Genomic DNA, 72,089 nt, shown 5'->3' on the forward strand with positions numbered 1-72,089 from the left:
GCCAATACTTATTTTTAAAATTAAATATAAGGTAATGCTGAAGACTTTTATATGTTCTGCCAGTGGATGTATTTGTGTGTCTTTGTCAAGACGAATACAGCCAACTAATCAGTTCTGTTTTCTCAGGTACCTTGTTTAAACTGGTTTGTTTTAATTTTTTTAAGATAATGACACAGAATCTCTTAAAATCCAATTTCCTGTTCATGCTCCTAAAAAAACCCTTGATGTTTGTCTATGATCAGTTTATTCAAAAGACAGAAATTTATCACAGCTTTTCATGCATAAAACTCAAATCATTAGAAAAGGATTGAGTTAATAAAAGAGTTTAAAAAAATCCACCTCTTGGGAAATGAGGTTTAGCCTTAGAATGGATTCTATGGGAGATAAGGAACATGATGGTGACTTTCTTTCTCATGCCCAAGCTACATTTAGAATCAATATTTAAAACTTTCTAGTGAAAATTTGAAATACAATGATCAATCATTGATTGTGGTATGAAGAAGGAATTAAAAATGTGTATGTTTCATTTTGGGATTATGCCATATACATTTCCTCATGTAGGGTTCCTTAGTTCCTCAATTACTTTTCCTCTCCACCTTTCAATCAATGCTATTGAACCCAGCAACACTGATCTCTGATGGGTTCTTTTTACTGGACTCCTTACTTGGCCAAATTGCTCCTGTCTATCTCTGGAATTATAGGTATTCTGCTATGGGTCAGGACACTTGGTCACAAGCAAATATCAAGCCCAGAAAAGAATGGCCAGGAGTATTCGGGGAGAAGATAGTTAAAATCTCTGTGGTCCTTGAGGATGTACCCACTACATTCCTCTATAGGACTCCATTCTTTCCACTATAAGTAAATTCTTTATCTGTGTATAAATTCAACCACATCACAAAGTCCCTGATGGGGACTTCCCTGGTAGTCCAGTGGGTAAGACTCTGAGCTCCCAGTGCAGGGGGCCCAGGTTCGATCCCTGGTCAGGGAACTAGATCCTGCATGCATGCTGCAACTAAGAGTTCGCATGCCACAATGAAGATCCCGCATCCTGCAATGAAGATCCTGCATGCCGCAACAAAGATCCCGCAGGCCGCAACGAATACCCTGCACAGCCTAAATAAATAAATAAAAATTTTTTTTATAAAAAGAAAGAAAAAAGAAAATCCCTGATGGACCAGGTAGGATTATCTGGTGGGGCAGCCTATGAGGAATACAATTTAGATCAACTCAATGAGACAGACGAGATTTATTTCTTTCAAAACAAGAAATAGAGGTGCAGTTTCAAAGTTTTAAAACTAATTGTGAAATCATTTTAAACAAATGTTCTAAGCAGTAGGAAAGAATAAGCAGAACTAATTGGTGTTTCCTGCCTATAATCTTATGGCTTAATTTACACAGGCACTAGAGCACTAACCTATGGCATAAATTTGATGTACAAAATTGTTCAATATGTGCATCCACAACATCCACATGAATATTTTCATGTTATATAAACATATTGAACACATCAAACATTCAAACAAATCCAGAAAAACCTGGAGTTCAAATACCATATTGGGATTTTTTTTTCTGACCTAAACAAATGTTGCTTATGAACAGCTGGTGAATGGGTTATCAGGAAGGAAAGTATGGCAAAGGAAATACATGGAAGAAATTTTTCAAGAACACACTAAGGAGCACATTCAACCATCTGAATATATCAAATAGTTAACTTGTAAAGAAATGACTCATCTCTTCTTTGTCAGAGTTTGAAGAATTTCCAGAAAATTTCCTCAGCACTCAAAGTAGTCCTTTTTAATGGCAATAATAGGTACCATTTAGTGAAAACCTATGTCATAGACAGTGCTGGGCACTTTATAAATATTTATCTTGTTATCTTGTTAATACTCACAGTACCACTCTTTAAAACAGTTATGATAAAATGCTTAATTTAGTTTTCAATTTTCAGTGAGAAGACCACAAACTAAGGGACAAATAAAAAAATACTTGATAATATTACTACAGCAATTGCCAGCTAATAGTGTGATTTCAGCTATGCCAATAAAGATACTCTACACCACAGTGGAATAATAAAACTGGGCCATTTTTATTATTCCACAAAAAAACCCCACAGTATGTGTTGTGGTAGGCTGTTCCCAAAGTAGTAAGGATCTTAGAAATCATCTGATCTAATGCTTTCATTTTACAGATGGGGCAAGCTAAGGCCCAAAGAGTTTGTGTAACTTGCCCAAAGTCAAACAGTGAGTCAATGGAGTGAATAAGATTAAGCATTATAGTTTATTAATTAAATCTGAAACACAGATTATTTTCAATGTAGAATATTTCCCCTAAGGCTAAAATTTCTTCTATTTAAAAAAAATAATAATTCAGGTCTTCAGAAATAGTGTTTTTGCTTTGATTGATTTTTGTTTATTGTGCATGTTTGTGTGTTTGGGTGTGTATGTGTGTGTGTGTGTGTGTGTGTGTGTGTGTATTTTGTGTTATGAAGGATTAGAAGTATCACCAAAAGATCAAAAAGGTCACACATCAGAAAAGATTCTCTTTTCAGTTTTACTGATACATTTGAACAGTTTAAATTTATTGAAATTCTCCTTGAAATCTACATGCTTCAGTCTACATACCAAAGACAAATGATATACTCTTTCTTGCCTATATAATACTGAGTTCCTCAGCCTAAAGGAATACCAAGTGAGGTATGGTTTATTTCCTTTATAGCCAAGTGGATAATTTTAAGGCTCATTAAAATTATAATTTCATTTTGAATGGCTGAATGAAGATGGTGGTAGTTTCCCCAGCTGGTTTCTTTCAGCCTCACAGTGTTACCACAAAAGCTTTATTAATTATCTGCTGAGGTTTTCATCATGACGTTAATCAAGGAATAATAATTTTGTTTATAAGAAATACATGAAAGCTATTAATTTGGCCAAATGATTAAAATAAAACAGCAAGAAAGTACAGTAATATTTATTTCTATATAAATGAAGTGGAAGTTAGATGGGAACTTTGAGATGGTTGATATGCTAAAAAACTTTGTTATTCTTCACCAATGAAAAAGTTAAAATATAAGCATCAAATTATCAATGTAACTATTACTTTAGAGTTAATCTTATGATAGAACATGGATGTTGAGTTTGAGACTTTTTTTCCATGTAATTAAGTAATGTTATAGGCAATATGATGGCAAGCTCTAGAGTTGAGTTACTAAAATAGCATCCTGGTCCCACCAGTTACTTACTATGTGACCTTAGATAAATTACTTGAGCTTCCCATGCATCAATTTCAGGGCAATATTATTAACAATATCATTGATTTGGAGTGTGAATTAAATGTAAAGCATCTAGAATAGTGACTAGCACATAGTAAGCACTCAATAAATGCTGGCTGTAATTATTATTATTAGAATATATTTACTGTTACATATACTAATATCTGCAAGGCTTATATAAATAGTTTTACAGAGATTATAGTAAAAAGTGATCCACAAACCTAATGATGTTTACTTTTACTGTAGTAACCCTCAGTAAGTTACTAAATCAACAACAGTAAATAATCCAATTTGACTCATTTGTTACTATAATTTTTGCTAATGGCTGCAAGGAAGCTCTTTCTTTTGAACTGGACAAAAGTCCCAACCTCTAGGATACTCCAACCTCTAGGGTATAACACTATTGAATACATAGATGAGAGTATTGATATGATAAAAATGATACCCTTAATACTACCAGAAGGAATAAATTGTCACATCTTTTCAAGAAGAAAGTTTGGAAACATACTTGAAACATTTGATATCACCTTTTGACTTAGTAATTTTACTTCCAGGAATCTACTCTACAAGAGTAGACATGCAGACAATTTACACCCAAAGATACTCATCATTGTAATATATACAATAACAAAAGTAGAGAAAATCTAAAAATCAAACAAGGCAAATTCCTGAATTAATTAAGATATATCTATGTGATAGAATAATATGTAGTCATGAATAGATGTATTCATGCATCGTGAATAGATCTTTTTTTTTCATTTCTCTGCCTTCAATATTCTCATTATCAATAAATCAATACTGAATACTTCTGTATCCAAAGCTCTGTAAAAGGTGTTACAATTAGTAAGAGATAGAAAATCCTGCATCAGATCCCCATTTCCTGCCCCAGAGTATTCTTACTGATTTTAAAAGAATAGGCTTTACAAGTTAGAAAATAATATGGTATAACATATGGTAGGTTTCAAATAAGTGGCACAATACAACCCTCACTTCATCCCTAAATAATGTGCTTCAATATGATACAGTTAACTTATATGGCTTTTAAAATTAGCCATAGAACACGTTGTTATCTTATAAAGAATTCCTGGAGAAAAAAAGCCTGTCTTGTCCTAATATCAAGAATACTTATCCATTCCATTAGCAATTGGCGAGTTTTTATCTCAAAAATATTGTAAACTTCAGAATTAATCAAATTTTCCCTCTTTTAGCTTTTGGAAAACTTAGAGCCATATATGTGGCCCACTTTGGTGGGTGTGTATTTTTTGCTTCATCTTTCATTCTACTCTTTTATGCCCATCTTTGTTTTCATTAATTTGCCTAGACTTTAATTGCGCTGCTTTATTTATATGTCTTTGTAAATCACCTTACATCCTTGCTAAATATACACATATATATATGTATATACACATTACATACACATTAATAGAAGTAATGCAAGGGATTAGGAGAATGTGTCAGACAGTTTAGGCTAAGTTATGATGTCCTAACAAACTACCTCAATTTTTCAATGGCTCACAAACCAAAAAGGTCAGTACTTGATCATACCACATGTTCATCAGAATGAGCTTCAGTTAGGTTCAATATTGTCTTTATTCTAGGATTCACGCTGAAAGAGTAGCCCTAGACTAGTATACTGCAGGTCTCATGGAAGGGGGAAAAGTACAGCTCGTTGAAGCTTCTGCTCAGAATTGGTACATATCACTTTCACACATATTTCTTTGGCCACAGCAAGTAATTTATCAAACCTGGTATCAATGGGACAGGGAGGTACTCTTCCCATAGGGAGAGACCACAAATAAATGAATAGCACTATAATCTAGCCCATGGAAGAAGGAATAATTGTGCTTTGAGGTTTTTGAAGATGTCTACAGCAAGAGGACAGGATATATGATGCAAGGTGCTAGATGGCATTCCTCAGTTTCTCTACCTGCAAAATGGGGATGACAACATCTTTATCATGTTGCTTTTAAGAGGGAATGAAACAAAATATGTAAAATATTCAATTAATGTTGGTTCCCGTTACTTTATTTTGTAGATCCTTGGGAAGCCAACAGAAGGAGCAGGAAAGTAATCATATCAAACTGAGCTCTTGTCTTTTGTTTCCAATCATCTTGCATTTACAGTTTCCCCATCTCAACGGATGAGTAGTCCATTCTTCTCGTTGTTCAGGCAAAATCCCTGCAGTCATCATGATCTCCTCTCTTAAGTTCCACATCTAACCTACCAGTAAATTCTGTCCACAGTCACTCTGAAACATATTCAGAATCCAACCATTTCCTACCACCTCCACTGCTACCACCCTCACCTGAGCCATCAAAGCTTTTGCCTGCATTACTGCAGTAGCCTCCCAAATACTCTCTCCACTTTACCTTTCCTCCAGCAAATTCTGCTCCCATTATCACAGACAAGTTTTCTGTAAAACACATAAGTGAAATCATTCCTTGCTCAGAACCCTTCAATGATTCTGCATTGCACTCAGTAAAGACCACAATCCTTTAAATGAGCTCCAAAGCCCTACATGAGCTTATTCCCTGTTACCTCTCTGACCTCACTTCCCACTCCTCTCCACTTTGTTCAGCCTCTGAACCCTTCCGCATTTCAGCCATTCTTTCTATCCCTAGAATGTGCCAAGTACACTCTCACTTTTGGATCATTGCAGGCTCTTCCATGCGCCTGGAGGCCATTATCCACAGATTATCCTTGCCTCCTTCAGAGCTTTGTTCAAATGCCACCACCTCATAAGGCCTCCTGTGGACACCCAATACCTCAGAAATCCTCCCTCACCTTATTCTACTTTGTCATTTTTCATGGCACTTTTCACCTTCTATCATCCTGTATAATGATTTGTTATATTCATTGTTTATCATCTCTCCCTGCTGGACTGTTTGTTCTATGAGAGCAGAGCTCTGCATTTGATTCATGGATGTATCCTGAGCACCTAGAAGAGTACATCACTCAGTAAACATCTGTTGGATTAAGGAGTGTAATATCGTGAAGATAGTATTATCTACAGGACTTTGGTGAGTGAATGGGTGTGGTAGAGGGGATGCAGCACTTAGGGTTGGGGAGGAAGGGAGGAAAACAGATACTGCAAGGTTTTTAGCCTGCACTTTGGGCACTCTTTTCTTATGAAAATAGCCCTTGGTGTAGAAATCTACTGAAAAACTATCCATTCAAGGGTAGTTGAATTTTACAACTCAACCAGTCAAATTTATGCCTAACAAAAAATTACCCAATAAAACATGAATTTCATAGTTAAACCAGTTAAGTTTACATATAGAAAGAACTGATAGATTTACCATGAGGTGCTTAAAAAAAAAAAAAAAAAAAAAAAACTTGGAGAGGATCACTATGAAAGAACCATGCAGAAATAATATTTAACTCTTTTTTTCCCCAGTTTGTGCTCCACTTGGCCTTGGAAGGAGGTGAAGAAATGGCACAATACAGTTAATCTTTAAATAATAAAATATCATATATTCTCCCCTCTCTATAATTTTCTCTCTTCCAAAATGGGCAGGTTGGCTAAGGAAAGATAAGCAGGATTAATGTGCTGATTAATAATTCATTTACTATTTTACTATATAGGGATATTTAGAATAAGGTATATTATTTAATTAGTACATTAAATTTTATTATATCTACACCATATATATTATATAATATGTGTGTGTGTGTGTATATATATATATATATATATATATATATATATACACACACACACAGTACACATATGGTATGGCTTATTAGACTAGTGACAAATAGGGATTAAAAACAAGGGTCTCAAAGACTCAGATAAGAGGGAATATGAAAGCATCTTAAAGGTAGTTGCCATGTTTTATACTGCTATACTGTTATCTGCATCAAACACAGGTCAACATACATAGTAAGAGTTTGGAAGTTATTTGTTGATAGATTAAACAAGAGACAAATTACTTGTAGTTTAAATACCAGCTATATTGTAGACTTGGCTTCAAGGCCAGATGTGCTCAGAGAGACCCTAAATCATTAATCTAGAAAACTGCTGAAGCCTAGCTTTATTAGAGCATAAGTATCTTTTTCTTTTTTTATTAGTCACAGCAATTCTTTCTATAGCATAGCTTGCAAAGGGCATTATGTTAATCAAAGTACTGGAAGAAAACAGAAAACATATTGAAACTTGCTAATTGAAGAGAATTTAATAAAAAGGATTAAGTTGAAGGTGTAGATAGGGTTTACAGGAAGAGATACAGCAAGTGATAGGGCAGTCTCCCAGGGGAGCTATCCCCGCACTCTCCTCCACCCCACACCCCACCCCCCACCCCTGGCCTGGGCCTAAAGGATCTGAGGATGGAGCAGTTACTGAAACCTGGAGAAAATAATTCTATGGTGAAGTCCACTTGTCAGGAGTTGTAGCAAATTGCCTGCAGATATAAATAACCTGGACTTTTCTTCTATTCTTCCATCTCTTGCTGCCAGTGACTAAATCCAACTGGAAGCCAGGGGCAAGAGAAGCCATGGAAGTAGTCCATGGAGGTCCACCTCCCAGGGCACAGGACAGGCAGGAGAGGAAAGAAGGTAAACTGAATTGAAAAATGGAAAACATCAAGCACAAGTACAAATCACTCACTCCACTAAATGTGGTGAGAAGCAGATGTCACAGCAATTCCTATACTAATGAATAAAGCAAATTAGAATCATGTTTCCTTGACATATGCAAATGAACACTGACTTCATTGGGAATTGTGTATATAGAGTCTCTAGAAAAATTTTATATACACAAAAAAATACATATTTTTATTATGTTAAAAGATTATAGAAATAGGTAAAAAATGATCAATTAGAAGTCAAATGAATAAATCTTTTAAAAATTTTATACTGGTAATAGACTTTGAAACTTTCTTCTATGAATTGCTTACCACTTTTGCACTTCTACAAAAATACCATTTCCCATTAATATTATGTGAATATTTTATAGCTAGTTTCACAATTACAGTTCCACTAATATGTTGCTTATAATGCTTTCCATTCACAAAATTCATTTTTGTGAAGTACATTAATCTATTTTAATTTTACATTGTATGATATAAAACTTTTCTATTTGCTTTATAATCACCAGAATTTTATCCATTTTATTTGTCAACCTGTTAAGTATCATTTGACTCATTGACAGCTTCAATTCCTCCTCAAAGTTTATTCCTTAGTTTTGTTACTATAGAAGTCTCATTTTATGAAGTGTGCTGATAAAAATATAGTGACTGCACATATACTTAAAAATAAAAACTACTGTTTAAATTGTCTTTGGTAGTTTGTCATTTTCTCCCTTCTATGGTCTGTACTGCAGGAGCTAAAAAATTGGAGCTAAATTTCCCAGTATCCCTGCCATTAGAATCCATCAGTGAGAGTCTCTTGCACGGGATTCTGAAGGTAAAAGAGAAACAAAAGACAAACTATTGTTTCTCCAAGTTGAGCAGCTGTGACCATCACTGGTATTTCCTATGGATCCTGCAATCTCTGGACTGTGAGAAATGAACACAGATTTAGAAGCAGGATTTCTGACTTTAAATCCTCCTACCTTTCCTGTGGATTTATAAGCACCTAACTTACTGTTAATAAATACTGTTCTACAAATATATGTTCTTGCTTGAAACACTTCAAGTTGTTTCTGTTTCCCTGACCTGATATGAACAGATACAAAATTTGGTTTAAAAATAGAGAGGCACGCACATATGGTCACCTTATCTTTGATAAAGGAGGCAAGCATATACAGTGGAGAAAAGACAGCCTCTTCAATAAGTGGTGCTGGGAAAACTGGACAGGTACATGTAAAAGTATGAAATTAGAACACTCCCTAACACCATACACAAAAATAAACTCAAAATGGATTAAAGACCTAAATGTAAGGCCAGACACTATCAAACTCTTAATCATGGGCAGAACACTCTATGACATAAATCACAGCAAGATTCTTTTTGACCCAACTCCTAGAGAAATGGAAATAAAAACAAAAATAAACAAATGGGACCTAATGAAACTTCAAACCTTTTGCACAGCAAAGGAAACCATAAACAAGACGAAAAGACAACCCTCAGAATGGGAGAAAATATTTGCAAATGAAGCAACTGACAAAGGATTAATCTCCAAGATTTACAAGCAGCTCATGCAGCTCAATAACAAAAAAACAAACAACCCAATCCAAAAATGGGCAGAAGACCTAAATAGACATTTCTGCAAAGAAGATATGCAGATTGCCAACAGACACATGAAAGAATGCTCAACATCATTAATCATTAGAGACATGCAAATCAAAACTACAATGAGATATCATCTCACACCGGTCAGAATGGTCATCATCAAAAAATCTAGAAACAATAAATGCTGGAGAGGGTGTGGAGAAAAGGGAACACTCTTGCACTGTTGGTGGGAATGTAAATTGATACAGCCACTATGGAGAACAGTATGGAGGTTCCTTAAAAAACTAAAAATAGAACTACCATACGACCCAGCAATCCCACTACTGGTCATATATCCTGAGAAAACCATAATGCAAAAAGAGTCATGTACCAAAATGTTCATTGCAGCTCTATTTACAATAGCCAGGACATGGAAGCAACCTAAGTGTCCATCATCGGATGAATGGATAAAGAAGATGTGGTACATATATACAATGGAATATTACTCAGCCGTAAAAAGAAACGAAATGGAGGTATTTGTAGTGAGGTGGATGGAGTTAGAGTCTGTCATACAGAGTGAAGTAAGTCAGAAAGAGAAAAACAAATACAGTATGCTAACACATATATATGGAATCTAAGGAAAAAAAAAAAAACGGTCATGAAGAACCTAGTGGCAAGACGGGAATAAAGACACAGACTTACTAGAGAATGGACTTGAGGATATGGGGAGGGGGAGGGGTAAGATGTGACAGGGTGAGAGAGTGGCATGGACATATATACACTACCAAATGTAAAATAGATAGCTAGTGGGAAGCAGCCGCATAGCACAGGGAGATCAGCTCTGTACTTTGTGACCACCTAGAGGGGTGGGATAGGGAGGTTGGGAGGGAGGGAGACACAAGAGGGAAGAGATATGGGGACATATGTATACGTATAACTGACTCACTTTGTTATAAAGCAGAAACTAACACACCATTGTAAAGCAATTATACTCCAATAAAGATGTTAAAAATAAATAAATAAATAAATAAATAAAGAGGGAGAGGGCCACTGCCAAACAATAACCGAAAATATGTGGCACTGCTTGTTGGATGGGTATTAGGAGGTGAAGAAATTATCAGAGAGCCTGCAAATATGGATATGCAATAGAAAAAATATTTGGGTAAACTGTCACATGAGATAACTTGGAAGGTGTACCCACTGAATACCTCCATAGAGAAGATCATGAATCTAGAGAACAATGGTGTGCAGAAAGGAGTTAAAACAGCAGAACAGAGACTGCTACCCTTAGAAAAGCCTGCTTGCAAAGTTGGCCCCAGGCTGGTGTCTGAAAAAACTTAGATTTCAAGGAGGGTCCTTCTCACCATAAGAATGGCTTGCTGTGCCTAAAATATTTGTGAAGCAATATGGTTTATGCTAAATACCTGCTTTCCCTCTGGGAGACTGAAACTTTGGTACGTGCTAGGCAGAAAGTGCTTACGTGACCAGTTCCCAGTGAAAATCCTAGGCAATTAGTCGCTAATGAGCTTCCCTGCTAGACAACGTTTCACATGGATTATCACAGTTTGCTGAGGGAGTTAAGCACATCCTGTGTGAATCCACTGGAACAGGGCTCTTGGAAGCTTTACCTGGTTTCCTCCAGACTTTACACCATATGCCTTTTTTCTTCCCTGATTTGGCTTTGTACCCTTTCACTGTAGTAAATCATAGCCATGAGTATGACTATATCCTGAGTCCCACTAATCCTCCTAGTAAGTCATCTAAGCTGAGGACAGTCTTGGAAATTGCCAACACAAATGGGAAATCAAGTTCCTCCCAGATTGTATAACAGGGGCCTAATTAAGAAACTTCCCTCATTCCTAAGGTACAGAGTCGTCATGCATCCTACCCAGCTGACTGAATCACCTCCCTGGTTATGGACCAGTGACTGCTATGTGTCTCCCATTCTTCTCCTTTCTGAATGGGCAATTTTACTGTAGTTGTCTTGTGTCTGCTCCACCATGGAGAATTGTATAGGTGTCTTGTCTATCAGCTTCTAACCCACCCTCCTATACAGTATCTTCTTTGTGATGTTGTCCTGAGGCTCTGAAAACCACATTTCTGCTTTGCCAGCTTGTTCCCTGGCAATGCTATGCCCAAAGGGGATACTTGTGGGAGCCCAGAAGGCTGGAAAAGAAAGAAGAGACACTATACTTCCCGTTTGTTCTTGTTTCTGTCTGTGCCACACCAGCCTCACTTTTTCACACTGGAAGTGGCAGTTCATTTCAGTAGCAGCAGTTGAATCCATTTGTAGTTTTCTCCAGTCCCCACAGAACCAGCTTCATTGCAGCTCCTCAAAGGCGGCAACACCAGTTGAGCAATGTCCCTTCCTCAGAGGTTGGGGCTCCAGCCCTGTAGAGCCCCTTCCTCCAAATTTAGAGATACCAGCAGTGGTTGATCAGCATCTCTTTTATGAATTCTACATTTCAGCTTCACAGAGCCTCTTCTCCAAGCTTCTAAATGTTAATAATTCAAACCTCTTCCCTTTACTCCCTATGTCCTAGTGGTGGTGGCTACAACATTCTGTGACCTCTTAGAATTCTTATTTTGACTCAGTTTTTCAAAGACCAGTTATTAACACTTTGTATTAAATCCTCTCTTTTAAAATAGCTGATGTGATCTCTGACTCCTGATTGCAACCTGACTGTTTGTGGCGGGGGCGGGGGGGAGGCAGTAAAGTGGGGAAGGTAACAATTTGTCTTACAGTTCATAGGTCACCTGACCATGAAAAGCCCCACCCAGACTGAATGAAGAACACTGCGTCATCTAGAGACCCTGGACTATCAGCCTGCTGCAGTGATTGGAAAGAACTTTCTGTTGTCTCTCTTGGAGAGTGTGTAAGCTCCATATGTGGCAGGAAGTGTGAAATAGGTGTTAGGTGGGCAGAAGGGCAGACTGTGGCAGAGACCATTTAGCTGTTCACCGAACTTGTTCCCCTTTCCTCCTAGGTAAATAGCTAGATTACAGTTTCCAGAGAGTTTGCTTTTAGGTGTGGTCACATGATGGCTCTGGCTCAAACTGGGTGGCTTAACCAAGAGTAATTTATTGTCTCCCAGTTCTAGAGGCTAGAAGTCTAAGACCAAGGTGTTAGCAGGGTTGGTTCCTTCTGAGGGCTGGGAGGGAGAAGCTATTCCATGCCTCTCTCCTAGCTTCTGCTGGTTGGGATGATCTTTGGCATTCCTTGACTTGTAGAGGCATCACTCTGATCTCTGATGTCTGAATTCATGTTGACATGGTATTCCCCCTGGTTGTATATCTGTCTCCAAATCTCCCCTTTTCATAAGGACGTCAGTCATATTGGATTAGTTAACTATGTCTACAATGACCCTATTTCCAAATAAGGTCACATTCAGAGATAGTGGGGGTTAAGATTCATCATGTGAATTTTAGGCGGACACAATTCAACCAATAACACTGACGACAAAATGTAGTGTGATGTGTACCACTCCCAGGTTGGGCCCATAAAAACACCCATATTATATATGCTCTTTTCCCCATGTCTTCCTCTTAGATATCAAGCTCTAGGGACCTTGAAATCCACATACTGAAGAAGCCTGGAACCTTGAGTGATGTATAGAGCAGAATCCCAAATGCCACCTCATCCTTATGCTGACTGGACTCTTTGTGAGTAAGAGAGAAACATCTGCTACGTTGAGACACAGAGGTTTCTGCAGCTATCTGTTATAGCAGCTAGCATTACGTTAGCTAATACAACTACTTTGTTGAAAGTAAAGATCATACTCTTAAAAAGAGTATCATTATTCCACCTAGACTTTTATCTACACTTCTGGGACAGCACTTTAATAGAATAGTTACATTATACTTATATATGCCTAATCTTCCTCTAAGCAAAGAGCTCCCAGAGAGTAGGATTTATGTTTCACTTTTTATCTCCTACACTGTCTAGCACAAGTTTTTGAATTAGCACTCAAAAATATTTGTTCAGTTGAATAAAGGAAAATAAAGGTCCAAGCAAACAGGGAAAATATATTAATACAGAGTCCATATGCATTGATTCATTGTGATTGTCAAACTTCTTAACTAATCAATTTAAACAATTTTCTTTAAAGTAAACCTATTCATTTTAATGAAATTTTCCATTCAGAAGAGTGAAGATGATTCACGCCTAGAAAGCCTAAGGAAAATGATTCTAAAGAATTTCACCTGGTCATCAGACCACAAAGCTGATACATTCATTGAGAATATTTAACACTGAAAGGGGGACAGACACATGCACAGACCCAAAAGTCACAGAACATAAGCCAGAGAATCAAACGACAGATTTCTTGAGTAAATATAAAAGAAAAAAAGAAATATTATGGACATTTGTAGAAAAGCACTGGTGAAATTTCCTGAAGGAAAAAGTAATGTTTAAACTGCAGTTGTTTCTGAACTTAAAAGTAAACCGTCAGTTCTTCAAACTAGTGGTTACCGGTCAGGAGAGGAAAGGGGGAAGGGGCAAGACAAGGGTAGGGGATCAAGAGGTACAAACTATTAGGTATAAAATAAGCATTAAGAGGTACAAACTATTAGGTATAAAGTGAGCTATATTGTACAACATGGGGAATATAGCAAATATCTTACAATAACTATAAATGGAATATAACCTTTAAAATTGTTAATCACTATATTTTACACCAGTAACATATAATATTACATATCAACTATAATTCAAAAAAATTTTTTTAAATAAATAAACTGTCAGTTCTTAGTGAGAGTTTGATATTGAGAAGCACTAAAAAAAGTCACTAAAAACACTATTCTCTGTATGAGGAAGGATAGGCTTAGATTTTACAGTCATCTGAAAAAGTAAAAATTCCAGAAATTTTGGCAAAGGGAAAGATATTGTATTTCTCCATAAATTAGCATATTGAAAACACCTTCAGGAACTTCTCATCTTTATGTATGAAAAAAAATGGTTGAAGTGAAAATCAACTTGAACCCTTGCATTTCTAGAGAATGCAAGAACGCTATTTTAATACATTATATAGTTAGCTGTTAGCAGTTCAGCATAAATCACCCATTGGTTTTGAGTATTCCAGGTACTTAGAAAGAGAAATGTGTTTAAAGTCATCAAATTTACTAATCTAAGATATTTTTCCTTGGTTATCTGGTGAAATGCAGTACTAATTGGAAGACTCATGTTGGCCTTCCACTATGTAATCATGGTTTTTCAACACAAATCTAGGAAATTGAGTTTCTGAAAATAGAATAATAGAATGATGTATTTGGTTCAGACAGATAATGTTGACAGGAATGACTTTCCAAGTAACCATTTTGATGGAAATTATTGAATTGCACCCAAGCTAAGTAATTGAAAAAAAAAAATTCATTTGCCACAATATAAGTTAATATTTATTTGTGATAATAGTACAAAAATAAGGATGATAAGGTACAAGAAAAAGAGAAAAAAAATGTTGAATGTAAAATATCAATAGAAAAAAAATGTTGAATGTAAAATATCAATAGCGTACTTTTAGAAAATAATTTTAAAAGATAGGGAATTGAATGTGAATACATGGAAATTATATAGATTTAAATGCACTAGGTATAATTTAGATACAGGAAGTACAACACTATATCTGGAAGGCAGAGTTACTGTTCTTTCTCTTAATTGGGCAAACCAGAGTTACCACCTTATCTCCTTTTGAAGAAATCCCAGGAGTTGAACACATAGTAGTCAGCAAATATTTATTCAGTATTCACAAGAAATGAAATGCTAGAAGAGACTTTGGAGAAAGAAGATTCTTTATGAAAGGGAAAAATCCAGCTGGCTCTAGATTCCTGAAATTATCAAAACAAACTACCTCAATAAATAAATTTAAGTAAAGTTCAGTAAAAATTTTTATGGACAATTTCAGCATGTAAGAGACCTTCTGCAAGTCACTTAAGCTCTCTGAACCTCAACTTTCCTTTCTGTGAAAGGGGAAAATAATGGCTAATTGCTGGAACCTGTGAAAAGTACAGGAGCGAATATACGCACATCCTCCAGAATATCTTCCAGTTAACACTTTCTTTGTAGAATGCCTTTTGGTTTAGAGTACCCAAATTTCATGGAATGTACGTATTTCTCAAGATAATGCTTTTGGCTGATGTTTACAAAGAAAAAATGTAATGCTCAAAACTCACTACACTTTTAACAAAATAATGTGTAGGAAATACCTCTAATTACCTTCCAAATACAATTGTTAGACCATCAAAATCACATGTAGACTTTTTGAAAACAAGGTGTCAACAAAGGAAATATATAGTATGCTTCCAAACACATAAACAGCTGTATGGGAACCAATATATTGATTGGTGATCAATAATTGATAGTTTAATTATTTTACTTCTTAACATGGTTGTGTGTAACTCACACATAGGCAGTTTACTTTGCCTTCTTTACCTTTTAAGACACTGAATGGGGGCTATGAGTGGAAAAGAAACACCTTAAAAAATTTCACATTTTTAAAGAAAGGGGAATAGTTTACCAGTCAGTACTACTGTACAGAGTATCAGATTTTCATGATCTTGTCACTGACATCAAGCAGGTGATGACTATATATCCAACATAACTGCCACTTAGTAGGGGATCAAAATATGTGAAGAATCTTATAATAAACCATGATAAGAAAGAGAAACCAGATCCTTTATCACTGTATATTTTTGAGAATGTTGTTGCTAAACACAGTATAATAAAATACTTATCTACCAGAACTGTCATTAAAAGAAGTTCATACTCAGAATTATAATATCACTATTTTAAATCAAATATACATATTTAAAACCTATTTTTGATTGTTAAAAAGTGTTACTTTGTCAGAAATGTTTTAAACTGTTTTCAATATTTTTTGATGGATGTGTATAAAATACAAACATGTGTGCTCTTTTAATTGTCTGGAAAGAGTTTGTATTCATGTAGAGCTGCCACATTTTCATTTAAGACTTCCAGTCTGTTGCCAAATTTTATTATTCTTTTGTATCTGCTGTGATTGCCAAGCATCATATCGATAAACAGATACTCTCTTAGAGAGAATCATACAGTGCTAAGAAAAATGAAGAAGCTAAACAGGGTCTCTGAGGATGCAACTGCATGACAGTAGTTTTCTATTTTTGTGGAGATGCTAAGGACCATTTATCATTTAGGTTATAACTCCATTCACTCATTTGTGAATACCTCAAGAAGTATTTTGTGATATTTAATCTACTTGTAATATTTAACGATACTGATATTATGGAAGAGTGGTTAAGTTTTGAGCCATCTATATTTGAATTAATTTCTGATTATTTTTAATAACTAAAAACCAGATATTTTTCCTTTCTGTACAAGTAACATTTTCACTTAAAACTCTTATGAAAGTAATATGAAGAAACATAGCTTGAAACATATCCAATGAAAGGAAAGCAAAAGTAGAAATGTGTCCTCAAGAGATAAAAGATTACAGTCAGTTGTAGTATGAACTCCAATATATTATTTTATAAGCCCCAATATTCTGTAGCTTCCACACTCAGTCATCTCTACTCTCTCTCTCCATTGATATAATTATCTTTTTGCTTAAAATTGGCCATTTTGAAGTAATAGAAATAAATGATAGAATTTTAGAAATGATGTGTCACTTAGAGACTATTGAGGTAAAAGTTTTATTCATCTCCATATTCCCAGAATGTATTCCCAGCTTCCCATAGTAGGCATTCAAAGCATATTTTTGTATAAATATATCAACCAATCCAGCCCACTGTTTCCCAACTTTTTTCACATTATAGAATACATGGGAAAAGATCATTTTGTATGGCACTCTTGGGTAAATGGAGCAGGCTACTTAAAGCAAAAGGTCACTGGCCCAAAGACTCTGGCCAGCCTAGGTGTTGTCCTGCTGCCTTGAGTGGCAGCACAGGGAATGGAAGCCAAATGTACTGAATTGAGATCCATTGGAAGATGCCAATCCCAGCTACCCTGAAAAAAAATAACACCACTTCCAAATCAGGCTAAAGTTCTAAAGCCTAGCTCTTAATTGGTTCTGAAGAAAACTTCATCAAAAACACTTGAATAAGGTGTATTTTTTCCAAAATAGTATTTTTAAAGTTACATATTTGTTTTGCTTTCCTGTAGAAATGAATCTTAATTACACCCAAATATATATGTAGCAATAACATGAAATCAGAGACAATCTCTGGCATTTGCTTGTAGACGCTATTGCCTTTGATATCTTAGTAGCCTATAGAGGTATCTGACTACTATTTGACTTTTGAGTATCTGGTACACTATCTAGATGTTTGATGAGATTCTGCTTTCATACCCCAGGGTCATTTTCAAGACTTTAAGTCATTATCCATATTAAGTAATTCATCCTGTGCGCCATGATTTCCTTAGCACTAAATTCTGGGTCTTCACTGGATTTAAAATGGAAAGAAAGACAATAAATGGGTGGGAAAATAACACTTTTGGAATTCTATGCAGCATGAGTGCCTTTTATCTTCTATCTTCTTTGCTCCATTAAGGATGAAACACCTCTTTAGGGCAATAATCTTGGGCTGAAATATTTCATGTTCTCGTTGGAATATTTTTGTTCAATTATCAGAAACATCAATTATCAGCCAAATAAACAAGTTCCCTTGGTTAATATTCATCCTACTTCATTGATGAACAAGGTATAAGTCATCGTTACCCTGAAAAGACTCTTAACATAAGGGTGTTCCCTGTATTATGTTAACATTTAAACGTGCTTCCTTCATATAATCATCAAAGACAAAATCAACACCAAAAAATGCTGTCAAGCTTGCTGAGCAATCGTGAAATTACGTGTGCGTGTATGGAGTGCAGCTCTTACATAACAGGAGATTATCTATCAGCTGTAACAACAGAATATTGTGGCAAGTGTGGGAATAAAGTGAATATGAACTGGTCTGTGAGGGGAAAAATATATTCACTAAAGAACCAGTGGAACATCTCGGGTCAGCAAAGTTCTGACTCACATTGCAAAAGAGAACTTCCTAATTCTCACACTACATCCTTCTCCCTGGGTCACTAACAATCAAATAGAGTAGATCTTCCAGGGACTTAATAGAGCATCTCATTTCTTTTTTTAATAAATAATACTGGACATCTACTAATTATTTCAAGATCTATTAAAAAACAAAGTTTATGCCTTCATAGAATTTGCATTCTAAATATACAAAATGCCTGAAAATGCTATGAAGAAAAAAAAGAGGGGAGAGATAGAATGATGGAGTCAAGGTACACTTTTCGATGGGGTAGCCAAGGAAGATCTCCTTACAAGGGGGAAGTTTGAGGATCAAGGAGGAGGTATAAAATGACTGTCTGGGGAACTGAACTGGTAGAAGCAGGAAGGCTATTGAACAACACTGAGGAACCGCCTCAAATCTGTGATCATTTTCAACTGTGACCAGACAGTGTGGCCATGGATCATTCTCTAGCTACACAGAGCTGCTCAGGTACAGGTGGAGAACAGGCAGAAAGATGGATTTCATCAGGTTTGGGGCAAGAACTTCAGGACAGAGGAGCAAGGCTTTCGGAGAGAGAAGCAAGGAAGCTGAGGGTGATTTCCATGACTGATCTTAGAACAGGACACAATGAAATGAGGTTGGGATGGTATGATGGAGAGTGAAAAGGAGATTGGGAAACCGTTTAAAACTCCTGGTGTGGTTGAAGTGAACTTGGAGTATTGCCTAGAGAGCTGAGAGGTAACTTGAATTCTGTGCCAGAAAAGGCCTTGAGAAAGTCAGAAACTCATGCTAACTAAACATGGTAATAAAGCCTTTCTCCTGAGTGCCTAGTCAAGCTCTCAGGAGAAACAAGCAAACAAAAGAAACAAAACCGAAAAATAACTGCTTTATCCAGAGGAACGCAACCATGATCATTGCTTATTGTCTCCTAGTGACTGGTGTTGGTGAGTTTAAAATACATAACGTAACAGCCTCATGCTGCTAGAAACTGAAATCAAAACTTTACATTTTGATTGACTTCCAGGTGAAATTCAACAGTGAACCAAACTAAAATATTCCATTTATCTGCATTCTCGACACAGATAATTTTTCTAGGTGAGTTACTTTCTTTTTTTCCCAATCCTGATGGTTGGAACTTCTGAACGGGACTAAAAAATCATTGCTTGTTTTACATCCCCTAGCAAAATTATCTTTTTCTGTTATTGGATCCTAACAGTGGCAGTTTGCTTTCTCTCTCCTTTTCCTTCTTGTATATTTTACGTCCCTTCTCAAATTTCATGTTTTGAAAGATAATTTCAATGTCTAGATTTTCTCAGCAAGTGGGGGAGTGACTCTGAAACTACTGAATAAAAATTACGTATGCTTCTCGACCTTTAATTACGATTCTGAATATAAAGATTTATGTAAGTATTCTCAAGTTGAGCGAGATATGTAAGTACATTGTAATGACAGTGAGTCAGCTCGCCACACCTCCCCTCGAAAGCTACTTTGAAATTAGACGTTCCTCCAAAAATTGGACGGATGTTCTGCACATTATGGATGAGACTAACTAAACAGATGAGTGCAGGGTTCTATGTACTCCAATCACAGTGGATTAAGTCTCATCAGAGAGTATGATATAATTGTAGCCAAGAAAGATGTGCTCTAATCAGTGTGTTATTTCAGGCCTAAAGAAAAACTATGTAACAGAGAGATATAACCTGGAACCCTGAAAAAAGGAAGCAAATCCCCAGCAGTGACTCTCACCACCCCCCCACCGCCCGCATCTGACAGCAAAACAGTGGAAATTTACCCTGAATTTAAAAGGCAAACAAACACACATATAAAAGAATTAAGGCCCCGCGGACTTCCCTGGTGGCACAGTGGTTGAGAATCTGCCTGCCAATGCAGGGGACACGGGTTCGAGCCCTGGTCTGGGAAGATCCCATAAGCCACGGAGCAACTAGGCCCGTGAGCCACAACTACTGAGCCTGCGCGTCTGGAGCCTGTGCTCCGCAACACGAGAGGCCGCGACAGTGAGAGGCCCGCGCACCGCGATGAAGAGTGGCCCCCGCTCGCCACAACTAGAGAAAGCCCTCGCACAGAAACGAAGACCCAACACAGCCAAAAATAAATAAATTAATTAATTAATTTAAAAAAAAAAAAAGAATTAAGGCCCCAACTACCTTGTATACATAGTTGCAGTGGTGGTCTCCTTCACCTTTTATGAGAAGCATCTGTACCCTTGCAGCAAAAAAGCTAGCCCTAACGAAGCCTTTTCCATTTTACAAAAGTAAACCTATGCTAGTTTTTATAAAATATTTTTTATGATAAAACAAAACAAAACAATGTATAAAAACAACAGAAAATCATATAGTAGGCACTTAGGCATCCACTATCAGGACTGACGTGACCTTTTGTGCTCCTTTATCTCCCTCTTATTCTCCCTCTCTTTCTCTCCCCTGAACCCTGCTACTCTTTCTCTCCTCTCTTTTTCCTCTCTCTAAAATTGAATCCTGGGACTTCCCTGGTGGTCCAGTGGTTAAGACTTCACCTTCCAATGCAGGGGGGTGCAGGTTCGATCCCTGGTGGGGGAGCTAAGATCCCATATGCCTCCCGGCCAAAACACCAAAACATAAAACAGAATAGTGTAACAAATTCAATAAAGACTTTAAAAATGGTCCACATAAAAAAAAAAATCTTAAAAAAATAAAATAGAATTCCTTGCAAATATGGTCATCCTCTTTCCCTCTGTTTCCATTTCCATACTCAGAAATAGTGTCCTCCACCCCAAGGTTGTTATCCATTATTCCTCTGTATGTTTTTGTTCATTTACTACTTACGGATGCCTCCATAAACAATTCGACCTATTGTTTCATGTGTTTTTCAAATATGATCAATTATATCAGATTGTATGTATCCTTTTGCAACTTAACATATTATTTTTGAAATACACATACACATATTATGGAAATATATAAAAGTGCTATGGACTGAACGTTTATGTCCCCGCAAATTCATATGTCAAAGTCCTAGTCCTCAGTGTGATAGTATTTGGAGGCATAGCCTTTGGGAGTTAATTGGATTTATATGAGGTCATGAGAGTGGAGCCCCCATGACAGGATTAGTGCATTTATAAGGAGAGACCAGGGAGCTTGTCCTCTCTCTTCATCATGTGAGAATACAGCAGGAAGGCAGCTGTCTCCAAACTAGGAGGAAGGTTCTCACCAGACCCCAGATTTGCTGGCACCTTGATCTTAGACTTCCCAACCTTCAGAACTGTGAGAAATAAATGTTGTTGTTTCAGCCACCACTAGTATTTTGTTACAGCAGCTTGAACTAAGACAGAGAGGAATACATTTCTATCTAATTCATTCATTTTAACTGCTGTAGTATAATATTCCACCTTATGAATAAATCATCCTATGTTCGCTCATTCCTTTTTGAGAAGGGTTGCCAGGTTTGGCATTCTGATTCTTATGGACAATAATGTTATTTCCACATTTTTACTCTTATAAACAATGTCATAGTAAACATTCCTGAACCCATGAATAAACTGGTTGAAGACAGACACCAGAAGAGAAATTGCTGGGTTGAAGTAAATGAATATCCCCCTATATTAAGTATCATTAAATGCTGGATTTAAGTATATGAACATCTTCTTATACGTGGAATTCTAAAATTGCTCTCCAAAGTGTTTGTAATTGATACTCTAACAGCAATAGCTAAGGGTTCCTGTTTCCCCCCATCTTCACTAATATGGTTATTATTATTAAATTTTCCATTCTGTTGGATATGAAAGGGTATCTCATTGTTGTTTTACTTTGCATTCCCTTGGCTGTTAGTGAAGTCCAGCATTACACTTACCTAAGCAATGTATTAAGTAGTTCTATAGAATAATTACATGGGATGGCACATCAGGGTATTATGCTTCTCCTGTTGGTTCATTATGTGAGCACCACGAATGGTTCCGGGTAGAGGAGAGAGATGGTCATAGTCTCTGAACTCCAAGTCTTAGGGGATGTTGACTAAATGAGAACCTGAAGAAAGGAATGAAAATACAGTTGTGAAGATTCCCTCAGTTCCCCTAACAACCTCAAAAGGCTTGCGTGACCATGTGAATGGTCTTTAATAAATTTAATTTCCAGGTTGTACAGAAGTGAACTATTACAGCTGTCTTGCTTGTACAACAAAGACTAATAATTAACTCATAGCTACACAGGGGTGACAATAAGCCTGATGTTACCTAGAGATTCCTGAAGAGAACAATGGGCTTTTACAGTTTATCAAGGCACGGCATAAACTAGGCTGTTGGTCTATATCAGTTACCATCAAGCCCCTGCCTCGGCCTCCAGCTCAATTCTGAAGAATTTCCTTTCTTATTAAAGTCAGCAAGTATGTATGATGTAGGAATCATGGAATGGACTCCCCTCGTGCATCAAAGCAAATCTTCTTAGCTTCACGTCTTATTTCAGCCACTACCACAGAAACCAGGTGTGTAACAGAGGGGCAACCTGACCACATCTTACATCAGGCTTAGATGGGGGGGGGGGGTCTTTAGCTTTCATCCAGCCAGGGGCTTCTTTGATACCACGTTGTGGGACACCTGAGGGAACCCACTTCTTACTCATGCATCTTGGAATGTAGAGGAGCTGACGATTTACGGGGCAGCCCTTGACCAATGGGGATGGGATCCAATGGATAAATGCTTCTCTGTTTCTTTCCCCAGGTGAACTCTTTTGACACATACTTTATAAGGATCTAGGAACTAGTCTTATCTTTAAGGTAGATAAACATTGAGGAATCCAGCAAAGCCAACTATGAAGGTGATGCAAATGAGATAAGAAGAAAACCAGGAGGGAAAGGAATCATTGTGGGAGCAAATTCTTAAGAAGGTAGGAATGAGATGAAGTACATAAGTGGAGGGGATGGCTATAGATTGGAACAGGGGAGTGCATCCATTGCACGACGATGAAAGTTAAAATGTATGAGGTAAGTGTCGTAGCAGAAGGATAATGTTCTCTTCTGATTTCATTAATGAATTCAGGTAAATTTAAAGCACTGTCATCATCTAAGGGTTAGAAGAAGAGGTGAGGTTTTCAAAGTTTGAGAAGAGAAAACATGTGTAATAGTTGATGAGAAATAGAAGTCCTAGAGAGGGAGTGAAGTGATTAGGGAAAGAAGTAGAATTAGTGGCAAGACCTACCTTCTTGATATCTTTCCCATGCACTACCCAATTTAAAAAAGACATTTTCATAATTATTACAATTTTAAATCTTGCATTCTTAGAACATATTAGGCTACTGCAGTGGTTCTCAAAGTGAGAACCCTGGACCAGCACATCAACATCACCTGTAAACTGGTTAGAAATGAAAATACTGAGGTCTTCCCTAGATCTTCTGAATCTGAAACTGTGGGGTGGGGTCCAGCAATCTGTGTTTTTAAAAGCCCTCCAGGGGATTCTTATGAGAGCTAAAAGTCAGAATCCACTAGACTACCGTATGTCCTTACTCAATTTACCTTTACACAATTTAACTGTGTATATTTGATTTATAAAAGTATTCTTTTATAATAAAAATGCTACAAGATGAACACAAACATTTTTAGAGTATGTTAGTATCTAGAGCCACCCATTTTCTTTAAATTATAAAGTCAAAATATTTAATAGAACACCAACTATACTACTTTTCAACCAAAGCTATTATAACTATTATGATTTGAGTTTGAGGCATTTCAAAATCTTATAAAATGTAAAAACATTTTTTCTATGTGTGTTAACTGATGTACAGCCTAATTTCCTTATTGCATTTTTAAGAACTGACAGCTGTTGCTTCACATTAGATCATAACATTAGAATTAATTCTGGATGTTAATGAGGCATAAATTTGCCCAGATTTTACACTGATATTTTATATTGGAATTGAAATGAATTTATTAAAAAAAAATGATGATATTGAACATTTCCCTCTATTATTTGACCTTTTGTTATGCTAAATTACTAACCAATTTATATGTGTTTTCAATGCCATCAATATGCTTAAGAACAAAAACATTTTTAAAAATAATTAGGCATATTCTACAAAATAAAAAGAACTGTAAAGTAAATAAGGCATTTTTATTACCATTGAAATGCATGTTGAAAAGAATCTTTATTTCAATAGCTTGACACTTAAAGGCATAATAAAGTTGCAGCTCTATTGTCAGTAGCTATTGATGAGAAACACAAAAGCATATGAATCTAAAATACCCGCTTTATCAATCTCAATAAAGTGGTTTCAATGTGGGAGTTATTTGGCTACTACATAGATTATCTGGAATATAATATACAGCATACAAAAGAGTTCTTCTGCCAAGAACACCTCCCACGGTGCACTGCAAGGAAACGCCCCCTGTATTTGGTCAGTAATGAAAAAAACAAAATAGTGCTTGATACCACAACATCATCAATGATTCCCAATTTCTTACCATCTGGGGACTGCTACAACCTAGTCTATCTCCTTCAGTGTCTGATGCCCACTCAGGAATTATTTGCCACACATTTTAGGGAAGTCATCGTCAACATAATCATTGTAAAGAGATATTAAATATTGATTTCTGTACAAAATGAATAAAAGAGACATGGTTTTTGTCTTCTTTGAGTAAAACAAAACTGAGGACTTTTCACTGCATTTTGCTGGGCTTTGTTTCATATTATTCCTGTGTTCCCTTCCTCTTTTTTTTTTTTTTTTTTGTCTAACTGTTTCTATGACATTCTAATATAAAATAAAGTTTAAAAAAGAGCAGGATGATCTGACACAATATCTGGAATTTGCTACAAAATACTCCTGTGGTGAGTATGGAGCAGGAGTGGGAGGATATAAATGAAATAAGATTTGATATTTATTGATAACTGTTGAACCTGGATCAATGGGTCCATAGAGGTTCGTTGCTCTTTTCTTACTACTGAATATGTTTGAAATTTTCCACAAGAAAAAGTTAAAACAAACTTTAATCACATTTAATTTTGTTTGGAAATTAAGAACTTTATTGCAATCCTTGAAATAATTGGAGGCATACTGGAGTGTTGCAAAACAAAGATTAAGAATTAATGTTGAAGCTTGTGGGACAAATTTTCACAGTAAGAATTTTTTTAAATATCCTTCTAGAGATTGATAGGGAAATAGCACCAATTTTCTCATCACTTTCAATTGGTGGTAATTATGAATAATTCCCAAGTCCCTCCAGGGTGTTTCTGGTGTGATTTGACATCTGAACTGAACCCAGTCTCACATACAGCCGGTTACCATGGAAAACAGCTCAGCTCCAGCCTGAGATTTTGCTGTCTACACAGGCATGGTCTTAGACAAGGCATGGGTGGGTATAAAGCGTAGTGGAATGAGATGACAGGATTTTGAGAGAGAAATACACCAACGAGCTCAATAACTGGATGAAATCACAGAGCTTTCACAGGTATCCTACAAAAGCATAGTGTACACAGACTTTAGCGACAGCAGGCCTGTGTTTGAATTCCTTGTCTGTCTCTTAGTTTCTGTGTCACCAGGGGTAACTTACTTTTCCTCTGAAGCTTTGTTTCTGTTTCTGTTTTTCTTTCATTTGTAAAATGAAGATGAGAATACATATCAGAAAAAGGTGTTGTAAGGATTGAGTAATATTTGTGCATGTAACATTCCTGAAACATACTAGACAATAAAGCAGATGGTAATGATTCGTCCTAGCCTGTATTACATGCCACTATACCTGAAATCAACTAAGCTCTGATTCCCTGACATCCATGGATGCAAGTGATAGGAAAAGAGACACCCTATTCCCACATATGACTGTGTGCAAATTCCAACTATCCCTTCAGTGAGACTTTGTTAACCAGAGGTTCAACCAGACAGGTTCAGAGCTGGCCATGATAATATTGTCTGGAAATGCAGCTTTTGGATGGTTTGGTTAAGTAGAAAGGGGAAAATCCTAATGGGAACACTGGACATCTCTCTAATATTGACAAATCTAGACAGATTAAGGAGGTGCTGGATGGCAGACAATACCTATCTTAGACTGTCATGGAGCTATAAGGCAAATATTTTGTTTTATGGGTTTTTTTTTTTTTTAATACTGAAAGAAGACCTACTTACTTTAGACAATAAGAAAGTAGATGGTAATCTTGGTGTGAATAATTTTTGCTTACACCTTAAGAGTGTCTGATTGTTGTATTCCCAACACCTAATACTGACATTTAGATCTTATCCATTTATTCATTGATCAAACAGTTACTGAGTGTGTACTAAGTTCTAGGCACTGCTCCAGGTGCTGAGGATACAGCAGGGAACGAAGTAAAGTTCCCTCATAGAGCTCATATTCTGGAAGCAAAGGCAAAAAATCAATGTTGGGAGTTTGGTATTAACATATATACACTACTATAATGAAAATAGATAACCAGCAAGGACTTACTGTATAGCCCAGGGAACTCAGCTCAATATTCTGTAATAACCTAAATGGAAAAAGAATTTGAAAAAGAATAAATACTTGTATGGGTATAATTGAATCACTTTGCTGTACACCTGTAACTAACACTTCACTGTTAATCAACTATACTCCAATATAAAATTTAAAATTTTTAAAAATTAACCATCAGAAAAAAATCAGTGTTTTCTAAATTAATGGGTACTTTAAGAAGCCCCTACAAAACAGGCTCAAAACTTTCCCCAGAAAGTAAGTTGGAACCTGTTCAAGACCCAACTTTCTGCGCTATCACATGAAAAGAATAATCTTTGTCTGAAAGATTATTTTCCAGCAGAATTTTCCCAATGCCTAACTGTATGATTAGATTTTGAGCAGAATTCTCATTTGTTTAGTAAATCAAGATAATGTATTTCAGGTACCTACATAAATAAGTAAACCCCTCTATTACTACCTTTTTTAGTGTAATTCATCTAGATGCCAAAATTCTGCTAAATATAAGTTTAGGTTTGTCACTAAATAAAATGTACATGATCAGACAAATGTGAGAAAGTTAAAATAGACCTTCCTTTAATTTAAAGGTGGTAACTATTTGAAACCAATATTTACATAGTCACTAGTAAATATAAATAATAGTAATTGTTAATATATATGATATTTAATTACCAAGTAATAGGTATTGCTTTAAGCACTATAGATACATAAACTCTCCTAATCCCCACAAAACCCTATGAAGTAAAGACTCCTATTATCTCCATTTTATGGATGAAGAAACTGGGGCACAGATGGGACTAAGTTATGTGCCCAAGCTAAGTAAAGGGATGAATCAGAGTTTGAACCTAAAGTTTGTGCTTATAATCACATTATGTATCCTCTAAGAAGATAAACAAGTACATTTCAACTGGTACATCCACAGATCACAAAGGAAGTACATTTTAACTTTAATGTGATAACAAACCAAAATATGTTTATATTGGCTTCTCTGACAATTACTCCTTGGTAGAGGTTGTTTTACATGTACTCTTAATTTATTTAAGTGGCTTTAGTAAACTGCTTCAGATTTAGAATTTGCGTAATTATTGAGTTTATTTTGAAAATTGATAATGCACTCTAATCTAGAAACTTGTTTTTCTTATTCAGAAAGGAAGAGAAATTTTATTGAGCATGTATTGTATGCTTACACTAAATTACCTTATCTCTTTTAATCTATAAAACAGCACTGAAAAATAGGCACTGTTCCCTGTATTTTATAGAGGAAGAAAATGAGACCCAGAAATATCACAGAACTTGCTCAAGATCATACAACTATTAGTTAAAAGGTCTGAGAGCCAAACATAAGTCTTATGCTTTGCCCGAGTTTTTGAATCAAATAAATTTTAAACTTTGGTTATATTTTACGTACATATATTGTATTATAACTACACAACCGTTGCAAATTTTTACCAATACACAGTTACTCAATACTAAGGCATCAGAATTTCACAGAAGAAATCTATGATCTTACAACTGTGTTATGCTGATCATTTGAATCCTAAAAACATAAAGATGAGAGTTTTGCAATTACATTGTGCATTTCAGGGCAGCCCTTTGTAGGATGTTTGATTCCCCAATTTTTAAAAATATGTTATAGAAAATACTAAAAGTGTTCTAACCTCTCAACATGTTTCCAGTCAGCATGGAAATAATTTGCTAGGAGTTTTGGGGAAATGGTCATTTTCATAATTCAAACACATAACTCAAATACAAACTTCTACATCCCGCTAAATATTGAACAAAATACATGAACTGATGAGGCTTTTGTCTTATTTGAAGTCAATAAAACTGGCATCTCCTGACTACCAGTTATACTCCCTAGAAGATTGTAGCATGAATGAAATTAAGCTCGGAGTTAGAAGATTCGGTTTCTCATTTCAGTTCTGCTGCTAGCTGGCTCTATGATTTTGGGAAAATATTTCAGATATTTGGGACTCAGTATTCTCCTCCATAAAAAGAAGTAGTTAAACAGCGGATTTGAGGGTTTCTTTAATTCTATGCTGCCTGCAGTTTACTTTAGTTTTCATTTTGGAAAATTATCATGCTCAACTTCCTGTTGAAAATGTATTTGATATAATGTGACCAGATCTACAAAATCTATGTTAGTCTGTAAGATTAGCTTTCTACTCAGTTCTATTGAAATATTACATCTGTAAAAAGGTATCCCACAGATATGCACTACAAGAATGTATGACGTATATTAGAATGTGCAAAACAAGAACACTTTAATTACCTAAGCTCTATTTGCTCCTTCCCCTCTCCCTCCTTCATCCCTTCCTTCCTCCCTCCCTTCCTCCCTCCCTTCCTTCCTTTTTTCTATAATAGTTAAGTATCTACTCTGTGGCAGGAACTGAGAAAACCCTGAAAATTTATATATAGTTAAAATTCACCACATCTTGTGCTTTTATTTGTAGTTCTTTTCCTTCCTGCTAGAATGTAAATTCCAGGAAAGCAGGAATCTTAGTTTTGTTCATTGATGATCACTGGTGATACTTTTATTCTATGCTTTAGTGACTTATTTCTTAAATAACTGCTATGAGCCTTCTCTATTAGTCTCTGTTCCTGGCAGTTTCAAGGATGACTCACATCACACCAATAACTTCAGGGAACCTGGTATTATCCAGAGTCAAAAGTCCTTTCCCATGCTTGCCTTTCACACAGTGAACATTCTTGGCCATTTATCTCTTTTTTCTTTTCTTCATGATTTTATCTACCAAATCACCATTTTTCATTAGTTGGTGATTCTTAACATTTTGAAGGTCATTATTCCTCTGATTAAAATTTGGGGTCATATCCTTTGAAAACGCATTCATATACATTCACAAAAATTTGGCATTTGGTTTCAGAGAACCCCAAAAGCCTCAGAACCATGGAACCAGTGTTAAGAAGTTCTGATTTAAAAGTATGGCATGGTATACATAAAGACAAATGAAGACAACAGAAAGAGTTTTACACACACACACACACACACACACACCCCAGAAATCTACAGTATGTTACTTTCATTTTCATTTTCTCAAACTTCTACTTCTTCAGTAATGCAAAATTAACCCTTGACAAACGTAAAATCACTCAATTCATGGTTCAACTTGTATATCTAAATAGTTTGGAAGCCGTAACTATTAACAATTACAGTAAAGTTTATATTCACAGCTGCTCTGATTGATGTGAGATTCATTTGTAGTTGTCCACGTATGAAAGTGATATTGTATAAAGAACTGTTCTCTGTTGTACCAAATCCATTTAGCTTGAAGCTCTTTCCTTCAAAACTCCTTTGTCAGATACTGTAAACGCTTCTAGTGTGATTCAGACTGGTACTCCAACTGATATTCCTGATAAGAACAACAATAAGAACAACTTAGTTACAAAACAATAAGGCACTCCTGTTTGTTCAAAGTGCCCTAATGTTTCCATGGTAACTTTCTCTGCTGTTTCCATGTTCAACCTTCCCCACCCAGTAATGATACTGTGAAATTCGTTGATTTATTAGTCATCCTCCTTTTCCTTATTTTATTGGCTTTTTTTCCTTTTACTCTTCCCTTCTTCCATGTCTTCCATGTCCCGACCTTATCCTCACATATCTCTTTCCTACTCTGATATGTATTGATATTTGTCCCCCTTCTCAGTCTCTAATATTATTTCTTTTGTGTCTATTTTTGAAACAGTGTTCAATTTTCTACGATATATATAGATACAGATTCCAGTAGAAGTCCAATTATTTTAAAACCAGTTTAACTGGCAAAATGACACTTCATTCATGAAGTCAGATTGTCATGTTGCTAGGACAACTGCAAACATGATAAAGCTCAAAACCTTCCTCATGGAACACTACTCATGTTGTCATGACAACCTATAAAACTCGGTTTAAGTGTCATTTCTATACGGAAGATCTGCATATACTTTGGTTAAAATCAGGAACATGTGACAAATTTCTGTAAATTTTCACACTTCAGATTCACTTCAAACTTCCAAACTAAAAGTAATCAAATCTGATAGCAGCTTAGAACATGAGGATTTTTACCATTCTACATAGTCAAAAAATGATATGGTTGATAAGGAATATATAAAGCAGTAGAAGTTATGACTTATTGTGATCTTTTAAAAGCTACTCGTAACTTGTGAATTGTTTTGCCTGATTAATACTTGAAATTTGGGTGTGTAATGATGAAATCTGTGGGTTCTTACTACCTATAGAGATAGTAGTGGAGTAAGTTCTGAATCAGTGGTACCTATTTCTTAAATAAATCCAGTGATCCTTCAAATCATAATACATAATGAACATTAAATGTTAAACAAAAGGAAGCTTTGATAAGAGTGAAATTTTATTGCTCTGCTAATTGTGTCTCTCTCTTCTAAAAGGTTTCAATGATTCATTGATTCAGAAGGCTTTACATGCCCTTTTTTGTGATCTAAAAAATTTCTCTTTTCACTTTACTCAATCTTCTATTACTAATATCTACATTGGATACTGAATTGCTGACAGAGTAAAAACTGCATTGTAAATCTTTCTTCTTAAAAACAATCTTTTTATTCTCTGTTCTTTATCATCTCTAGAACGTATCCCATATCACATTTCTTTACAAATAAATCAAGGGTGGCTTTTGACTATTTCCTTTCTTTTTCCCTGTTTTATAAATCTCAAATTAATACCATCTCCAATCCTTTAGCATCATTTCTTTGGCACTGATATGGAAGAATTGTGATTCAAGTAATACTCAGTGAGTTTTCTAATGTCACACTCAACCTTTTGCTCTCAAGATCCTAATTACATGAATTCAGAGCAGAGCTCCTGGGACAGTTCATGGATGGGCTTCAGAGTGTCCAAAAATGTGCCTAAAATTGTATGCAAAGTTTTAAGTGTATGTTCACATGTACATCTTTATGGGAGAAAAGCCCACAACTGGCATAGCATTAAGAAAGGAAGTATTACTAAAAATTATTAAGGAACATTACTTTAGGGCATAATATGGCATTGCAAAGTATTCATGATTAAGTGGAATGAGCTGATTTTGAGTCAAAAGAGCTGGTTTTTAAATCCCAAATTTTCCCTCCCAGAGTGACACATACGAGAAAACATACAGGGATTATGTATCCTACTATAAATTTTAGAATATACTAATGACTGATAATTCTGGAAAACAGTGAAGTCTATTACAGGAAATTAAAAATTAAATGCAGGTAAAATCATTAATAGTAATTCAACTTAGAGCCTTTCATTGATGCAAATTAACTTCCATATAATATTCCTCAAAGAACTGTCAAGGAAGATGTTTTTTAAAGGACTGCATTGTCTCCAAGGGACAAGAACAGAAAAAAAAAAAATTGGAAAAAATTGAGAAATTTAATATGGTATATATTACAGATATCTTTTTTATATAATTTTATTTATTTTTGGCTGCGGGTCTTCGTTGTGGTGCACGGCTTCTCATTGCAGTGGTTTCTCTTGTTGCGGAGCACAGGCTCTAGGCACGTGGCAGGTTTCAGTAGGTGCAGCACGCAGGCTCAGTAGTTGTGGCATGCAGGCCCTAGAGCGCACGGGCCTCAGTAGTTGTGGCTCGCGGGCTATAGAGTGCAGACTCAGTAGCTGTGGCTCATGGACTTTGTTGCTCCACTGCATGTGGGATCTTCCCGGACCAGGGCTCGAACCCATGTCCCCTGCATTGGCAGGCGGATTCTTAACCAGTGTGCCACCAGGGAAGTCCCTATTATAGATCTCTAAATAAGTCATTGCCCCTAGGTTATAAATTCCTTAAAATGAAAAACTTTAAGAAACATCTTTATAACTGCAATGTATGATTAGCATTAATTGGTTTATTAGGTTCCCAGTAAATCAATGGACATACTTCCTAAGGGATCTTCAAAATCAAATTAGGTGTCGTCTCCCTCCACATGAACAACTTCTCTTGCACATATGAAGAACGACTGCCCTTAGGTAAACACAGAAAATGAGCTTTAGGTAAAGAAAACTGAAGCAACAGAAAACCGTGTAACAAATACCTACTACAGTGCCATAAATACCAAACTAAAGGAAATAATATCTCAAACTCAGTGGCATCTCAGTCGATATGGTGAACATTAAAAAAGCAAAAGATTAGCTAATGGAAAATATATGCCCAAGAAAATGATAATCAAGAAGAATACCAAGTTAAGGAAATATTACTTATATGAAATAAATACTCCTCTGGAAATTTTATTTACTAGAGGATTAAGCTAATGTTTAAGTTAGCACTGAACTTTGAACTCCACCCAAGTAAGTTAGTTTGAAAGGAGAAAACTTCTGTCTAAAATAACCTGGATTAAGTATCTCATAAACATGCAGGGGTTTCAAGAACAGGTGAATGATTGAAATCATAAGCAGTTCGGTGGTGAAAACTAAGGGGGGGTGTTTCCCTAACACCGTCTACACTATTACTATAAACATTTGTTCTTTGTCTCTAAAATGTATTGGATGCCTCCTACACATAGAGCATTGATATAAAAATTGTTAGAATGTATCACAAAAGGTGATGTGAGGCTGGAAGGAAAACGGGAGCACCGAGAATACCTTTTACCAAGCAGTCAGGCAAGGATATTGACGCCCTAGCAGCCAGCATATATGGGGCAGTTGACTCAGGGGCTGAGTCAGACTAAATTAGCTCTCAGCCTGGAAAGCCCTGACTAGGAGTGAAGTCTGAGAAAGCCATGGAAATGGTGCCAGAGTGTTCCAGCTCAGGGATGACAAGTCAAACTAGCCTGGGCTGAGAAAGATAAATACCCGGTCAAGTGGACTGTGGCGGTAAAGTGCAAAATAGGAGAGCACAGCTGGCCAAGGAATGAGGGCTTCTGCAGTGGGTCAGATCCAGGGCAACAGTTAATAGAGGAAGTAAGGTTCTGCAGCAAGGCCTGAGGTTAAGAAACATTCACTACAGTATTTTTAGTGGGGAATAACTATACACAATGGAAGCCCTCCTTGTCTTAAAGGAACCACTTTGTAAAGGTGAACGGGAACTTAAGATAAATTTCTTTTGTTTTTTGAGCTCAGAGCACATCCTTTTTTATTTTTTTTAATTTACTTTTTAATTTTTTAAATTTATTTTTTAATTTTTTATAGATCTTAATTGGAGTATAATTGCTTCACAATACTGTGTTAGTGTTGTACAACAACGTGAATCAGCCATATGCATACATATATCCCCATATCCCTCCCTCTTAAGCCTCCCTCCCACCCTCCCTATCCCACCCCTCTAGGTCGTCACAAAGCACCGAGCTGATCTCCCTGTGCTATGCGGCTGCTTCCCACTAGCTAACTATTTCACATTCGGTAGTGTATATATGTCGCTGCTACTCTCACTTCGCCCCTGCTTCCCCCTCCCCGCACCGTGTCCTCAAGTCCATTCTCTGTGTCTACATCTTTACTCCTGACCTGCCACTAGGTTCATCAGTACCATTTTTTTTTTAGATTCCATATATATATGTTAGCATACGGTATTTGTTTTTCTCTTTCTGACTTACTTCACTCTGTATGACAGACTCTAGGTCCATCCACCTCAATACAAATAACTCAATTTTGTTTCTTTTTATGGCTGAGTAAAATTCCATGTATATATGTGTCACATCTTCTTTATCCATTCATCTGTCAATGGACATTTAGGTTGCTTCCAAGTCCTGGCTATTGTAAATAGTGCTGCAATGAACACTGTGGTACATGTCTCTTTTTGAATTATGGTTTTCTCAGGGTATATGTGTAGTAGTGGGACTGCTGGGTCATATGGTAGTTATATTTTTAATTTTTAAGGAACCTCCATACTGTTTTCCATAGTGGTTGTATGAATTTACATTCCCACCAACAGAGCAGGAGGGTTCCCTTTTCACCACACCCTTTCCAGCATTTATTGTTTCTAGATTTTTTGATGATGGCCATTCTGACCAGTGTGAGGTGATACCTTATTGTAGTTTTTGTTTTCATTTCTCTAATAATTAGTGATGTTGAGCATCTTTTCATGTGCCTCTTGGCCATCTGTATGTCTTCTTTGGTGAAATGTCTATTTAGGTCTTCCGCCCAATTCAAGGATTCTTCAATATATGCAAATCAATCAATGTGATAAACCACATAAACATATTAAGGAATAAAAACCATATGATCATCTGAATAGATGCAGAAAAAGCTTCTGACAAAATCCAACACCATTTAAGATAAAAACTCTCCAGAAAATGGGCACAGAGGGAACCTACCTAAACATAATAAAGGCCATATATGACAAACCCACAGCAAACATCATATTCAATGGTGAAAAACTGAAAGCATTTACACTAAGATCAGGAACAAGACAAGGATGTCCACTTTTGACACTCTTATTCAACATAGCTTCTGAAGTCCTAGCGATGGCAATCAGAGAAGAAAAAGAAATAAAAGGAATCCAAATCGGAAAAGAAGTAAAACTGTCACTGTTTGCAGATGACATGATACTATACATAGAAAATCCTAAAGATGCCACCAGAAAACTACTAGAGCTAATCAATGAATTTGGTAAGGCTGCAGGATACAACATTAATGCACAGAAATCTCCGGCATTCCTATACAGTAACAACGAAAAATCAGAAAGAGAAATTAAGGAAACAATCCCATTCACCATCGCAACAAAAAGAATAAAATACCTAGGAATAAACCGACCTAAGGAGGCGAAAGATCTGTACTCAGAAAACTATAAAACACTGGTGAAAGAAATCAAAGATGACATAAACAGATGGAGAAATATACCATGTTCTTGGATTGGAAGAATCAATGTTGTGAAAATGACTATACTACCCAAAGCAATCTACAGATTCAATGCAATCTCTATCAAACTACCAATGTCATTCTTCACAGAATTAGAACAAAAAATTTTACAATTCGTATGGAAACACAAAAGACCCTGAATAGCCAAGGCAATCTTGAAAAAGAAAAATGGAGCTGGAGGAATCAGGCTCCCCAACTTCAAACTATACTACAAAGCTACAGTAATCAAGACAGTATGGTACTGGCACAAAAACAGAAATATAGATCTATGGTACAAGATAGAAAGCCCAGAGATAGACCCACGCACCTATGGTCACATAATTTACAACAAAGGAGGCAAGAACATACAATGGAGAAAAGACAGCCTCTTCAATAAGTGGTGCTGGGAAAACTGGACAGCTACATGTAAAAGAATGAAATTAGAACACTACCTAACACCATATACAAAAATAAACTACAAATGGATTAAAGACCTAAATGTAAGACCAGACACTATGAAACTCTTAGAGGAAAACATGGGAAAAACACTCTTTGACATAAACCACAGCAAGATATTTTTTGACCCACCTCCTAGAGTAATGAAAATAAAAACAAAAATAAACAAATGGGACCTAATGAAACTTAAAAGCTTTTGCACAGCAAAGGAAACCATAAACAAGACGAAAAGACAACCCTCAGAATGGGAGAAAATATTTGCAAATGAAACAGTGGACAAAGGATTAACCTCCAAAATATACAAATAGCTCATGGAGCTCAATATCAAAAAAATGAACAATCCAATTAGATAAATTTCTAACAGACATAAGTCACTGCCCTTGCTGCCATGAAGTTCCAGAGACAAGACACATACATAAAAATCCAAATAAAAAATGTTATTGTGCTTGTACTGCATATAAGACATCATGTGAAGCCTTTGTAGAGGATACAAAAAAAATGAGACTAACATAATCACTACCCTTATGTTTTTATAGTTTAATAAAAAGGTAAATATGAAGACTATGTTCACGGTTTTACAGAAGTGCCAGGTACGTGGAAGTAAGTGTAAGGCCAGATCTAAAATGACAGAACTGTGAACAGCTAGGAAACTACAATGGCACTTAGATCACAGTGGCAAACAGTACTTAAACACAGGGTTAATCATTTCAAGCACATGTTTCCTTCATGAAAAGAAAAGTCCTGCTAATAGCGGATTGAGACCTGAAAAGATTGCCCATTTAGTTAAGCAGTAATGGAAGCCAGAGCTGTTGACTTATCACTTCAGCCACACCTACATCAAGAAACATGACACCTGAGCACAAAGTGTGGTGTGTGTGTGTGTGTTTGTGTGTGTGAGAGAGACAGAGAGAGAGAGAGAGAGAGAGAGAGAGAGCATTCTTAAAAATTGACAGTCTTCCTTAAATACTTCCATTCCTGTTCTCATTATCCAAGAGAGATTTTCTTAACCTCTAATTTAAAGACATACAGTCAGTTACTGTACGTTTGCTCCCATTCACTTTATTTTTTTTCTTTTTCCAGAATGGAAAAAAATTTTACCTGAAGATTCACAAATTAGTTTTCTTTGCCACTTCTCTCCCTTCCACCAGGAAACTATCTTTGTGTTCGTAAGCAAAGTATAAATATAAAATGCCAATGAAACTCAGATGGACCATCTGAAAATCAAAAATTGAATCTACATAAACCATAATTTCTAAACATAAATTGTGCTTTCCTACTAGTTTTATACTGTACTAGTGTCAACATATACTAAAGAAAGAGTGGAAACTTGGTCAATGTGATTTTATGTTAAAAATTCTAATTAAGTAGTTGAAAAATTGGTTCTGAAGTATGTTCTAAAGGAATTGGTTTAACCATAGAATCTCTAAAGACTTCAAGTTCAGTTGTTCAAGAAAGTCAATACTCTCATGAATCAGAAATTATGGGTGCGGTAATGGAGAATTATAAAAATTGGAAAGAAAGCAAAATTATTCCAGAACACATAATTATATAACTGAAAAATGCAAGCAAATCAACTTAAAAACTTCTATGGATGGAAAAAGGAAAGGGAGTTAGGACCCATATACCTGCTATAGTAACTGAAAAAAAGTTCAAGAATTGTCAAGTGAGCTTGTGTGGCTTATGTGGAGGTCTGATACCATGTCCATGGATCTTCACATGGTCAGTTCATCAGTTCCTTGTCATGGTCACGCTGACCATTTTACACTTTTTAAATTATTTTTATCCTTAGCCATATATTAATTAACATATTCATGATGGATTGCGTATTAAAAACAGGAAACATGAATGTTGAAACACAACCTCTTTTTTGAAGGTTGTAGAAAATTTGGTATTTTTGCACATCTACTTAAGATAATTCATTCATTTATCAACAAATACAGAGTGAATGACTTCTATATATCAGGTATTATGGTAAATGTCGGGCCTAAAATGAACAAAACAGATAAGATTCTTACTCTCATGGATTTTATAGTTTAGTTGGTGAGGAAAAAAAAAAAGGAATAAATATATAATTATAAACTCTTATGAGCACTATGAAGAAAATGAATAAGGTACAATAAGAACATAACCTAAATTGGAAGTCAAATAAGTTGTCCCTTGATGAGTCTGGCTAATGGTTTATCAATTTTGTTTATCTTCTCAAGTAACCAGATTTTAGTTTTATTGATCTTTGCTATTGTTTCCTTCATTTCTTTTTCATTTATTTCTGATCTGATCTTTATGATTTCTTTCCTTCTGCTAACTTTGGGGGATTTTTTGTTCTTCTTTCTCTAATTGCTTTAGGTGTAAGGTTAGGTTGTTTATTTGAGATGTTTCTTGTTTCTTGAGGTAGGATTGTATTGCTATAAAATTCCCTCTTAGAACTGCTTTTGCTGCATCCCATAGGTTTTGGGTCGTAGTGTTTTCATTGTCATTTGTTTCTAGGTATTTTTTGATTTCCTCTATGTATAGCTGATTCACTTTGTTATAAAGCAGAAACTAACACACCATTGTAAAGCAATTATACTCCAATAAAGATGTTTAAATAAATTAATTAAATAAAATAATAAAATAAAATAAATAAAAAATAAATTGCAAATAAGATATCTCTGAAAAAGATAAATATTTAAGATGAGATGAGAATGATGGAAGTTTGGAGATTCTGGAAAAAGGAAATGGAAAAGAGGTTGGCACAATTGGGTAACAAAACAATACCACTGGGGCTAGAGTGTGGTATCCAGATGAAACTTGCACTTAGAGAGTTAGGCAGTAGAAGATCTTTATTGTCCCTAGTAAGTAAACGAACTTTTATTCTAAGTGTACTTGGAACCATTAAGCAGTGGAATGACGTGATTTGCATTGTCAGTGATTATTATAACTTCTATGTAGAACTGGCTAATGGGGTGGCAAGGATAGAAGGAGGAATAACACATAGGAGGCTATTGCTGTATTCCAGGGAAGAATTTACTTTGGTAAGTGCAATAGGCAAGTCTACAGAGTGACTCGGACTATGGTGGGGTCAGTGGGGATACAGACAACTGGATATATTTGAGAAAGTTTGGGCAGTGGACTGGACAGGATTTAATGATGGATTTTGCAAATGGAGGATAAGAAAAATGAAGAGGTAAAGTTTATCTTTTGTTGAATGTCCAACACCTAGAATAATACCTGGCACAAAATTCTTAAAAATTATTTGTTGAATGAATGTATGAAATTCTTGTTCTGTACAACTAAATCAATGCAGGTGTTGTTTACTAAAATGAAAAAAACAGGAGAAGTTGTTTTTTGACAGACAATGAGTTTGATATGCCTGTGAGAATTCAGAGTGGACCATTAGAAATATATCTGGAGCTAAGAAAAGAGATCAGAATCCAAGGTATGAGTTTTGGGAGTCACAGATATAATTATGGTATTTAAAGCCAGTGAGCACACACAATGAGAAAAGCAGAGGACTCTAGATTGAGCCTTGAAAAAGTCCAATATTTAGAGGATGGGCAAAGAAAGAGGAGTTTATAAAGAAGACTGATGAGGAGTACCCAAGTAGGGAGGCAACATCCTGGATAGAGCAACATCAAGGATGCCAAGACAGACAGTGCTTTAAAAAGGATGGAGTAGTCAACTCTGCTAAGACATTTACTTATATGAAAAATTTAACGTCCATTAGATTTTTGCAACACTGAAATCCTTGATAACCTCTGTGAGAGCAAGGTTTATGAATGATAGAGGCTGAATAGTGAAGGAGGGGTAAGGAAGTGGGAACCACATAAGTGGACAACTCAATTATGTTACATTTATCTGATTCAGACTCTTAGCTAGCATATGCAAATGTTTCTAGAACTCTAGAAACTTAATGTAATGAGATAATATAAGAATGATTATGTATAGTTTTTATTCATTGGGAAGAACAGCTATCCACATTTAAAAACCATTATTTTATTATTTAAAATCAAATCTCAAAAAAAAAATTAAATATCTATTTATATTCTAAAACAAAATTGCAGATTTTAAAATATCAATCACAAATGCTATTTTTGTCTATTTTTGATGTTGTAACTTGTAGAAAATAATAAAGCGTTAGGGGGTGGAGTAGTAAAAATAGAATGACTGTGGAGCAGAGCATGGCTGCTTATTAGAACGCTTGGCTCAGACTATCACATACGAGAGAAATACACTTACTGAATTTTAAAGATTTCTTCATAGTCACTGAGACTACCACAACTAATACACTGACCTCAAAATAAAATACTTCTTACTTAAACCATTTGTTTATCATATAAAGTGCAAAAAGAATTTAATTTTTTTTTTAATTCTAGAGTTTCTGAGATTTATTTTACCATGAACTGGTTCAATAAATGGTTGGGAAACTTAACTCTAGAGGAAAAGCTACAATTTTCTACTGCTGAGATTCTAGGAGATGCCCTGGTTCCTATCCTTTCTGTGACCTCTCCTCTCCCCCAAGTCTGTCCCCCTATTTTTTCCTGCATAAGCTAACTTGTGTTGGCTCCTTGCACTGCCAAAAAATTTAACCAATGCATTGTTTTTAGAAGCAGCCAAGAGAAGAAAAACAGAGAGGCTGCATTCTTTAATACTAGCATTTGGGAAAAGGAATCCTAAGAGACTAAGTGACAACAGTTGTGTTAAGGTCTAAAATTCCTCACACATACACACCAGATGGAGAGCATGAGAAAATGATCAGGAACTGAGGTGACACTGAAAATGAATTAGTTGAATTGATCTTCATGATAGTAAACTTATATTTACTTCCCTCAATTTAGTTAACTTGTTTAATGACTTCTTAATCCACACTTCTAGTTTAAAGTTTCATTTAAATGGAAAGATAAATTTTAAAACCGAACTGTTTCCTCTTAGTCTTATCTTGTGGCGTTTTTGTTCAAGTAAAGGCACATCTATAAATAAGAACAGACAAAACAAAATAACACTAAAAAATCCCTTCAACCATGGTTTCTTCAAACAACATCAAAGAATAGTTAAGTGTTACTGAATCAAAATAACTTTTTTTCTGAAGTTCTAAAACAGGAGAAAAATGAATTACCTGAAAGAATTAACCACTCTATTTTACATTCTGCTTGGGTGCAAACACAAACACACACACACATAAATATCCATGCAAACACACACTCACACATCACACTATTTTAAAGTTCTACTGAAAAAAGATTGTGAATAGTCCAACCTTTCTTTCACTTTCATTCAAAAGATTAGGTTGCTTAAACATAGTTGGTAAGAGCAGTACTTCACCAAGATCAGACCACACTTGGAATATTTTGCCTAGTTCTGGACTACAAAATTTTGGCAGACATTGACAAAATACACATGGTTGACGGACTATGTCATGTAAGAACTGATTGATGGGACCAGTGCCATTTAGTCTAAAGAGGGGATATAATAACTATCTTCAAACATTTGTGAGGCCATCATCTGAAAGGTGTCCAGCCTCTCCGGCCCCACAGCAGGTACCCCAGGGAAGTGAGGTCCGAGTACACTATTAGGGCCCTCAGATTCTGGAAACACTTGTTTTAAGACTGCAGCACTTAGAGCTGATGGAGACAAATCAAAACTTGTCAAAGCTTGGACCAGTGCTGGTGTCCATCCAAACAAGGCATTAATCAGAACGGACTATAAATAAGAATAAATTGAACACAAATGTTGGAGCTCAGATGAGGTCAAAGTTTAAAGTTAAGACAGAGGTGGAGACCTGGCTTAAAATCGGCTCGATATTTAGAACCAATTATCACTTTGCTGAAATTTGATTTTTATGGTTTCAGAAAGAGGTGGTGAGGGAAATCCCCAAGGCCTTAAAGGAATGCTTGGGCTTTGATGGAATAAACTCAACACTTTTTATAAGTTACTAATTACCAGGCATTTTACATGTATTACTTCATTTAACCCACACCAGCATTTTAAGGTCACATGCACTATTATGACTGTCATCCTCATTCTACAGATGAGGCTTAGCTACTACACCACACTACCTCTCTACAAGGGATTAAACGATTACGTACGACACGTGTGGATAGGAGAACCAGGGCCCTATCCACAGCAGTACAGAGAGAGGCAAGTTTTAAATAATTGTAATTCTCTGTAGAACTTTCTGAAAATGGAAGAAGCTGCCTCAGGATGGAATGAGGTTCCCATCATTTAGTGGGTTCAAGAAGAGCTAAGAGATATGCAGAGAAGTTACACATTAGGTTAAATAAGAAAGTCTTTAAGGTTCCTTCCCATTTGAAGATTCTAATTCTACAAACGGAGTAAAAGGAGTTAAGTATTTAATTATTTTAAGCAAAGGAATTAGGTTAAGGTAACCTGGATCCAAATCTTAGGCAGTCTATCCACTGCCAGCTGTTTGATTTTGATCGAGTTACATAACATTCTTAAGCACCAGTGTCTTATCTTTACTGATGGAGAGAACAGTATTGACCTCACAAAGGTGTATATAAAATTATGAGAGACAGTATAGGTAACGTGCTAAGCACAGTGTCTGACACACAATGAGCATCACTAAATGGTAGCTGGAGTTCATACAGTTCAACAAATTACACATGGTTTAAATTTTGTCAACAAACAAGAACTTTCATGACTTTTTCCTGATTAAGGAGATGTAAACTCTGGCTTCAGAGTGTCTAATTCATCATAAAAGTTGAACCTGAAGAGACCTGGGGTAACGAGGGGAAGAAAGAAGAAAGAAAATAATAAAAGACAGTAGGCCTTTGTGAATCTTCCCATCACTCATCTTGTTCAGTTTCCCTGAGTTACCTAAATGGTAGTTTTCACTGATAAGGTAATCAGATGACACAAAACAATGTGAAACAATGTGGAAGCACCACAATGAGAACCAAAATTCTTCCAGCCAGAAATTAACTATCAGGACTGATAGTGTATGACAGCAAGATATTTTCAATTTTTTAATAAAAATCTTGTTCCAGGAAGAAATCATCTTATTATTCTATATCAATTTTGATCATCCCTTTTTTTAATTTCCTTTCTTTTTTCTTTCCAGGATATCTGTAATCACAGAATCAGCCTTTGCCCTGAATTTTTTTTTTAAAAATTGCAACTTGAGGGAAGGGAGGTATAGAGATCTGATACGCAGGAAATATGAAGTAAAACACTTCATTATTAAATACCATAAAAAAAAGAATTACAAAGGAAACAATACAGCAACCACTCAATCCACTGATGTTAAAGAAGAATTCCAAAAATGCCTGTCTTTGTAGATATTTAAACAAAATCAAATATAATAAGGAAACCCAAGCAGCCAGCTGAGAATAAATGTTTAATTTGGAAAGGGGAGCTGGGTAGCAAGTAGTTTTCAGCTACAACTAATTTTAATATGTACGCTGAGATCTCTGGAAAAGATTTAAAGGTACATCCTTGGAATTATACAAAAAGAGTTCAGTTTATTCTGTTTGACCATAGTGAACAAATCAAATTCTAAAGCACAGAGGGGCTTCATTCTGATAGGCCTCCAGGGTAGTAGTATGGTCACTGACTTAAGATGTCTACTTGTGTTAGAATTTTAGGAGAGATGAACAGTTTAGAAACCCTCTTTGGGTGGTTGTAATAGAGTTTATGACTTTAGAGGCTCTCAGTCAATGGAGATACTATAACAATCCATTATAGTTCATTGAACCTCCTCTGCTCTGTATGTACACTTGGTTATTGTTGAGTTTCTCAAATGAGTGTCCTCAGGGACACTAGCTAGCCCTGCAGACCATTCTCACTGGCCCAGGTCTATACTGACAGGACATAGTTTACTTTTGACAATTTAAAAATCATTATTTAATCAAATTGAAAAATTCATAACATTGAAAGAAAACTATAAAAAGAGTATCAAATAGGAATGTGTTTACTTGTAAATACCAAAAATAGTAAGTATAGGGACTATAGAAAAAGGAGGGTGTTATTTATCTCACCATCTGAGGGTCAAACCTAGGTATCTAGGGCTAGCGTAGCAGCTAAATGATGGCATCAGGAATCTCGGCTCTTTAAATTTTTTACAATCCTTAAAAAGTGGCTTTGTTACTGTGGTTTAAAGATGGCTGCTGTACCTCTGGACATCACATCTTAATTCCAGACAAGAAGAAGAGGTAAGAGCAAAGGAGTCTTGGTGGTTCAACCTACCCTTTTTTATCAGCAAAGGGAAAATCCTTCCAAGAAGGCCCAGTCACAAATTTTCTACTTATATCTCATTGGTCAGAACTGTGTCACAAGGCTACTCCTGGCTGCAAGAGAGACTGAAAGTTTTGTATTTAGCTGAGTCTATGAGTGCGCTGAAGAAAAATATGGAATATTACAGCTAAAGAAGTAAAGTATACTGGCAGACAACTGGCAGTGTTCACCACAGGGAGAAGTCAATCTATAGAAGCATTGTTTAGGGTCAATCCCTGGTTTTAAACCACACTTGATCACTATTATTAGGTTATGGAGGAGAAAAGACTACTAGTATGACTGTGATATATGCAGAGGTAAATATACTAAAAGAAAGCATATAAATCTTCCACTCAATCTTCTACTCTTACACTTAAAGCTGTGATATCAATGTAGGCTGAACATTAGAATCACCTGAGGAAATCTAGAAACTACTGATGTTTGGGTTCCACTCCCAAGAAATTCTGATTTCATTCACTGAGTTAGGGCTGCACGTTAGGATTTTTTTAATATTCCCCAGGTGATTTTATCACACAACTAATGTTTAGAACCACTGACTTAAGCCAATCCTAGAAAATTTATAGCTGCCTTACAATACCGCAGAGTCACCTGAAGATATACTTGGAAAGCTGGCTTTTCCTTTGGGGCCTTTGTATACAACAGACTCAACAAGTACTTTGGGAAGCCATCTTTCTGAGCAACGTGAGTCACCTTGATGCACTGACGGGTTAATGCCCTGTCCGCTCTCTGTATGTATCAACAGCTTCAAAAAAACACTGTAATTCCTGCTAACCCCATAATCACAGAGGAGAACAGTCTGGTTGGGTCCTGCTTTCCTTTAAGAATAAGAGGTGTTTCCTGTTATGTTTCAACTGTGGGCATGGCTAGACTTTCCACCAAAAAAACCCCAAAAAACAAAAAACCCTCCCACTATCTCCTTCTATCTAAAAGATCTCAACAGCTGATCTAAACAGGTGTTGGAGAGTTTCCCACACATTCTGATAGAAGTAGGCAAAGAAAGATTGAAAGGCATTTTAGGAGACACCATCACTGAGAAAAGGAAGGCCAAAACTAAGAGACTTAGATGGAGGCAGAACTATTATAAGAAATAAGACACGGGCTTCCCTGGTGGCGCAGTGGTTGAGAATCTGCCTGCCAATGCACGGGACACGGGTTCGAGCCCTGGTCTGGGAAGATCCCACATGCCGCGGAGCAACTAGGCCCGTGAGCCACAACTACTGAGCCTGTGCGTCTGGAGCTTGTGCCCCGCAACAAGAGAGGCCGCGACAGTGAGAGGCCCGTGCACTGCGATGAAGAGTGGCCCCTGCTCGCCGCAACTAGAGAAAGCCCACGCACAGAAATGAAGACCCAACACAGCCAAAAATAAATAAATAAATAAAATTTAAAAATAAATAAATAAAAATAAGACACACACGCATACTTATACACACACATAGGCTCATATGTATTAAACCTCAGGTGCACAGCACTAGGTTAATCGTTGCCTTTAGTTCATAAAAACATCATTGTCAGGCATGGTCTTTTCATTTAATTTTATTATTTTATTTGTTTTTAAGCAATAAAATTTACACTCATAAGATAACCCAAGATCTAGACTATTACTAGTTATTTAAATTTATTTATGTGTTACTTCTCTATTCTTGCCACTCCTCTTACACAGAGATTACTGCCATTCTGAATTTTATTTTATTTATAGACTTATTATTTAAATAGGTATGCCTAAGTATTGTTTAGTTTTGTTTGCCTTGTGAACTTCTGAAAAAGGGAACCTTCTGGTACTTGCTTTAGGATTCAACCTAATGATACTAAGATTGATGCACAAAGTTGCTGTGTATTAAGTGGTTTTCACTTTTATACAGTAAAATGAATGTACCACTATTTATTTATTCATTCACATATTAATGAGTATTTGGGCTGTTTCCAGTTTTTATATTACCAACAGTGCTGCCATGAACATTCTCTTCCATGTCTCATATTGTCCTTAAGGACAATTACAGTATTTGTTCATTTTTATCCTCATTATCCAAGGTTTTGTCACCTAGTGGAAACTCAGAGAGGAAAAAAATATATATTTCCATTTACTTACAACTTAAAAGAAAATAAAACTATGGGCTAAAAAAAGATGCTGTATTCATGGAAACTCTGACGTGGTACAAATAAAAAGAAAGACTACTGGAAGCCAGAAAAGTGAAAAAAAATCAATCAGGGTAATCTGTATTCTTGTCTTGTGGTTGTTAAGATACAGTCCCATGCTAAATAAATAACCTTATACATAAATATTCTCATAAATATATGAGAATAACCTTGAAATCTTTTCAAACATTTCCCTCTCATTAACTTCTAAGAGTCTTTGGCATTAATGCAAATTTGAAGGACTGTCACATTCCCATGCCTGTTCTGCACTTATTGTACAAGTACATCCAGGAGGTCATAGAAACCTGGAAAGTACTTTATTAAACCATAGGAAAACCCTCTTGTTAATCCTAATACAACTTAATGTGCTGCCACTGGTCTTCATTTAATTCAATTTTTTTCTTGACTGATTTTTGTTCTATACCATCTATAGTTTTATGAACCTCTGCCATGTGAAATAATTTACATCTGAATTCTCAGCAAGCTCACAGTGAAAGCTTTTCACTTTTATACCTTCCTTCTTAGAGACTGAACAATAAATTAGCTTCCCTAAAGTATCTATGTCTATACACAAATACAAATATACACATATATTCTTGATTGAATCACTTAGTGGCCTAACCCATTAGAAACCATGGAATTCTTTTTTCCCAATATACAACATCTCCAATCATGTTAGGTTAACAGGAAGGAAGAACCATGTGACTGAATGTTACCAGCATATTGCTAGGGAAAGGGAAACTACTTCTAAGTTGTTGGCATTTAAAAATGTATATTTTCAACAACTGTTAAAAATAAAAGCTAACTTGGGAATTCAAATGTCAAGGCTCCAAGAATGATGCCGCGAGGGAACACAGTAGCTCTGTTTTCATTACCGTCAGTAGATATTCTCTCAGTCTCTAAAAAGAAACAAGGTTGGATACCTCAATTTTAGGTAAGACTTAAAAAACTATTGCTCTTTGTTACATTAATTTATACCTACCAGTTGGAAGCAAATTGTGTCAGCTGTACTTCAGAAAATCCCATTTCTTTTCATCAAATGTTCATCTTACTGTAAAGGGAAATCACTTAAAAAAAAAATCAAGAAACTTCTATATATTCATTTTTAAAACACAGAATCCTTTTGAAATTGGGCAATAAGAAAACCAGACATAATGTTAAGCCAGACACTATCAAACTCTTAGAGGAAAACATAGGCAGAACACTCTATGACATAAATCGCAGCAAGATCCTTTTTGACCCAGCTCCTAGAGAAATGGAAATAAAAACACAAATAAACAAATGGGACCTAATGAAACTTAAAAGCTTTTGCACAGCACAGGAAACCATAAACAAGACGAAAAGACAACCCTCAGAATGGGAGAAAATATTTGCAAATGAAGCAACTGACAAAGGATTAATCTCCAAGATTTACAAGCAGCTCATGCAGCTCAATAACAAAAAAACAAACAACCCAATCCAAAAATGGGCAGAAGACCTAAACAGACATTTCTCCAAAGAAGATATACAGATTGCCAACAGACACATGAAAGAATGCTCAACATCCTTAATCATTAGAGAAATGCAAATCAAAACTACAATGAGGTATCATCTCACACTGGTCAGAATGGCCATCATCAAAAAATCTAGAAACAATAAATGCTGGAGAGGGTGTGGAGAAAAAGAAACACTCTTGCACTGTTGGTGGGAATGTAAATTGATACAGCCACTATGGAGAACAGTATGGAGGTTCCTTAAAAAACTAAAAATAGAACTACCATACGACCCAGCAATCCCACTACTGGGCATATACCCTGAGAAAACCATAATTCAAAAAGAGGAATGTACCAAAATGTTCATTGCAGCTCTATTTACAATAGCCAGGACATGGAAGCAACCAAAGTGTCCATCATCGGATGAATGGATAAAGAAGATGTGGCACATATATACAATGGAATATTACTCAGCCATAAAAAGAAATGAAATGGAAGTATTTGTAATGAGGTGGATGGAGTTAGAGTCTGTCATACAGAGTGAAGTAAGTCAGAAAGAGAAAAACAAATACAGTATGCTAACACATATATATGGAATCTAAGGAAAAAAAAAAAAAAGGACATGAAGAACCTAGTGACAAGATGGGAATAAAGACACAGACCTACTAAAGAATGGACTTGAGGATTATGGGGAGGGGGAGGGGTGAGATGTGACAGGGTGAGAGAGTGTCATGGACATATATACACTACCAAATGTAAAATAGATAGCTAGTGGGAAGCAGCCGCATAGCACAGGGAGATCAGCTTGGTGTTTTGTGACCACCTAGAGGGGTGGGATAGGGAGGGTGGGAGGGAGGGAGATGCACGAGGGAAGAGATATGGGAACATATGTATATGTATAACTGATTCACTTTGTTTTAAAGCAGAAACTAACACACCATTGTAAAGCAATTATACTTCAATAAAGATGTTAAAAAAAAAAAAAAAAGAAAACCAGACATAAACATTCTGAGAGAATTAAATTACCCACTTGTACTTCCTAGTACAAAGTTTTTAATATTTAATGCTGACATACAGATGGTATTCTCTTCTGTTTTTTTAAGGGCCAGCGATGTAGGAATAATTCTTCCTAAGAAGGATATTAAGTTATGTACTTCTGTGATACTCAAAAGCCTTGCACTTGCAATAAACCTTGCCAAAAAAATAAACACAAAAACAAACAAAACAATCAACAAACAAACAACCAGGAAAAAGAAAGGAACAGTCACATTTGAGTCCTATTAGAGGGATTTAAACTTTTTTAACTTGATAGTGTTTTGCAATAGCTAGTGTCCCTCCATTTGATTATCTGAGATAATGTGCAGATAGGAATTGCCTGTCTCCTAATAATCACTCATTAAATGACAGGTATTGTTACCATTTGTTGAGTACTTATAATGTACATTATAATTTAAGTTTGTCTTTCCAGATACCACTATAGGACACACCTATTATATCTTGTTTATATAAAACAAGAAACTGAGGCTCAGAGACATACACTGCCCAAAGCCTCACAGCCTAAAAGTGGTCCAAAGTCATATTAAAAACTCTAGAGCCCTAACACAAAAGAGATTTTAGTGCTTTCCCTATACACATCCATGATATGCTGAAAATTAAAATTCTAGGCTATAAAATAAGTGTTCGTTCAAAAAAATCTTATGTTTTCAAGATGATTTTTTCCCTTAAATATCAAATTCTTTCATTTGGGAGGTGAGATTGAGTCTGGACTTTGGATTCAGATGTTTGAGTCTAAATTCCTGCTCTGCTGCTTCCACTTACTCATTCCGTGACTTGGACAAGAAAAAAACCTCTTGGTGCCTTTGTTTCCTGAGGGTAACAATAGTATATCTTTATAGGACTTCTGAGAAGGTTAAAAGAGTTAACCTATATATCAAGCGCTTAGAGTAGTACCAGGCACATGGTAAGCCTTGAATAAGCATTAGCTATTATTAGGAATTTTTACATTTTGTCTGATGTTTGAGGGACCCGGCTTTTCCCATGCCCCCAACCAGGTGCATGGTCTGCCTGTTTATAATCCACCTGGAGCACCGATCTTGCATGCAGCCATTTGGTCTTAGCTGATCTACTAGTAGCTGAATATTCTGAGACACAGGAACTCAGGGGCTGTGGAAGACTCATCATCACATTTCAGGAAACTAAAGACTAAAGGTGAGATTAGGAAGTGAAAGAAGACAGGAGTTGGGTTGAGGTTGACACTTTCCCAGGGTGGAGAGAAGCAACAGGTGAGGACACGATAAAGGACTTTCAAGACATTTCCTTGAACTTAAGAGTTCCAATATGACTTTTCACATCCATCCTGAAATTTAGATCCTCTGATACCAAACCCTCCATAGGTGTCTAGTTGTTCAAGCTCTGGAACAAATTCTCATAAAAGTAAAACATTTCATTTATGGTGAAGGAAAAGATTAGGATAAACAAGGAGATGAGGGTGAAAGATGCTAACTTGTTCAATTCATCTGTTCAATCTGTCTGGTAGAACTACGAACCCCTTACCCCCCCACCCCTGTACCCACCCTTCAGGCCACTGTATACAATTAGAAGTAGACTAGGGTGGAGGAAAGAACAAAATAATAAGAGGCTTCCTTTAGCTTCTTCAAGGCTGAGTTAGATAGTATCTGTAGGCATTCAAATTTATTTTTCAAATCAGGTCAGTGGACCAGTGAAGGTAGAAGGTAGATGAAGAGTTAAATTATATAACTTTTCCACCAGCTCTCCATGTCAGGCACCCTGACCTCCAATAGCATCTCTCCAAAACACTACTCTTAAAGCACAGGCTCCAATTACTTATTACTTCTGAGAGCTCTAACTCATGGGAGTGATGGATCAACAGACCAAACTGCAAAGGGACCCTCTTGCTTGAATTTCTGTTAAGAGACGTGTAAACATCTATGTATCTTGGGAAGAAATACCCTGACTCTGGGTATGTGTAAGTAAAGCACACATAAGTTCCCAGCTACAGAATCAGAACTTTATGTGGGGATGGAGGGGTACTGGTGCAAAGACACAGGGTGGTAAAATCCACTGAGAGAAGAAAGAGGCCTTGAGAACTCACAAGAGTCACCTTTCTAGCTGAAGACATCGGAGCACGAGGCCTTCTGAATAAAATGAAGCCTTCTTCTGTTATCTATAAAACCATGATGTTAGTGACATTGTAAGGAGAATATTTTGCTTTCAGCACTGCTGATATCAGAATATTTATTACCTTTCTATTATTTACTGACTGTCCCATTGGCTATATATGCTTGTAATTGGAGGACTACAAGTTGATCCAATAGAAATAATTTTCCAAATTACTGGCACAGCTAAACCCAGGAATGATACAGTACAAAATGATATTAGGAAAACACTTGATTACTGGTATCAAACACTCACTCTAGCAAGCTTGTAGTAAAAGGGACAGTCTATACAGTGAACACAGAAGTGCTTCAGACTATCCACAGATAGAATAAAAACTAATCTCAATTAGAGACTTGAATGAGAAAATGGAAAATTCTCAGGAATCCAAGAAGTATGTCTTTCTTTTACCACAACTGGTTGATTCTTCTCTCTCTAATGACTGTCTTTGCCTCTCTAATTGACTGTCTTTGCCTCTCTAATTATTTGGTATAATGTCTGTCTTACATTTGCAAGTTTCCATGTTCCAGATCCACAGAGAGTGAACGGCTCTCTCTTAGTCCCAACACCAGCTTCTGGAAACAGAATATGGACATCCCAGCTTGAGTCTGATGTGACCTCTGGTCCAGTAGGTTATGGATTGAGAGGAGAAAGTGTTGAAATCACACACATACATGATATCTCTCTGACTTAGGAAAGTGTGCCTTAGAAAAGAGAGGGGGAAATAAATAACTCATTGGCAAAACAGGCCAGCTAAAATTGTTAGCAATGACGGTAATGATGTTGTTGTTGTTGTTGGTGATGATGATGATGATGACATGACGTTTAAGAATTCAAGCGCTCAATAAAGTTTCACAACATATTACCCCTTAACCCTGCAATTTAACTCCTGAGTTTCTGTTCAAGACAAATGAATGGACATTCTACCAAAAGACATAAACAAGAATGTTCACAGCAGTTCTATTTATAAATGATGAAACTCTGAAGCAACCCAAATGTCCTTCAACAATACACTGAATAAATTGTGATATAATCACAACAGATGTCTGAAGATATTTAAGAACATTTCTGAAACTATAGGACGATGGTCTTTAAAATCTCATCAATGAATTGGAGGGAAAAAGTTTTCTAAATAATATAAAAGTAATTGATAGTACTTTTCCTCTCTGCCTGGCTCTAAATGTTTTACATTTATTTAGACCTCACAACAATTTTCACAGAAATTCCATTTTACAGATGAGAAAACTGAGGCACTAATTACTTGCACAAATAAGTAGTGGGACCAGTATTTGAATCCAGTTGAGATTCAGTCAGAGTTGGGATGAGTTTGGAAGATTTCTACTTTGTACTTCCATCTACAGTTATGGTTTCATCTAGTAGTATGTGACATCATGTGGAGTGAAAAGAGTTCTTATTTTAATACATAAAAAAGTCCAAAAGACAGCCAGTAATAACTGGTCTCTCTTTTCCCAAACTTTTCCAGACTCAACATAATGCTTTCCTTTCAAGGACTGTATGCAGGGTCTTAGGACACAAATGTTTAGGAACAGCTAATGTCTCACCCAGAGTCATGGGGAGATGACTGCTATGCCTGGTGGCCACTGGGTGTACCAAGCTGCAATATTCTAGATGCATGAAAATATATGCATCCTGTCCATTCTACTAGGGACAGATATAATTAAGGAACTAATTAAAGTGCATAAATATAATCATTCTGCTTATTTTAAATTTTCAGATAATAAATATATATATGATTTTTCGTCAACATACAAAAATATGTATGTTGTATTTCAGAAAATTTTTTATTTTTGAAAATAGTTTTTAATATAACTATACATACTTTAAAAATCTGTCAGGAAATAAGGAAATATTTCAAGAAATTGTGTGACGTTACTGATGCTTAGTACCCTCTTTGGGGCAAAGCATTGTGTAGTTTCCTATCTGTAATTCTGCACTGCTTTACCATCCACCTCAGGTCGACTGACCTTTCTCTCAGCCTCACCCTGACTTAGGCATTCAGCTCCTTTTAGTTGCACTTGAATTGAACTTGGGCTTTTTAGGTCAAAAGACCCACAGGGCATTTAGACCCTTGATGTTGCCAAGATCCTGGGACAGTTTTATGTTAAAAAGGTTGGCATCTCTTCCTCCGCCTTGACGAGCAGTATCAAAGGGTCTTTGGGGCTTTCTCCTGGTCCCAGGAGATGGAGAAGAAAATCATCTATCCAACATATACAGACAGGTAAATAGACACAGCTTCATATACATCATGTTTAGTGTATTATCAATCACTTTACTTCAAACATTCTTGTAAAAGATTGTGCTTAAATAAATTTCAAAATATACACAAAACTGTTATCTATAAACTTATCACCTTCTACTTTGGTAAATGTGCCTTCCACTCTCTCTCTCTTGCCTCATTCAAAATGTTTCATGTCAAGATACCTCAAAAATGTTTGACATGTCTTTTAATTCTGTGTGGTCACTAAATTGAACAATATTCCATTTCACTTAAGCCCAAAATACTGACCTCTCCAGCCATTATCTTGGAGGGAAGCCACTCTTCAAATGTATGTGCATTGTTAGAAGCCATGCTTTTGCTTCTCACTCATCATTTAGCACTCTGGACCATGCACAAAATATAAGAAAAACAGGAAAGTCTGCATAAGACTCAATCAAGCACAACATGTCAGTGGAAATATTTTCAAATTCAAACTACCAATCACTGCTGGATATGACTTGTTGACACCCAGTCCCATCCCTGCCTTCTGAGCTCGCCTCCTGAGCTTGCAGGAGTATAAAGCCTGCAGACTACATTTCCAGATTCTTTTGCCAGCAAGGATCCAGTGAGAGAAGATCCTTCAGTGAGAGAAGCTTGTGTGAGAGCTGGAAGGCAGAAAAGAAAGAGAAACCCTTGTTCTCAGGCCGCAGTTGGGGCAGGTGTGGTCTGGTCAGAGGGCTCAGGAGCTTTTGCCCAAGGCTTTGGGTCATTTCCTGAGACGTACGCATGTTGGTCGCTACAGGCATCTGAGACTGTTGGTCCAGCTCCTCTCAAGTTCTGCCCTTTCAGATTCCGCTATGCAAATAAGAGCTCAAAAAGAAAGAGTTGTTTCTATTAAGACTAAACCACAAAAACTCATAAAGAAATGTTCATAGCAAAATTATTCATAATTGTCAAAAGTGGAAACAGTTCAAAACTCCATCAACTAATGAACGGATAACAAAGTATAGCTTATCCATACAATGAAATATTATTCATCCATAAAGGTGCATGCAATACAGATACATGTTACAATATGGATGAATCTTGAAAACATGCTAAGTGGAAAAGCCAGACACAAACTCCAATTATATAAAAGTTATGACTCCATTTATTCAAAATGTTCAAAATAAGCAAATCCATAGAGATAGAAAATAGATGGGTGGTTGCCTAGGGCTAGAGATTTAGGGACAAATGGAGAGTGGTTGCTAATGGATATGGGAATTCCTTTTTGAAGTAATGAATATGTTCTAAAATTGATTGTGGTAATGGTTGTATAATTCTTTGAATATATTAAAAACTACTGTATTAGGGGAAAAAAAAACAATTAATTGCTTTGGAAAGACTTTAAATAAAGGTGACCTGCTAAGAGAAATATCAATGCAGTGGAAATACAATGCAAAAAAGACTTGGGGAAAAAAACATAAAAAATCTATAAGGACTCTGCCACTGGAATATTTCAAAAGTATTCTTACCTCTTGCTTCATTTGAAAGAAACTAAAACTGGAAATAATAAACATTGTATTATAGATGTGGGTAATACAAGAAATAAAAGTCAAGTCCAAAAAAGCAATGCATGAAGCACTGGGGGAACCCTGAAATGGGGAAGCATGGGAAATCAGGAAAGGTTTCACAGAACGGGTGACACTGAATGTCTTCTAAACAGTGTTCACGAAACCCTGAAAAGTGCAGATGGTTTTTCAAACAGGAGCATGAAAGTCATGTGATCAGAATATGGTTAAAAGCTCTTATGTGCCTGGAACACGAGGCAGGTGCGAGAGAAGGAAAGAGGAAGGAAATGCAAATGGAGAGGTAACTCAGGGCAAAGATGTCTTACTAAGGATTATACACCTTATTTTGTCAGTCCAGGAGATACAACAAAGAGGTTTAAGCGAGGATCAAGCAGTGATGCAAACCTGCATGTGTTAAAGAAACAGGGGGTTCTGTCAGCAATGCAGACTGATTGGAGGGAAAACAATGGAGGCACAGAAACCAACTTTGTGGCTATTCACTATCAAAGCAGGAAATGCTGAGACCCAAACCACAGCAGTGACTATGAAGACAGAGAAGAGAGGATGTGTTGGTATCTTTATATAGAACAGAAAGAGCTGAGTGACAAGAATAGAGGATAAACTCCATGAGGACAGGAAGCAGGTGGTTTTGCTTACAATTTTACCCCCAGAGCCACAACAAGTGTTCAATATTTATTAAGTAAATAAGTGACTTCTGAATGTGAAGGAGGGAAAGAGAAGGATGATCATTTTCTTCATTTTCTAGTATTATTTTCTAGGTTTGATAATGAGATCTTCAAATGGAAATGAAGATTGCAAGAGAGAGATGTCAAAGGGGACATGATAAGTTTGGTGGGACAGTTTGGGATTGAAGTACCTGAAAAAAAGACACTGGTGAACATGTACAACGTACAACTAACTGGAAATATAGGACCAGAGTTCCAGAAAGAAAGGAGGGCTGGTGGATATAAATCTCAGGAGGCCTTGAGGTAAATGACAGATAAAACTGAGAGAATGAATGAGCTCGAACCAGCGAAGTCTTCAATGAAAGAGAGAACGTTAGGGGTGGTAGCTTGAAAAGCTAAGGAACAGAAGACCAACCAAGGCACGTAACCGAAAGTAGGGTCTGGCTGATCACCGCTCAAAAGTCAATAAAGAGGCCAGGTTGGTGGAAAGGACAGTTTGCTTTATTTTGGAGGCTGACAACCAGGGCAGGGGGAGGGCTGACGCCTACCCCCCACCCCCGCCCGGACAATCAGGGGGCAAGAGCTTTTATAGACAGAGGGAGAGGGCCACATGCAGAAACAATACAGTCAGCTCTGACAGTCATCCTGAAATTGGTCATTGGTGGTCTGATCAGTGTCATCTCGATCGTCTTAGGTACAGTTAATCTTCAGTTCCAGGGCCAGTTTGTTCCCACTTCTTTGAAGCCAATTCTCAGAATTGTGGCGGCCTACGTCATGGCTACAGCCTGGTCATCATGTAGTTAACTTCTTCCACCTGGTGGGAGTTTCAGTATCTATAAGACAGCTCACAGGATATGGCTCAGAATACTATCTACTGCCCTTAAGGAGGAACTAAAGGTCCTTGACTATGCTTAATGACTAAACTATTATTATTTGGTCTCCTTTGACTGTTTTCCTGTTTCTGCATTTTCTCACTTCTCTGATTAAACTTATTCTTTGGCTAAAGTTTTTCCACAGACAAAAGCAGGCTGAGGACATGGGGTGGGGGAGGGGGGTAGGACCATAGGGTCCTGCTCCGTTTCAGGCAGACTGTAGAGGAATTCTCACTGAATTAGCACGGGATGATGTGAGAAATTTCGAGAAGAGTGTTAATATTGGGGTTTCTAATCCTGAATGCAAAATTAGGAGGATTCTCTGCATCCACTCAAATCTACATGGTAGAAAAAAGACTTGTATTTATTTATCATTCCAATCATGACAACTCATTACCAAATATCAGGGTTAATCCAATTCTTGGATTTGAGAACCCACTGAATAAATTCTGAGTCATCATCCATCAGGAGTATCTTCAGCTAAACTGTTAGATTTTTTTTTTCTTTCCAGATGATAACTTTGCTGACCTTATATTAAAACAGTGCCTAACGTAAAGCATCATTTTTTGAGATTTTCATGTTAAGTTAGAAAACAATTCAGTAAAAAGACTAGCCTCTTTGCAAATTAAATCATGATGACCAGCATGTATCCACAGAAACAAGAATATAACTACAGTAAAGAAACACACTGTCAGACATGTTTCAACATAGGAGATAAAGATGGGTTCAGAGAATGGGAGCTAGAAAAGGGAGAACTAAAGGACAATGAAGTTCAGCTTCTCTCTAGGCCAGGCCTAAGGGAAAGGCCATTGCTCCCAAGTATCCATTCTCATCCTACAGACAGAAATAGTTTTGAGGTAGGGAGGAATAATTCATCACAATGACTACACTTGCTCTCAAGATCATGCAATTTCCTTCATTATTATTTGATGGTCTCCAGTCAAGCTCTTTACCTGTAATTGTTTCTGGAAGGACCTGCCCATGTCTGGTAAGTTTCTGGTGAGGCTCTGAAGCATCGACCATAATCTCCTTCTCTAACTTTAACATCTTTCCATAGGAATACACAAATCTAAAAGCAGCCGCACTCCACCTCATGTCCGAGTTGAGTCATCTGTTCTCAACCTCAGCAGCCTAAGAGAAGAGTCATTCATCAAACAATTTTCTTGGCTGTCTACTATGTGTTAGGCATTGTGTCAAGTGCTTTGGATACTGGATACATCAGAGATTAAAAAAGAAATCGCTCCTCCCTCATGGAGATCAGTGAGAAAGAGAGACAAGGGGGAAAAAGGATTAATTAACTTTCATATTGTGCTAAGTGTTGAATCAAAAGCTGAATCCACTCCACACTCACTGGCCCTTCACTGTTCCTCAAACATACCAGGCACACTCCCATCTCAGGGCCTTTGCATTTACAGTTTCCCTGCCACTGTCTGGCATGATCTTCCCCCAGTTATCTTTATCATTCCTTTGCTTCCTTCACATCTTTATACAAATGTCATCATCTCAGGGAGGACTTTTCTTACCATACTACTTAAAATTGCAATTTTCACACTTGAACTTTTCAACCCTATTCTCTGCTTTATTTTTCTGCAAAGCATCTACCACCTTCTAGCATGCTATACAATTTGATTATTTTGTTTTCTATACTAGAATGTAAACTACTTGAGATTACAGATATTTGTCTGTCATATGAATTGATTTATCCCATGTCTAGAATAGCTGCTGGTACATAATCGATGCTCTTTCTAAGATAGATAAAGTGGGAGTAAAGAAGGAAAGACTATTTTAGATTGGGGTGAGGATCAGAAGGCTGTGCTGAGAAAGTGATATAAAGAATAAAAAAGAGCTAGCTACGCAAAAAGAAGCGGTAGTGCTTTCAAGGCAAAGGCCCTGAGGCAGGGAGAGGTCAACAAGGTGAGGACCTGAAAAAAGGCCAGTGTGAAAAAGTATAATGGGAGAGGGGCTGGTGGTCTGGGGAAGGGTCCTAGAAGTAAGCAAGGGACACATGATGCAATGCCTTGAAGGTCAGGATAAGGAATACAGATGTGCAAAGAGAAGGATTGCAGGGAGAAAGGAAGGGAAGTAGACAAACCCTGACTGTACTATGAAAGCACAGATTGGAGGAGGCAAGAATGAAAGGATAGAGGGCCAGTTAGGAGACTGTTGAAAATTCCAGGCTCAAGATGAAGGTGACCTGGACAAGCGCACACCAGTGGAGATGAGAGAACTAGAAGAATTTAAGAAATGTTTGGGAGATACAGTTGACCACATTTGCTGATGGATTCTACCAAGGCATAAAGAAGAGTGTGGAATCGAGAATGACTCCTGGGTTTCTAGCTTACGAATCAGATTTCAGCATCAGCATCTAGAGATTTCAGCAAGAATAAATTGCTCTGACTGTCCTGTAAAATGAAAGGGACATAAACGAGATCAACCATTTGTTGAATGTATTGAACGTCTTCGAAGTCTACTGTCTAATTTCATTAAGTCTAAGTTAACTTGCATTTCTATTTTAATCCAAAGATTTCATTGAGTTTAAGCTCACAGCCCATACATAGTGTAGTCTCTCAATGTCTTTTATTCTACTGAAAGGAAAGATTAAATGTTCAATATGTGTTCCTTGCTTCCTCTTTTTTTTTGTATACACTCGTTGCTTTACTGATGCTATTTCATTCTTCCTTCTCAGCAATGCTGTTGTGTCTATATTATTACTACTTATGAGAAAACCAAGGCTCTAATATTTGCCAAATATCACTGAGCTAGTAAGGGTTGGAATCAGGATTCAAATCCAGGCATGCTCATTCCCAAACTGCTTTTTCTTTATACTATGCTGCTTCTGATGGTTTGAATTATTTGAAATTCAAAACAGCGATTCATCCCCACATTCCTGCCATTTTACCTTCAAATGCATTATTTCATTATTTTCACAGTACTTTTATTCACATTTAGATTAAGATTAAAATAGTTGTTGGGTTTTCCTGGGGGAATGCTACCTGGAAAAGGAGCAGAAAGCTAAGGATAAACCTACCCTGAGATTAAAGATTGACTCTGAGCCTGACGATCCTTTTATAAAAAAATCTAGAACAGACTGTGGCTTATTTATTAATCGAATCACATAGGATAGTACCATCTTATTACAGAATTTTCTCCCATGATCTGATTATAAAAGAGGATCTCTCTATTGTCATTTAAATAGGGCACTTTAATTAGGAGCAAATGATATTTTATCACCTTATTTTCATCTCTAATGTCTAACTGTCTATTAAAAGATATCTGATTGGAATATAATAGCTCTTAGCCGCGGGAGCATTCGCTGTTTATAGGGTTATTATAGCTTACACATACGAAATAAAGGAGAAAAGCGTTCCTTTCTTCATTCGACTTGGGATATAGTGTCATCTGATTCCATCCCTTTAGATTTAAATGAAAATGTTCAAATTCAGAAACACATGGTGTAATAAAAATGTCTTTCATTAACATAATGCATATGTTAATTCTTTACCTAAATTCTATAAATGTTTAGTCTGACCAAAATGAAGCAAAATTAATAGAAAACTGTGTCTTGGGCTGTCTCCAAATTTGAAAGTTCCATCAATCAGTTAACATTTCACTTTCTTTTCACATGGTTCTATTATGAATGGTATAGAGAACCTTAATACACATATTTATTAATTTTTAAAATGCATATTAATATTAAAACAAAACACCTGGAACCCTGGCTACTGATCACAATATGCATTATTCATTGAACATAAAAGATCATATGTGAAATAATTTATGCTTGTGTTGTCTTAAATGACACCTGAACTAACATCCCTTTCACAAGTGCAGGCCTGGGGGAGGGCAGGAAAGATTACTTTATTATTATTATTTTTTAAATGACAAGTAGTATTTAAATTACCAAAAAAAAAAAAATAAGGCATACAAGCATATAATATTGTTTTGGGGCATCATAAATATATCTCAATTATAACATAATAACTAAGAAAACATAACAATGGGCTTCTAGTAGTTTAAAATTATACTGCTATTCTAATTCATCTGTTTCTTCTAAATAAAATTTAACTATGTGAGAAAATTGCTTCACGTTCCTAAAAGACATGCAAGGATATATTATTCCACAAGGTGGTGCAAGCATGCCACGCGTCGTTCTTTTGTTCTGGCTCAAAACGTGCTTTACTATTTAATCCTCTTTATTCCGTGATCATAGTGTTTTCTGTTATAAAGAGTTCACACTTCAAAGTGCCATCTTTTTCTTAGGCAGTGCTTGCTGGTACACAAGCTATTCATGTTACATGCAAAAGGACAATGGAATCAGAGCAATTTTAAGCAAATAAAATTGCAAACCTATTCAATAACCTCTTCTGAGAGACTACAGTTATCGCTTTGACTTTATTGTTCTGGACTCTCTCTGAATCCCAGTGCAGCAAATGGTTTGCATTTACAGTTTTAAAACATATTCTACCAAAGGTATTTAGAATATTCTCCTTCACCTGTGTCTCAGGTTAATATCAATTATGTTTCCTAGTAAGTACAAACCACAGGTCCTCAGAGGCATTGTGATTTGAAGTGACCAGAAGAAAGCTACTTTACTGTCAAAAAACCCTTGTTTGTCCCAGCTAAGGGGGATAAAGTGCCTAACATCCCACTTTTAGAGAGTGATTCTTTTAGGTAAAATATTACCTTCTGTAGTTGCTCTTCTTTTAAAACACAAACCCTTCTGTTAGGGTAACACTAAATCTCTAGCATCCCCCACTTACCAGCTGTGTGACGCTAGGTGAATTACTTAAACTCTCTGTGTTTCAATTTTCCCATATGAGAAACAGAGGAAATAGTAGAACCTATCTCATATAGTTGTTCTGAAAATGCATGTATGAATAATTCACATAAAACATCTTGCTCAGGACCTGGCATACAGCAAGGACCCAACAAACAGTAGCTATTGTGATCATGGCATTTTTCTTAAGAGATCTTTTGTTCAGTGACTGCAATAGGGCAATGGAAGATGAGAAAGAGGCAGTAGAAGACTGCAAAGTAAATTCTGTGTGGCAGTTTTGTTCAGTGGTGACCTGTGTGCTATGATGTTCCTACATTGCTATGACTTCCAAAAATTTCAGTGAAGCCCCTCTTAAACTTCCATTTTGAGGTCGGTTAAGTTTCCTCTCTTCAGATCCTACCTGCACCTACTCAATAAGAAGCCTGAACTCATCTAGAAGAACCCTGTCTTTCTATTCTTTCTATGACCCCTCTCCCCAATATGAAATTCAACCAACAGCCTCAAAGGTCTCTGAATTCTGCAGGCACTCAGTAAATGCCTGCCAGCTCAGGCATTTCTATTCAACATGCACCAATAGCTAAGAAGGCTTTTGTCTCCCAGTCTCTGCATATATCCAAACCAGTATATAACGTCAATCCTAGCAGATAGTCTGTATGCTCACATCTCAGTATTAGTTTTGTCTCACTGGGTGCTAGCTGTTAACTTTACCAAATAGGGGCCATTGATTAGCCTGATTAAGAAGCCAGCTGTATCCTCCAGAGCTACAATAACTTGGAAACTTGGATTTACTATATGTTACTCTTTTAAATAGGGGCAATATGTTACAGTACCAAGGAAGGGGGATTTCATTTTCATGTCTTTATAAGATACTTCATATAATTAAGCTAAACAAATAAGCAAAAGAAATAAACCTATGTTAGACTCGGCCTCCTGATTTTTGAGCAAGAAAATACATTCATAATGTTATTTCTTGCACGATAATTTTAAAAATATGTAAGAACAATGGTAGAAGAAATTTAACTGCTGACGTTACATAATTAAGGTGGTGACACTATTGTAATCTGAGACGAAACATGCCGAGTGAGACTGACCATTACATGTGCTATTTCAGGGCTCTGGATAGGGAACTGGTGCAAGTCTTGCCAACTTAAGTGGTAAAACACTCTAGAGCCGCACACAGTTCTCAAAGTATGATCCACGGACCCTTGGAGTCCCCAAGACTGTTTAGGGGGTTCACAACATGAAAGTTATTTTCATAATATAAAGACATCGTTTGCCCTTTTCAGTCTCACCCTGTCACAAATGTACTGTGGAATTTTCTAGTAGCTATATCATATGAGTAATGGCATCACTCTGACAGTTAATGACTGTGCTTGTGTATTCTCACATTTTAAAAAGTTTTCAGTTTTAATTTCTAATATGGTAAATATTGCTAGACATAATTTATATAAACTACAAAAATCTACATAATCTTCATAATCTATATGAAGTTCTTTGAGGTCTTCAATAATTTTTACATGTTCCTTTCTTTCTGCTAAATAATAAAATTTTTCTCTACTTTTTGTACTTACATAATTAACACTTGTCTTGCTAAATTTCCTTCAAAGAAGCTTCTACCTCTTACAGTATTCTATAAGATCCATCATTTTACATCATTCCCATATTGACAGTTGTTTCTAATATGTGCTATTTTCAATAACAGTAAACATTCATATTTACATGTTTATTTCCCTAGGATAAATTCCACTAAGTAAAATTTTTAGGGCAGAGAAATGAATTTAGTTAAGCTTCTTGCTATAAATCAGAAAATGGATTTCCAGAATGAGAGTACCAGCTTCACTCTCTCACCATCAATACAGGACAATTCTGTCAGACTACACTCTCAGCAGTTCTAAGAATCTACCTATTTTCTTGTCATTCCAGTTTGATCAGAAAAGTATGGAATGGGAATTCCCTGGAGGTCCAGTGGTTAGGACTCCGCACTCTCACTGCCAAGGGCCCGGCTGGGGGACTAAGATCCCATAAGCCGTGCGGCGCAGCCAAAGAATAAAAAATTAAAATAAAAATAAAGCATTTAGCACAGTGCCCGATTCATAATAACTGGTTAATAAATAGCAACAACTACCATTATTATTTTTAAAAAAGGGAAAAAAAAGCATGGGATCACACTGGTTGTCTCAATTTTTATTTCTTTGATTGCTAATGAGGTCAAACATTTCTTCATATTTTTATTAGCCATCCGAATATCTCTTCTTGTGAACTGTCTGAACATGACTTCACGCCATGTTACTCTTAACACAACATGTCAAGACACTTTTATAACCAGAGCATTCTGGTGTAGTAAAGAAAAGGGTAAGTGTTTTCAATTAGCCAAATATAAACTATGAAGATGAATACCGTTTATGTAACCCAAATTTTAGACAACAGCTTTATCTCCAAATTTGGAAATAAAGTTAAAAAAAAAAATCTTAAACACTTTATGCTGATCATTCTCCATTTGCCCCCAGATCTATTCTCCGTCCATCTCAGCCCTGCTCCGTGCCCTGGGAGGCTGACCTCGACAAAATGCATCACCTACTCTCCCTTGCTCTCATGCTCCTGATTGGGTCTGGCCAAGAATGTTACCAACAGGAGGTCATAGTACAGGAAGAGAGAGGTTGAAGTATTCAGTCCTGTCACCTCTTTCCTGCTTTCACTCCGTTCTGGTGTGGCTACTTAGACCACAGCTTCTGTTAGCACCTCCTCTTGCTGGTTCCAGCTCTCAGCTGGGCTCAATAACTCTTGTTTCTTCCCCTGACCCCTTGGCCTGCACAGGTAATGGCTTCCTCTTCTCATTAGTCCAAAGGTGCCTCAACCACACTTGGGTCTTTCAAATCTGGCTGCACTTCTCTAAAGAGTAGCTGCATTAAAACATTTCTTAAACGGCACCACTGAATGTGTTTGGTTTTTGCTGGAACTCTGAAAGATACACTAATTAAATTCACTATTCAATTTATATTTAGGACTGTCTCTGATATTTCATTTATCAGAAACATTTTATTCAATGTTAGCTGAGTATTTACTTTGAATCTGGCCCAGTGGTAGGGTCTGAAGACACATAATTCACCCTTCCTAACTTGGGCATGTTTTTTGTTTAAAAGTTAAAACCGTTAACATTCTCCAATTTCCACAGCATCAAATGAGATGACATTTAAACTCTCCATAACCTACCTCTTTCTTACCTATCTGATCTGAATCTCCAGCTCCTTAATCGTGCCTTGTCTACCTCATAAACCCGTCTCTGTCTACTGAATATGTCAAATTTCTTCCCCACCTTCAAAGCATGTTCATGAAGTTCTTTTTTTCAGTTGCTAGGACAATTTCACATTTTTTTCTCCCTATACTGACCTAATGTTTAAAATACTATTCTTTTCCTACCTTCTCTTTCAAGTTTTAAACATGCAGTGGTGGTTTTTCTCTTATATTTTTCATCTCTAGCTTTAATCTGGCCTTAATCAAGTGCAGTAACATGTTTCATGCTTATATCTTGAGTGTCTTTAAAGTTAGAGAATGAGGTTTTTTTTTATATGCTTTACCAAATTTGGCATGATATTGAGCATATAACAGTTGTTCACAAAGACCTTTTTAGCTATTGTGAGAAAGGAGTTAGTTAATATATAAAATAATAACATAGGAATAGAAAATGTAAATTATAAGAATAAATCAGTATTCAGAAGAGAATTTAAGGGAGTAAATTCTGACTTAGTGTAGTATAAAATCAAGTATACGATTTAATTTTCAAAGATACCTGAGCTGATAATTTAAAATAATTGATAAAAGGGAAATTCTCCAGTCCCCAAATACAGTTAGAATCACACAGGTTATGGATGTGGTTATTCATATGGAAATTGACTAACATAATCTGGAGGCTATTTTAATAGAGTTATGATTTTGAGATTTAAGTGAGACCCATCATGAAACTACAGTAGCTAACACATCACAAGAAACCTAGGCCTAAGTTTTTTCCTTCAAATTCCAGAACACACATCTGTGTGTGTTCAGAATATGGAGGTTACAAGAGTCACACAGTCACCACTGAATCCTGACTCGGGTCAGATTCCAGGAGATGCTACAACCAGCAGCCTCTGCAGCTGCCTCCTAACAACTTCCTAAGCACCTCCTAACAACTTCCTAAGCAGCTCTCACAGCTGCATAGTAAAATGCTGGAGGGTTCAGGGGAAGCACAGCTGGGCTCGCAGACACAGCTGTGCACCAGAAAAATTACTGGGTGGGGCTGTACTTAGCAAATGCCACCCATTGTTATAGACCCCAACTAATGGGGCCTGGTAACTTGGTTTGCACGAGCACAAATATACCTTTGAGGTTAGTAGCAAAGGGCGTAAACCCACAACGTTGTATTATGAGCTGCTGTTTTGTTCAGCTTCAGAATAGAGAATTAAGTGCATTTTCTCTCTTTCCCAAATAATACACCACACACACACACACACACACGCTCTATTTTGTTTTGTTTCTTTGTGGAGTTAATCTCACTGGATCATCACTTGAAATGACACTAGTTTGAGTCTGCATTGACCCTGAAGGAAGCTTTACACATTGATCAGTTATATCAAAAAAAAAGGTGGGGGGGGGGGGGCGGAAAGAAAGCTTAATCTTTCCATGTATGTAGCCAAGAAAGCACAATCTAAAATTGTGCAGATAATAAGCACTAACTCAGCCTTTAAGTAACAGCTAACTTTTCTGGATAACTCTTGAATCAACACTGATTCAGCAAAATATTTATTGTGTGTCTACAATATACAAGGCACTCAGAAACAAGTCTTAGATTTTTTTTTTTTTTTCCCATTGATGAAAAGAAAGAGCACTAAAAAGAAGACTGGTAAAAATACTCCTCTTACATTAGTGAATTTAAAAGCTCAATCTGTGAACTTTATGAAAAGATACCTTCCAGATTAATTTTTATATGTTTTAGCTATTAAGGCTTTCAGTTAGCAAACTTTCAGTTCATATCTGTGCTGCTACTAGTGCAAAAAAAAAATCATATATGGTATATCTGAAGTTTTGGACAGTTTAAAAGAAATACTTAACAGATTTAATTTATTCTGAAGCTTGCACTTTTAAAAGCAGTAAAACAACTAGTGTTTCCTTCATGAAAGAATCCCAAACACGTGACGAATGTTAATTATTTTTTTCAAAATCTATTTGATGTGACAACTTTAATCACTAATTAATACGTGTGTAAAATGATACATATAAGTCAAAGGATATAAATGTTGAAAAAGTAAATGGAATACTGGATTAATAAGATTTGATAATAAAAGCGAAATAACATTTGCCTTTTTTCTATCTGGTAACTATTCCCCATTGTTTCCTAAAATGCTATTTGGCATTCACCTTGCCTAAAATTAGTGTCATGACAATTATTGGATTTATCATGCTGATCTGTGTACCAATGCCTCATCTGGTTTTTATGCAGGTGCATGAATAGCGCTAGGTAGGAAGTTGGCTATGTGAGACTGCAGAAGAGGTCTATGTCAGGATTAACCTATCAGTAGCTGTGCAAAAAGTTATGCAGGGGGTCTTGCAAATCAAAGCAATTTTTTTAAAAAGATTGATAGTAACTAGTAAAAACTCCAGTTATACACCCAAAGAAAGCATTCATTTGGCAATGCCTACATTTTATATGTCTCAATTGACATTAGCATTTTTTCTCTATTCTGTACCCACTTTAGGTAGTGCTGTCATTATGAGTTCATCAGCCATTACATTAACAAAAATATTCTCTTTCCTGCGTTTTTCCTGGCATAGGCTTCTTCCTCCTCCCTTCCCACATATGCACTCTTCCAGTAACTAATCTCTACAACCCTGGCAGTAAGAATCTGAAATGTTTAGTGGGAGATTTAAAAGAAAGATGGGAGCATAAGTGCCAGTGCTTTAGCTCTAAAGCACAGAATTAAAATCATATATCACTCTCTCCCACAAAAGTCTTTACTCATTAAATTTATTTTAAACATATCTGTTCTAGAAATAACCATGTTGCCATGCATCAGAATGTAGATGAGATTTGAAGAGCAGACTCGTGTAACTTTAGCAACAACTTGAACTGCACACTGCTCTATGAATGAGAGCATTACAGGGATGAATATTTTGACACAATTGAAATAAAAAACTTTGAACTTTTGCCCCTCTCTCAAACTGATGATCATGCAAGAGGAGATTATGATGGTCAGAAAGAAAAACAGATGTCTATAACTAGACCTTGATTTCAATGGAAGGCAACAAAACATTTAAAACCAACATTGGGATTGATATATATACACTAACATGTATAAAATGGATAACTAATAAGAACCTGCTGTATAAAAAAATAAATAAAATAAAATTCAAAAGAAATAAAAAAATAAAAGCAACACTCTTCACCTGGAGAACAGTGACTTAATGAAATAATTAAATCCAGTGGAGAACCCATGTTTGGTTTCCAGTGCAGTATTAGGTGCTCTCCTGTAATGACTATAGGATGCTCCGGGTGTGCGCAGAGTGGAAACCTAAGGCTTTAGTTCAGTGAATTTCTATAATAAACACAAATAGTAACATAACCTGCTGAAAGAAGAAAGGGAATAGAAAAGACAGAAAATGACCATTAGCAAATGAGGCAAGTAAAGAAAGCATCAACTGACATAATGGCCTAGAAGAAAGAAGGCCTGAAATTTTTAATTAACCTTTTCACTTAGATGGAGATCTAGAACACACATTCTTCATGTCTTTTAATGCTCTTTTGCTTCATCAATGGAAAAAGACACTTACCCTAATATATATATTATATATAGTTTATAGATATACATATATATAAAATAGTCTAGTGTGTATGTATATACATACATCTATATGCATATATACTATATATATGCATGTGTGTATATATTATATAGATAACTTAGTGTGTATGTATATATACTTTGCTAAAAGAAAACCTTCCCTAATGGTTATGACGGTTAAGTACTTAGAACGTATTACCATAAGGGGTGGTCAAAATTTATTTTTAGTATTCTTTTTTTAGTTTCTTATCTGCCTGAATATATTGAGATCCAAAGAGAGGGATGAAATGGTTAAACTTCAGTGTTTTTGGTTAAATTATTAGGGATATAATGATGTTCTGAATCATAAGATCCTGAAGGTACATGTTACCATGAGCCCCCAGTCAAGAGAGGAAAGCAGTTACATATTGGGCCAGAAGACAATTTAATCCACATGACGTGGTCACTTAATGAGTTACTTTCCACACTTTATAAAAAAGAACCAGAATAGACTCAAGTAATTTCATTAATGTGCTGGGACATTTCGTGGCCAAAATCAACATACACAAATGTCCCGCTGCATTAAAAAAAAAATTAATAACTCTTTTAATGGTTAAGGGTAGCTTATAGGTCTGAAAGTTTCCAATCAACTCTTTGTGTCTTTCACCCTAATTCATCACTAGTTTGCCAACCACTATTAAAACACTTTCACATCTAAATGTAAAGGCCCATATCCTGACATTGATCCAAGTGCAGAACTCCCATTGAAGTCAATGAGAATGTTGCATAGAAATCAATGACAGGATATGGACCTCAAGGCTGGACCATCTCTCCCCTGGAACCTTTTTTTTCATTGACACTCAGAAATTTGAGAGTATTACAAGAAACAAGATACATAAAGCAGAGCATTTGCGGATGGGCTCCATGGGTCTCTGTTTCTTCCCTAGCAAAGTTTATCGTGGGTTAGATGCCAATTGTATTTTTAAAAAGGGGGAACTGTAAAAGTGTCAGCTTCAGCAGCAGCGATGTGCTTGACTAGAATTTCATCTCTCACTATGCAGGTGAGCAGGCCTTGTTTTAATCACAGCCTCTGTTTTGGCAAAGACACTACCTTACAAACTAAATGAGTTCTTTTCCAGCTCTGATGTCTGAATTGGCAATCATAAAATTTTTTACAAAGTATACTTCCTATTCAAAACTTGAATAATATTGAACATTTTATAGTCTAATTTCCAATAACAAACTATATGAATTATTCTGCCGTGCCATAAATACTAGAAATAATCCTTCAGATTTAAATTGAGTCTTTCTTCCAGTAAACGCAAAGCATTTCAGGCATATTAAAGGTAATTCTTTCATTTTTTCAGTCTTGAACACGGTTTTCAAAGATCTTCAAGAAAATGCAAACATCTTAAAATAAAATAAACTCAAAAGTCATTCCTTCCTTACCACCACTATAATATCCTCATTCTCTTTACCTACAAATATGAAGGGAATAGAAAATTACAATATATGTTTGGTCTAGTTCAAGTTTTAAATAAGTCAAGGAGTAGTTTTCTAAAAGGACAGCTTTGATTTATGTTGTTGCTCATAATATTAACTCATGTTTAAAGTGAACAAGCCAATTACTCACCTTGGCCTTGATTCCCCTCTAGGTTAAAAATTGGATAGATTGTCTAGAATCAGTGGTTCTCAAATTTTAGCTTCCTTTAGAATCAACTGGACCCCACCCCAGCAGTTTCTGATTCAGTAGGTCTTGGGACAGATGGATAATTTGCATTTCTAACAATTCCCCTGAGGATACAGATTCTGCTGGTCTAAAACTACAATTTTAACCTTTAGTAGGTGTAAGAATCAGCTGGGAAGCTTGCTAAAATTGCACTGCCCATCTCCCTTCACCCCTAATTTAGATTGAACCCCTAATTTAGACTGAACTGGTATGAAGGTGGGGAATCTGGGTATTCTTTCTATAAGGAGCACCACAGCTAATTCGGATGTGGTTGATCTCAGAATACACAGAAAAAAACTACCCTCTAAGTCCCTTCAAGCTGCGAACAAGTATGACGTTTTTTGTAAGTCAAATTAGGAAGGCTAAAACAAATGGCCTAGGGACAGAAAACAAACACCAGAGACAAAGACATCACAGGGGTAATGCCATAAGCGGCTCTACACAGGTAACCTTTTAGATTCTTTATTTAGTGGCAAAAACCAATGACCAGACCACCTTCCATTCTAAGCTTACCCTTTGTAGCATTTTATGCATTTGTAGTTATATAACTGCCTATTTATACGAATGTATATAATGTCTATCTTGTCAATGGCAATAAGATGACCAGGTTCCATCATTTTTTAAATTTGCCATTATATTTATTAGGTCTGATATATGGTAATACATTTGGGTTGGGACTACTTTCTTTGGTATGGGAACAGTAGACACCCTTCTTGCTACTATATGGAGAAATCCTATAGACAGAAAGAGAACTCAGTAGGATTTATAAAATTACTTTTGAGTAAGCTGAGTATCTACTTAGCAAGGTATAGTGCAACTATATACTTCATTAACAATATTTCACACACGTTAGGATTATAGAATCTAATGCTCCTAATTTATTATCTATTACATTGAAAAAAGTTAGTCCACATGAAAAACAGAAATACTTTGCCTCACTGAGAGCTCTTGTTTGAGGAACTAGAGAAATGTTCAAGTACTCCTGGCCACCTTAGTTCTTCATAAGAGCACCATTTGTCAGGATCATTGTTTTTGACTTAATGGTGAAATAAAGGGTTCCTTCCAAATTCAGGGCACTCATTCTTCTGGTAAGTCACTGAACACTGAGAAAATAACAAAATTTTCTGTAATTCAGCTCTTTATTTGCAAAGGGGAAATGTTGTTGGATTAGGTGATTTCTAGGGAAGGCCTCTTCCAGTTCCAAATTTTTTATGATTTATGAGTTAGAACTACAAAGTGGACCCAAATGTCTGTCTTGTCAAAAATTCCATAATGATACATGGTTTATATTTAGTGTTAAATTTCTTTCTTTCTTTTTTTTTTTTAAGCTGGCAAAGCAATAACTCAGACTTTTATTTATTTGTTCAAGTCAGATGTGAGCAACTACATGAATTTGATTCCTGATTTTGAAATTCAGTCTACACAGCAGAATATGAGAAAACAACATACATTTAGTGTTAAATTGACATTATAAATTATTTCATTCTTAGCCTCCTAAATTCTTTCATATTTCTTTTTATCTGAAATTAAATTATTTCTCTATGGGTAGATCTCCTGTTAAGTGTTCTTACCACAATACAAACAAATGATAATAAAAAAGAATGTTTCTCTTTGAAATTCAAAAAAAAAAAAGTGGTCCTCTTTTTCAACCACTTATTAGCATTCTTCACATTATGGTTACCTAGTAATTAGTTTGTTGTTTTTTTTTTAATTGACCAGAATAACTGGGTATAGGAAATTAATTTCTCTGATTTTTTGTATATTTTTCATATACTACATAAGTCCCTGTGAGTGCTATAATTGTAACCCTTTATAATTGGCAGACATTAATTACTGAAATTGTACTAGAATTTCCATATAATTTTATACCAGAGCCACATGAATACTGAATACATTCATCATGTTTAGAATACCAATGGGAGAAATTAATCTCCAACTATTAAAATATGCAAGAACTTGTATGAATATGATAAGGATGAGATATGCATATTCCTGAGTCGTATGTCACAAGTAATGTGTCTGTGTATGTCCAAGTGTATTAAATCTAGAGCAGTGGTTCTCCACTCACTAAAATTAATCCAATCCTCTCCTGCTAGAGGGTTCAGAAGAGTAGAAGAAGGCGAGAACCAAACCATGAAAGAGCTCCCAAGAGTGGAGGGTACAGAGTAAGAGGTGATCACAGTTGTCCTCAATAAACTCACCTTACAGACATCCCGATTTTTGCAGTTCTCCCAAACAGCCGAGCTTATAACCTCAGAGGCATTTTCAACTCCCCACTCCATGGCACACATGCTATAGATTCAACCTCCATAATCTCTTTTTAGATCAGGATTTCTTCCCTCGAGGTCCATGAATTGCCTCACAATGTCTGTAAACCTACTGGAATTACATGCAAAACTGCACACCCATGTA

Source organism: Balaenoptera ricei, chromosome 7 (genome assembly GCF_028023285.1).
Source record: "Balaenoptera ricei isolate mBalRic1 chromosome 7, mBalRic1.hap2, whole genome shotgun sequence".
Taxonomy (NCBI): Eukaryota; Metazoa; Chordata; class Mammalia; order Artiodactyla; family Balaenopteridae; genus Balaenoptera; species Balaenoptera ricei.